The sequence below is a fragment of the Thunnus thynnus genome, chromosome 9 (genome assembly GCF_963924715.1).
Source record: "Thunnus thynnus chromosome 9, fThuThy2.1, whole genome shotgun sequence".
Classification (NCBI taxonomy): Eukaryota; Metazoa; Chordata; class Actinopteri; order Scombriformes; family Scombridae; genus Thunnus; species Thunnus thynnus.
Window position 1 is genome coordinate 34,123,008 of NC_089525.1, and position 72,089 is coordinate 34,195,096.

The 72,089-nt window shown below is 40.4% G+C and overlaps 3 long non-coding RNA genes across 4 annotated transcripts in view; 2 read left to right on the forward strand and 1 right to left on the reverse strand.

Moving 5' to 3' along the window:
• Window positions 1–11,961: 11,961 nt before the first annotated feature.
• LOC137188636 (uncharacterized) lies at window positions 11,962–26,963 on the reverse strand. 2 transcript variants are annotated; one of them, XR_010929455.1, is made up of 3 exons: window positions 25,183–26,963; window positions 24,985–25,082; window positions 11,962–12,489 (listed from the first exon to the last, which is right to left on the reverse strand). It is a non-coding gene; the product is annotated as an uncharacterized lncRNA (long non-coding RNA). The 2 variants fall into 2 exon arrangements; XR_010929454.1 differs by lacking the exon at window positions 11,962–12,489 and adding an exon at window positions 21,411–23,375 and having other exon boundaries at window positions 25,183–26,111.
• Window positions 26,964–27,081: 118 nt separating this feature from the next.
• On the forward strand, window positions 27,082–41,107 carry LOC137188637 (uncharacterized). Its single transcript, XR_010929456.1, has 3 exons — window positions 27,082–27,230; window positions 28,182–28,293; window positions 38,874–41,107. It is a non-coding gene; the product is annotated as an uncharacterized lncRNA (long non-coding RNA).
• Window positions 41,108–68,926: 27,819 nt separating this feature from the next.
• The window catches only part of LOC137188638 (uncharacterized), a 6,458-nt gene continuing 3,295 nt past the window's right edge, over window positions 68,927–72,089 (forward strand). Inside the window, exon 1 of the long non-coding RNA XR_010929458.1 lies at window positions 68,927–69,227. This is a non-coding gene — a long non-coding RNA (uncharacterized lncRNA). The remainder of the gene's footprint in view (window positions 69,228–72,089) is intronic.

Here is a 72,089-nt window from a genome sequence, read left to right on the forward strand (position 1 = left end):
GAGGCCTTTCTGCTTCCACTGAGACCCCAAAACAGATAGTTTCATAAAAACTAAAACTGTAAAATACTGCGTTACAACAACAATTAAATACTTAAGAAAAAGTTTTTACAAAAGTGTAAAAGTATGAAAATCCCCCAAAATTCCCAAGCATGAAAACCCTATCTGGGGGTTTTCCTGGACTCAGACCGAAATGGGTTGAAACTTTTTTTGGCATGTGGCCCTTTAAAGATCCAGTCAACTAAAACATACATTTTCCAACATTTGACTCTGTGTGTGCTTGTGTTAATAGTTTTATGTCTTTCTTTCCACATTTTAACACAACTCGGCTCCACTAAAGCTGCTGCTATCAGAAGTTTAATCTTTTAATAAAGTTAAACATCGATTACTTTTGTCAGAATACAAAAATGACAACATGTGAAATATTATATTTAAATGTGATATTTGCAGATTATTTTCTCAATTAATCATTAGTCAGACAGTAGTGAAAATAATTATAATTATGATATAATAACATAAAAAAAAAGTTATAATTTGTTGGAGCTCATGATGACGCCTTCAGAATCCAAAGATATTCAGTTTACTGTCATTTATCAAACATATAAGTTTCAAACCATCACATTTAAGAACCTGCAACCAACAAATATTTGGCATTTTTCCTTCAAGCATCATTCTGGCAATTTTCTATATTTTTCTTCTTGTCAACAAATCTCATGTTTGGATCCAAACCAACAATGAACTGATCTACTAACTAGTATTGTGTGTGTATCAGAGCTGATATATCTGATTAAAAACACGTCAGTGAGTCACACCGCTGCACTGGGTCACATGTTCCTTCCTGTTGTATCACATTGTAAATAACTTCAGTATAAAGTCCAGAGGTTGTGATCTGAAGCACAACAAGCTAGTGAAGCTGTAAACAGAACCGTGTTCCTGCACATGCTCAGTAGCGTCTGCCTTACACAGAACTACTCTCCAGAGACTGAAAACATGATGCTGTTATTAGTGTTTGCAGCCGTTTCTAAACAAACTAGCGTGACCAAACTCTTCATAATGAAGGAACATGTGACCCAGTGCAGCGCTGTGACTCACTGACGTGTTTTTAATAAGATATATCAGCTCTGATACACACACAATACTTGTTAGTAGATCAGTTCATTGTTGGTTTGGATCCAAACATGAAATTTGTTGACAAGAAGAAAAATATAGAAAATTGCCAGAATGATGCTTGAAGGAAAAATGCCAAATATTTGTTGGTTGCAGGTTCTTAAATGTGATGGTTTGAAACTTGAATATCTTTGGATTTTGAAGGCGTCATCATGGGCTCTAACAAATTATAACTTTTTTATGTTATTATATTATACCATTATTATAATTATTTTCACTATTGTCTGACTAATGATTAATTGAGAAAATAATCTGCAAATGAATCAGTGATGAAAATAGCTGTTAATGGTCCTGACTTTACAATCACATTTCCTTTTCCAACATGAATCAGTGTCACAGATGAAACCTGATCCTGAACCTCAGATCTTTAAGTCTTTAGTCTGAGTTCAACTGATCTGCTCTCCTTCAGTCTGACTCTCAGCTCTGAATCACAGCCAACAGGACGGCGGCTACACGACCCTCCGTCGCCCAATTAACCAATTTCAGCGGGTCAGTCATTAATCGAGGCCGTTAGGAGATCATCCGCGAGTGTGTTGGCTCATAGCTGACTAATCAGCAGATAAATCATCACAGCGCTGCTCAAACCTTCTGAGAGCCAGAAAATTGAGGTCATGTGAAGTTAACGTGGCGATACTGAACCTCCTGCCAGTTTCCACCAACAAAACATCCGTCTGCACGCACGATTACAGTCTGATGTTTGGAAATCACCAGTTAATATTAAGTTTATTTAACAGTGTTTGTCCTCAGGGAAGGAGGCAGGTTATTCATTATATGTAAGTATCCAAAAATCACAATGAATAATTGTTATTTTTTCATATGATGTCTCACATTTCACATGTGAAATATGTGAAAATCATCTGTCTACACGATGTGATTTTATGATATGTGAAACAGGGTTCCAGATGTAATAAACAACTGCCTTCATCTCTGCTCTTGCTCTTCATTGACACTTCAACCCCTTTTATTCCTGCTAAACATCAGCATGTTAGCATTTAGCTCAAGTACAACCTCACAAAGCTGCTAGCATGACTGTAGATGTAAAATTAAATAAGCTTATTTCAACTCAAAGGTGCAATAGCTCCAGGTTCTTAGCCATATAATATGTGTGCATGTAACATAGCGAGGTTTATTCACTCACACATTTAAATGGAAAATTCAGCATTTGTCAGCTGATCCTAATTGAAAACATCCAACAGCAGGTAGATAAATCTTTATTCTGACGGTAATTCATGTGTCATAGCAGCAACATAAAACCAACTGATACTAAACAACATGTAATAAAACATGTAAAGAAACTAAATCCATCAAAACAAAACTTCAACTTGTAATGACTGAGAGTGATGATGCTGTTAGTGACTGGATGTGACTTCTAGGTAAAGTATTTATAACAAGTACAGTTTATAAAAACACAAGATAAACCTGAGAGGTGCAGATTTAAATGTGAGACTTCAACAGCGAGTTTACCTCCCAGCTGCTCAGCACAGCAGTCAGCTGGTTTAACGTTGCTGTTTCTCTCACAGAAAAAGCTTCTCTCTGATTGGATGTCGTCAGCTGCTCCGTGAAAAATCTGACCTCTGGATGTAATCATTTCCTCACAGTCCGATATAAAAATCAGCTCCACTGTATTATAAAGTCTCTGCAGCAGCCTTGAAACAGAACCAGCGATTAAGTTTTCACTGCAGCTCTGTGAGAACAGAACTGTGTTTCAGATACCGGACACCGCTCCAGATGGCTGACGCTGATTATAGCTGTCTCACCCAATTTCTACCTGTGTCCATCTCTGCCCAACGCCACGCACACAGCCGGCCAACCAAAACACCCGCTGTGGGTGTTTGGAGTTTCTGCTGTTTCCATCCTGCCGGGCGATTCTGACGCCACATTAACCAGAGATTAATAAACCGGGAAGAATATGAGTGATGGACAGAAGGAGAGGAGAACTGTTAGCTGTGTGTAACATATCAATGTGTCCTCTGTATTAACAGACCAGCTCTGATTTATTAAAATGCTTTTTTCAGTGTGTAACGAATGGATTATAGTGTAAAAGTGCACTCTGCAAACAAGATGTGTGGAAAATGTGTTGATGTTCAATAGTAATAAACAAAATAAACTGTCGACCAGACAATCATTACTCTCTGCAGACATCTGTTTGACCTGAAACTTGAAGCCAGTGCTGCTGTTGGGGATCACTGATGTCACAGTGTGGGGACTCCAGTCCGATTACATCACTGCTGAGACTCCCAGCAGCCCCGGCGGCGATGTCTGAAGATGTCTGATGATGTCTGAAGATGTCTGAAGATGTCTGAAGATGTCTGAAGGTGTTTGAAGTGGCAGAGACATAACTTGTGGTTTTGGTTTGAGGGAACAGTGGAGGTTTCCACTGTGATGTTTGGGGTCAACAGTAATCAGTCAAACGCTGCGTCTTCTGTTCAATGAGCGTTCAGTAACCACCAACCTGACCTCCAGTCATCATCATCATCATCATCATCATCATCATCATATAATACTCATAGGGACAAAGAGTCAATACATTTACTGAAATGAACTGATGTGCAGTTTTGTGACAAACAGAAGTAAAAAGTGTGTTATTGGAGTTTTGTTCCACCACAAACCTCCACAGGAAAAACCCACAGGACAAGAAGCTCCTTATGTACCTCAAGAACTTAAAGGCAGCTAGAACACTAGACCACTAGAACCACCTAAATGACCACAAGAACATCCCAAGTGACCATTAAATCACCTACAGGACAAGAACCTCATACATTAATGCCAGAGACTTAAAGGACTCTAAAACCTACTAGAACCTTGTAAAGGAACACTAGAGCCACCTAAAGGACCATAGAAACTCCTCAATGACCATAAGAACTTCCTAAAAGCCACATAAATAACACTAAGAACCTTCTTCATGAGCACTAGAACCATCTAAAGGAACCTTAGAATCACCTGAATGAATTGTAGATCCTCTTCAGCACCACTAGAACTGCCTCAATGGCCACAAGAATGTCCTGTAGTACCACTAAAACCATCTAAAAGACCATTATAACCACTTAAACTAGTCCTAGAAACTACAAGAACCTCCCAAAGGATCACTAGAACCACCTGCAGTACAAGAACCTCCTGACTTAATACAAAAACACTTGAAGTACCATTAGAACCTTTTCAGTGACCACATAACTTCCTAAATATCCACTAGAACCTCTTTAAGGAACACTAGAACCACTTCAAGGAACACTAAAATCACTTCAATGATCTGTTGAACCTCCTCAATGACCATTAAAACTCCCTAAAAGCCTCATAAATAACCCTAAGAACCGTCTTCATGAGCACTAGAACCATCTAAAGGAACCTTAGAATCACATGAATGAATCGTAGACCATCTTCAGCACCACTAGAACTGCCTCAATGACCACAAGAACGTCCTGTTATACCACTAAAACCATCTAAAAGACCATTATAACCACTTAAGCTAGTCCTAGAAACTACAAGAACCTCCAAAAGGAACACTAGAACCAGTTAAATGAACACTAGAACCAGTTAAATGAACACTAGAACCAGTTAAAGGAACACTAGAACCAGTTAAATGACCTGTAGAACCTCCTCAGTGACCATATGTACATCCTGTAGGACCATTAGAACCATCTAAATGACTCTTAGAACCACCTACAGGAAAAGACAGAGCGTTGTTTGCTTCTTGGCTTTAAATGAGACAAAGTCAAAGATAAAATACGTCTAAAGCTGTTGAGAAAGTAAAGAATCCAGCAGAACCGCAGTCTGCTGTAACAGGAACGAAATCAAACTGTTCAGAAATGACATTTAATAAAATCAGTTTTCACATCAGTGACGTGTGTTTCTCTTTGTAGATCAATAAAACCTCAAACACTGCAGGATATTTCTGTTAATGTGTTTATTCTCCAACACCATCTCTATTTATCATTCTCATTATCTGCTTCCTACCAGGAAACACTGGATGAGTATTTACACATTAGTGGGGGGAAAAAAAACTTTATATTCTGCTAAATTATGCAGAGATTTAGCTAAAGGCCTTTTCTGGAGTTTGTTGGACGCGTGATGCAAGACTTTCAGTTCCTTACAGCGATGAGGTAGCTCACATTTTCATGCTACAAATCAGCTTTTTAGTCAGAGCAGATTCACCTCGGCTGCAATAATTCCTGAAAACTTTCCCTGATTGTTTCAGTGTGAAAAAGGGAAGCAGAGTGTCGGGTCTGTAAAAGGTGAGCGCACAGAGAGGACGTCCAGCCTTCTTTTGTTTCCCAGCAGCTCGTCTGTCATCTATAATTCATCCTGTGTAATGGGCCGCTGATATTTTGGGGAAACACCATTTGCAAAAATCAATGGAACAAATAATGAGCAGCTGATGTTTAAGAAATCTTCACTGACAGGGAGAGAAAAAAAAAAAAAAAAAGTCAAACTAAGCAGGAAAGGTGTTGGAAAGCAGCCGGATAATTTGATCTGAGTCCAGATTTAAGGCTGATTAATAAATAAATAATGTGCCCCCAACAAAAAATGAATAATTCAGTCACTCAGCCGTCAAAAAAAAAAATCTTCATAAATGTTGGCCCACATATTGAGATGCACATTTTGGGCAACTAATGACCTGAATCTAAATGTTCGGCCGTTGACTTGGTTGAATTTTAAACGTGTGTGTGTGTGTGTGTGTGTGTGTGTGTGTGTGTCTCAGCCCTCCATCATCGCTGTGAATATTTAAATGAAAGCAGGCGTTGACCTCTTTTCTTTTATTTTACTGGTGAGTTCAATCAGCTTCACAGGATTTTTCGCTGAGAGTCTGAAGATTTACGCTCATTAAGTTTGTTTACATCCGTCAGTTTTTTATTCACAAATTTCAATTTGAGCATTAAAATGTTTTCTGCTGCTGTTTTATATATTATATATTTATTATATATTTATTTTATTGTATTTTATTTTAAATATGCTATTTATATTATTATTTATATATGTTTATGTGCTTGACTGTTGATGTTGCTGCACATTGACTTGTGTGTTTTTCTGGCCTGCAAAATAAATTTCCTTTCAGATTATAATAAAGTTGCAATTTAAAAACATTGGAGTGGAAATGTTCAAAAAAAATGAAAACATCCTGAAATATTGCAAAACAGTTTGTCATATTTATCACTCTGACCCTCCTTTATTGAACACTGTGTCTTTTATTGGAGAGTTGAAGGTTTGATGCGTTTTTACATCCGTCTGTTTTTATTTGCATCTTCGAGTAGAAACGCAGGAAATGTAGAAGATCGTAAAAAGTAAAACAGTAGTCGAGTGAATAAACAATGACGTCATGAATCATGTGACTGAAGAGCTGAAAACATCAGATCTGTGTGGAGTGATGATGAGGAGGCTGTAACCTTCCTCACATCAACACATGAAACTAACAGAAACGTCATATTTCCGTCATGTTTTCCATCGTTTGAGCTTTGACTGTTTTAATGACGTCATCTCGTTGTTTCTTCTTCTTCTGCGACTGTTTATCTGCTGATATTCACTCAACAGCAGCAGGACGGAAACAAACATTTTCTTTTGGTAATTTTCTAAATTCAGTTCAAATTTGCATTAAATTTGTTTAACATGGAGGATGTTAATCACCAACATAATTTAACATCCTGATACTGAAGCTCATCATCATTTTCAGCATCAGAATCAGCTTCATTAAAAAATAGACATAAATATTAACCTCAGTATCTCACATACACAACATAACTATAGCTGGTTATTGTTGCACAGTTTGAAGAATTATCTCTGGAGCCTGAATGCATCCTGCGTCTCTGTTTTATTACTCTCCTATCTACAGTTTGATGTAATATCATATGTGTTTTTATTCGCATATTTTTATCAGTTTAATTGTGTAATTATAAGTAATTTTAAGATATGTTGTTATATGTCAGTTTTATCCCCATCCTCACAAATATAACATGGATGGAGAAAAGAAACACGGACATCCTTTAACATTTGAACAGTCTTTACATCCAGGTGGGTCTCCGCTGTTACCTGAAACACTCTGAGTGTCTCGCAGGTCGCTCAGAGTTCACAGGTTTGAGTCCTGACAGAGAAACGTCACATGTCCTCCTCTGATCTGGTTTTTCTCCTGCAGCTCACCTGCTTCTCCATCTGCAAACATCCAGCAGTCAGCCTGACAGGCGACACTCAGGGAGTCACTGCGTTAGTTTAGGAGGAGGAGGAGGAGGAGGACTGGGTGTTTTCAGGTTTCAGGTGGACTGTGGTGGATGTGGGAGCAGCTGCGGAGGACTCAGGTTCAGGATTGAGTCTTGTTTTGGTGTGTCAGCGATCACGGAGCAGCCAGTGTTATTTGGTTGGAGGGCACTTGGCGTCTCTTCAGCGTCTAAGTGAGTCTGGAAAGCCGCCCGGAGATCAGAACCATAAACACATTTAGAGGCTGCAGGAGGAACGCCGGCCGCCTTCAAACACTTTCATGCTTCAGCTCCACATTTCAGCTCTCAGTCGCTGCTGGACGTTCAGTTTGTGTTGGAAGCAGCTTCTCTTCTCTCTGGCTGCTGTTCCTGGATGGTGTGACGGCGGTGGGAGGGGGGCAATATCACCCCACCCTCCCTCTCTCTCCCTTATACTCCCCCTCACCTCCCTGACTCGGCCTGCTTAGGATCAGGTTTAAAGGATCAGTCTGGTGATTTCTTATATTTTTCTTCACGTCCACAAATCTTCATGTTTGGATCCAAACCAACAATGAACTGATATTCTAAACAAGTATTGTGTGTGTATCAGTGAGTCTCACCGCTGCACATGTTCCTTCATCATGAAGACAGTAGATGTCTGTTTTTACTGCATAAAAAAACCTGAATGGAAAACACCGAAAATTTGAAAAAAATCTTGAAATACTGCAAAAAGGTTTTTATTCTTGGGGTAAGTATTGATAAAAGGTAAATGTGAAATCATGTGACTCAAGCTTCTGCTCCACTGGACAGACAAAAACATCAGGCATGTGCGGACCAATGAGGAGACTGTTCCTTCCTTGAATTAATACAATAAATATCCATTAATGTCATATTAGATGGGAAACAGCAACAAAACGCCATCATATATCAAGAGCTGCAGAAACAAATGTCAGACAAAAGGCTTTGACAAACTGGCAAATTCTGAGAAGCAAGTTGAAGAGTTTTGGGGGTTTTGGGGGTTTTCTATCAGCTCCTCAATCAACAGCTCAGGTATGTTACTGTATATAACCTACCCTCATGTCACAATAAGTTTATTTATTTTATATCCCATTAAGGTAACGATGAATCAAACATCGATGGAGGGTCAAGTATCATAAAGTTCATGTTTCATCTCTGGTGCTGATTCAGATTCTATATACTGGGCCTGCAAAACCATCTTTATACAAAGTAAAAGGTCACTTCAGACGAGACGAGCTAAACAACTTTCCTTTTTGAGATAAAGTTAAAGGCTGAAAATATTACAAACAGCTTTTAATAAGGTTAAACTTTGCAGTGGCTTATTGTACAACAGTGATGCAGATACGGAGGTTTTGCTGGTTTCCAAACATAATTCTGGATGTTAATAATTTCACTCATCTACAAAAAAAGATCACAATACACATTTATTTTACAGCAGCTGTACAGGATATACCTGACATCTGAGACAGCGAACAACAGGACGACCAGAGATCCCGAGGCTACTGGAGACGGTGGTGGTGATACTGGCACCATGCACGGCACGTGGGATTCTCTCTTTAACATGCAGCAGGAGCAGCCAGAGAGAGAGAGAGAGAGAGAGAGAGACCTTGCAGTCCTAAATCAGGCTGTGCAATACGTAGAGAGATGCACACAAGCTGCTGAGTTTATGGCAGGAATTAACAGTGACAACACATCCTGTCCACAGCATCTACATCTACACACCAAACACATCCCTCCATCCCTCCCTCCGCCCGGCCGGCCCTGTAGGTCAGGTGACAACATCATGTGACAGGATTCACCAAGTGATTCATTTTCTAACCTTGAGGAACATTTGAATGAGACACACTGAATCCTAAAAGGTCACCGGTTCACCTCAGTTCTTATTGTACTTTGTTCTGCTGCAGTTTGGTTTCACAATCTGGGAACAAACGTTTCCTGCAGTAATTTTGTTCCTAATAAGCTTGAACTGTTTCTGCTGTTTGGCTTCAGAAGCCAATTTTAACATTTTAATGAATTGTTACACGAGAAGTTCAGAAATGTTTTATTGTGCTGGATGTTTTTGTTTTTGTTTTTTTTTTGCACTAGTATATATAACTGACCTAGAAAATGTCCAGCCAGTTATCTAAAGGCTCTTTTCATAAAAGTCTATTTTGTTTGACAGAATGTTTCTGTTATAATATTGAACATAAAATAACTGAATGTGTTTTCATGAAGTAATTACACCAAGAGGTCGATGAATTATTTTTGAACCAGTAACTTCTCAGATTTGTCCATCATAAGTTTGCAGAGCTGGAACATAACTGGAGGATCAAGACAACAGAACAACTGTTCATTATACCTGAAAACATATTGAACCGTGTCAAAAAGCAACTTTTCTTCTGGGAACTGTGATTCCTGACTGCAAAATGTTGAACAACAGCATCTCTGACTGTCCACTGAGGTGGTTATTGGAGGGAAAACAGGTTGGACTGATGGTAGTTATAACGTTTGCTTCTCCTTCTCACACAGGTCACGCTGGACGCAACATGTGACCACTAGGGATGTGCAGAGAGTCCAGTATTTGTATTTGTATCTGTATTTGTTTAGGCAGCAAAATTATTTGTATTTGTATTGGAATAAAAGTGGAAAGAGGCTTAAAAATCCTTTTTTTGTTTTTATTATGCTTTTAATGTAAGAAAATTAAAGTGTCAGTAGCTCCGGGAGTGATGTACAAATAAGGAAATGTGCGTCATGTAGCAGGTGGATGTGACTCCCCTCACTGAGACCTGCTGATAGACGTCACAGCGGAGCAGAGGAGAGACACTGAGATAGTGATGTAACCGACCTGCTCGCTGGTATTCGCGGATCTAACGGTCCAAAATGTTCAGATATTAAATTCATTCTTATGTATGACAAAGAAAACAGCACATTGTTACATTTGAGATGGTATCTTTGCTCAAAAAAGAACAGAAACAATTATTCAGTTATCAAAATATTCATTTCCTGTTGATCAACTAATCAAATAATCAATAACTCTGATCTGCTAACAAAGTTGATTCTTTACTTTCCCTTTGAGATTTTAAAACTTTATGATGTGACTTTATATATCTTGTTTGTTCTCTGGAAAAAAGATTTTAATCTGAATAAGACGACGTGATGGAATAAAGTAACTGTGATGATCCTTCACGTCTCCTGCAGACGGTTCGTTAGTGTAACTTTTATAACGTGACATCACAGTCTGAGTGTTTCTGGTCTGATGGGAGGAGAAGAAAACGTCGTTTAGCATCTGAATGTTTCTTCCTGTCTCACCTGTCAATCTTAAACGGAGAGGCTTTCTCAGAGACCTGGGGGGGGGGGCAGAGCTCCATCTCTAATCCTGTTGTCAATCGCTCAGTGTGATGGAGGTGGGGGGGGGGCGGGGGGCCGTCCTCAGCAGGACTGTCTAACCTCTGTCCGGGGGACGCCCATCGACACGTTAATTCCTTTTATTGACAGATGTCCAATCAGAGCGTCCGGCGGCGATCAGTCCTGCATGTTAAACGGCTGCAGAGGGACGGACGGAGAGTCCAGCAGGCCGACGATAAACTACAAACATCCTCCATCGATCAATAACTGCTCTACAAATTAACTCAGTGAAACACCTCTTTATACACAGAGACACAGCGGCGCTGATGGAGGAAGACTCCTGACTCCTCTCTGCTGTTGTTTATTGAGTGTCCATTCAAGTTTATGGACACATCAGGAAATAGTACCGAAAAATAAACAAATCAATACGTAAATCTTGTCAACATCTCCACAAAGTCCCTGAGCTGTCCAACAACACTCAGATGACACTGAAGACAAATAAATATAAATAGAATAGAAATATTAACACATGAAGAGTAGAAACCACTCATAGAGTAACGTCTACATACAAGTTATTATACATCTATTTTCTTTCAAAAGTTATTGTGAAAATCTGTATTTCAATTTTAATTATTAATTTTAGTCTCAGATTTACATAAAATATAAAAAATGTAAGGTAAAAAAAAAAAATGATACAAGTCCAGTTACAGGCAACTTATATCAAAGAGTCTGTCCTTCTGAGAAAAACAACACAACGGGTCGTGATGTCAGTCACCCAAAAACGAACTATAGTTAGTTTGATTGACAGATCATCTGGTGGTCGTCGTAGTAACTGTGAGGTGGAGCAGTGATGACGTTCAGATGACGTTTATATCCATGACTGACGCTTTAACCCAACAGGAGACGCTGTTCATTTCCTGTTTCCAGCTGTGAGTCGGGACAGTTTAGGGTTAGGGGTTATTATTGTAACCATGACGACGAAGGTGGCCTAACTTTAAGGAAGTAGTGACTTTAACCCACCACATGTTTCTCTGACCTTAACAAAGTGATCATTTTAACCCCAAACTATCATCTTTAAACCACAGCGCTGCCACATCATCAAACATCTTTATTGATTAACAGTGACATGTTTAATAAAACACAGACAGATGATGTCGCTGCTGTGTGTCATTCTGGAGTCACATGATCAAACCACAGATCTGGAGGTTAATATGGATGACTGGTTGTGTCTTAATGTGTGTATGTGTGTGTGCACATGTGTGAATATATGAATGAGAAAAGAGAGACAACACGTGCACACGGTTATTTATTAATTTATTGTGTTATGTCAAGTGTCCAGATGGACTTACAAGACACCAAAGTACAGCTGCAGTAGTGAAACATTTGTCAAACACAGACAAGAACAAAACGTCCTACATTGCAAACGTCAACTGTACATGAACAGAAACGGTTTTTGTGTCGACGGAGATGAACGAAACAGACGACTGATTTATATGGAACAAGATATTTCAGAAGTGAAGTTTGCTGCTATAATCACCAGAAATACCAGCGGTGGATTCCTGCTCTGACCCTGTTCGCTCACCAGGACAAGAATATTTTCTGCCTCCAGCCTCATTTGGCTGCTGGAACAGAAACATTCAGGCCAATTTCTGCCAGATTTTTCCCAGGAATCATTTCATGTGGCGAGCCTCCTGCCTGCTCCCTGATCCAGTTTGCAGTTTTCCCATGACATGTTCCCTGACATGTTTCCCTGAGTGGTTTCAGGCGGTGCCAGGATGTGGAGGAACAGACGGCTGCGGAGCTGATGGAGGCTTCGGCTGCAGATCTGAAGGAAAAGAGGAGATGGAAGATGGCAGGTCAGCTGCGACACGCAAATGATGTTGATTATTTACACGATTGTTGTTGAGTTACTAAGAAGATGAAGGAGCTGTATTTTTATTATTCAGACAGTCTCTCTGAGCAAAGTGGTGAGTTAAGGCGGGTTGGTTGGTCTATAAAATGTCAGAAAATGGTGAAAAATGTCGATCACTGTTTTCCAAAGACCGATATGACGTCATTAGGTGTTTTCAGTTTACTGTCACAGAGGACTAAAAACATAGAAAATATTCACATTGCTGAAACCAGAGAATTTATGTATAAACATCACCTGAAGTGAGGATGACTAAGGTCAAAAAGCTGTGATTAATCTTTCCCACGTTTTTTATTTATTCATATTAAAAAATCAGTGAAAATCGCAGGTCGAACAGCTCAAACTGCAGCAGCTGGTTTCTTTATCTCACAGGTGAAATGAATCACCTGATTACATCCATCCAGGAGGAAATCTCTTCTTCTCCTCTTCCTGTCCTCCGTTGTTTTCTTTCTTATAGAAACCAGAGAAGAAAGAGGCTGCAGACAGGAGCTGCAAACAGCTGATTCACACGACGTTTAATGGAGACTATTTGACTAAATGTAAACAAATATAAACTAAAAAAAACAAGTTGTAGCTCAGGTCAAACTCACTGACTGAATCTAAATGTCCAACCGTTCACCGTCAGGTCTGCGAGGGGTTAAGTGTGCTGGGACACCGTTTCCATGGAGATTAGTTGAACTGTCTGACTCTGTAACTTATATCAAAGTATTTTTCTGAACGGTTCTTCATGGTTCTGATATGTGCATTAAAAAAATCCACATAATTAAACCTGCAGACCTGTGAATATTGTGTGTGTACGTTACACCTCACTGCAGCACTTAACTGACACAACAAAACTCAGAGAAGCTCATCAAAGGTAAATATGGTGCAGAGCCTATTATTGTTATGATAATTATTGGGTTTTTTTCAGTTATTGATAATAGTAAGTCTGCACCCTGATCAGACTCTGGACAGCCGTCAACACTCGCAGGAACGAGCCTGCAAGTGTAGTGAAGTCCAACATGGCAACATTATACTTCCTGTTTGCATCCCACAAAGCATTATGGGAACTGTAGTTCCAAAACAGAGAGATTCAAAGTAAGATACAGAACAAAAAATAATGACAGGAGTGAAAAAATCCATTAATATGAACTTTTTTGAATATTTTTATGACATCACTCATGTTCAGAGTCTTCTATTCACTCTCCTCTATATCATTAATATACACACAGTATCTGTCCTGTGATGGAAAAAACCTCTAATCACAGTTTGAAACTAGATGAATTATAATTTATCACAAACAGTCTCAATGACTCAAAAACATGAAAATGAATAAAACATGAGGACAAATGTTCCATTTTCAAACAAAAACATTTCAATTAGCAGCTGGACAAAAAGGCCACCAAACACATAAATAAAGCAAGTCTGTCAGAGGCTGTTTATCAGACTTTAGTTCATATTTAACAGAAATATGTCAGACTGTGAAACAAAGAAAAAAAAAAACATCTTTTCACAGGGAGGAGGTGAGAGATGGCCTGTCGAGGAATGAATCACATTATCCTGTAAGACAAGTGTCGGAGCAGAGCGGGAAATAATTACTGCTGCAGTAATAACCGCCAGCGTCTTAATAGGATTCAGAGTTTGTTTGGAGCTCAGTTAATGTGTCTATTATTAGAGCTGAGATATTGAATCGGCTGCATGTTTTCAGGATAATTGTCTGTGCTGCCACACTGTGTGCTTCAATAATAGGATGTAATAATGATCGTCACATGGTGTAGAGGAATCCACAATGTAAACCACTTAGACGAGACGTGATTACAAACCACAGCTGCTGCTGCTGCATCTCATTCAAACACACTGAAGCTCCGACTGTTTAGTAGAAATATACTGAAGCGTGATGCAGAAGCAGCAGCGTTTATTCAGTCAAACTATGATGACAAATATCTGTTGACCTTTTTTCACAATAAAAACCAGAATTAAACTAAATGAAAAGTAACCTTTGAAGAACCATGAAATGTTTTCCTTTTTTAACAAATAAAAACTCAAAGACACCCAGAACTTGTTAAGTTCCCCAGAACCTCCTCATCATCCTGGAATGTCCTCAATCAAACCCAGAACCTCCTCATAGATCCCTAGAACTCGAAAACAAATATACTCAAGACACCTTCCCGTGGACCCCTAGAACTCGCTAACTAGAACCTCCTCAATGACCCCTTAGACATCCTCTACGATACCTGGTACATCTTCATGGAACCCCACAACGCACTAACTTCTCTTGAACCTCCTCATAAAATCCTGGAATGTTCTCATGGAGACCTGGAATCTCTTACAACTCACCAGCTTCTCTAGAACCTCCTCAGTGACCTCCTTGGATGTCCTCAAGGACAAGTAGAACCTTCTTATGGACTATTAGAAGTTACTCACTCCTCTAGGAAATCCTCAGTGACTCCTTTAACGTCCTCAAGGAACCCTAGAACTCCCTAACTTTTCTAGAAACCCCTTAGACGTCCTCTAGGATACCTAGTACATCTTCATGGAACCCCACAACACACTAACTTCTCTAGAAGGACAAGTAGAACCTTCTGATGGACCATTAGAAGTTACTCACTTCTCTAGGAAATTCTCAATGACTCCTTTAATGTCGTCAAGGACACCAAGAACCTTCTCAAGGAACCCTAGAACTCCCTAACTTCTCTAGAACCTCCTTAATGACACCTCAAACGTCCTCAAGGACACCTAGAACCTCCTCATGGACCTTTAAAACTCAGTAACTTCTTTAGAACCTCCTCATGGACCCTTACAAGTCGCTATCTTCTCAAGAACCTCTTCACTGATGCCCTGAATATCTTCAAGAACACCTAGAAGCTTTTCATGGACCCCTAGAACTCATGAACTAATTAACAAATAACACCCTCAATGATCCTTTGAATGTCCTCATGGACACCTAGAACCTCACCTGGAAATCATTATCTACTCTAGAACTTCCTCTCTCTAGAACACCTCAAGGACCCCTTAAATCTCTTAAAGAACACCTGCCCCCAAAATACCAGACTTCTACCTCTGTGTTGGTATTTTAGTGACAAACACTCTTTAAAAGTGCTGAAAATAAAGAGTTTCAGGTTTTTCTGCTAAAAGTCAATCATCTTGACTTTGCTTGTTTTAAGGACATTTATCAGCCTCATTTTTCTTCTTCTCATCTTTAAATTTTGTCCGTAAAGCGATAATAAATGTTCCTCTGAGTTCAGGCTCTCAGCAGGATCTCTGCAGCTCTGCAGCTGCTGCATCTGATGCACGACTCCTTTTTTTCATCTTCCACAAAAAATCAGAATCAATCTCTGCACGCGCTCAAATCCTCTCAGGAGGGTTGGTTTTATATATATATATATATATGTGTGTGTGTGTGTGTGTGTGTGCTGACAGCTGACCTTTATTCACACTGCACTTTTTCTTTTTTCTTTATTTCAGTCTTTATTTTGAGGCTGCAGAAAGGAGGTGGGAGCGACCCTCCTCTTCCTCTTCATCCTCCTCTGAACCTTCACAGCAGGGTTAATGTAAGGCCATGTCCCCCAACACACACACACACACACACACACACAGTCTGTGTTTCAGTGATGTACAGCGTGTGGTTTTGACTTTAGGAGACTGAATAAAATGAGTCAGAGTTTTTTTTTTTCATTACAAAATCATGTTTTATCCAAATATTCTTCAAACTCAAAGAACTTTATTCAAAATGTAGAGGAGTTTCCAAACATACCAAATCTGTCAGGCTAAATTTTGGTGAAATGCTGGAGCTGATTGAGTCTACTGAATGTCTGTTATCTGGATGTGCAGACACGTCACAGTACATATGATCATCAAATGTGCTATAAGACGGGAGTTCAGACATCAGTCATTGTCATGGATTCCATGCAGAGATCATGACCCTGTTATCTTTTTCTGAATGATATCCACATCGGCAGGTTGTGGTATCAAACTCACCGCAAATACATACCTGGTACTACTACGACTACTGCAAAAAGTACTAGTAATACAACACATACTGGCAGAATCATGTATTCTTGCGTCAGCTGACGACCAAACAGCCTCGACACACAACAAACATGATGAATATATTATTCAGATATATACAGGAAATGTGTCTGAACAGATACAAAAACATTCAATTTTTGCAGTAATATTTGCCGCCTTTTATGCAGATAAAGAAGCAGATTAGACAACACACCCAACAACATGGAAGCTCAGGTGGTGAAGCAGGTCAGCCATTAATTATAAGGTTGTTGGTTCGAGCTTCAGCTGTTTAAGTGTCTTTGAGGAAGATACCAGAACCACTGAGTGCTCCACATATGTCTGTACCCACGTGTCCAAAGCATCTGTTGAATGAATGTAATGTAATGATATACAACAATGAGATGGTTGCGTAGCATGTGTCGATTCAGGGAGAAAATAATAATAACAATAATACCTTTATTTGTATAGCATCAAGTGCTTTACAACAAGAAATTATACGCACCAAGTGCTTTACATGAAAAGACATAAAAGATACTAAATACATAGAATACATACTGAATAATAATCAAAGAATAAAATATGATAAAAACAAGTTAAAGCATGGAATACTTAGAATGTACAAAATAAAGTAAAATATAACATTTTAAAGGAAGTGCAGTAGAGCAGAAGTGTGAAGCTGACTGAGCATTAAGACGTGCAACGAGAGCAAAGCTATTTAAATGCTTGTGTAAAGAAGTTTTAAGCTTTCTTTTGGAAACATCTAGCGATCTGGCTTCTCTGATATCTACGGGCAGTGTAATCCATAGTTTTGGGGCCTAATTGACAAAGGCGGCTCATTTTGAGTAACATGGGATAAAATTGCTGCATCACTGATGAGTTCTCAAGACGCTGCTGGTTCTCGACTGGAAAAACGATGTCTTAAAGACTGAAAAGTAAAGTATTTTAGTTTTTTTGTCATTAAAGCTGCCGTAACCACTATGTCAGTCATGATAGCAGCATGTTTTGGTGGCTGGTTAATGTCTGTCACCACTTTGTTCCAGACAGAACTGTCAACAACTAACTATTATTATTATTATTATCATTATTATTATTATTATTGGTAGTATTAATATTCATAATAATAATAAACTTTATTTATACATGACTGTTCAAAACAAAGTTACAAAGTGATTTATGTGGTTGAACAAGAATAAAAACATTTCAGGACTGCAATGAGGTTGATAAATCATACAATTATAAATAATACAAAAATTAAATGGACTAAAATACCTAACCTTAGTATAAAATAAATACTAAAAAAAACAGGAGTGCTAACATTAATAAAAGGATATTTTACTTAAAAGATGTTATTGTTCCTGCAGCCTCAGAGAACACTTTTAAAGATTTAAGTCTGATTGTTTTTTGTTCATAAACAGAGCAAGGCATTATAGGGTTAAAGGTTCAAACTCCCAAACTAACAATAGTCTAATTTGTGTTTGTATAAAAGCTTCCAGCCCAGAGTTTAATTTGACAAACTCTGTGTTTGTTCTTCTCCTCCACAGGAGCTGCTGCAGTGTTTTCCTGCTCACAGCCGACTGTTTCCTGAAACTGCTGAGGTCAGTTTGGAGGTTTACAGACGCTGAACCTCATCCAAAACCTCTGAAACCAAAGCCCCGCCTCTGAAACCTGAGCCCACCTCCACTGTGACCTCACTCTGGGGGTCGTAAAACGCTGCTGCATTTCCTCTCCTCAAAACCTCCACACATCCAGGACCGAGTCGACCCGTCATGTGACCCAGTGGACCGCAGCTCTGTGGTGGTTCTTGTGGTGGGGTCCCAGTGCCCCCCCCGCCCCCCCAATGTTAAACATGTTCCTGGCTGTGGTTCCTCAGGGATTCCCCAACTTCTCTGAGAGTTTTCCGTTTGCAAGAACCCTGACAGCAGCTTGAGTTTTCCTTTTTTGAAAAAGAAAAAAATCCCAGAAAGTGGAACTTTTTCTCTTTGTGTTATGGAAATGTTGTTCTCAGGGGTCTCAGAGGGGTAATCTGGATTTAATGTACAGCCAGCAGCAGTCGTCAGTGATGAACTACAGGGAACCCTGCAGAGAGGATCAACATTCAGAGTCCCTACAGCTTTTCACTTAGAGAGAAAAAAAATCATCTGTTTCTGTAGTTTTAGTTTCTTTTGTCAGTTAGTTTTGGATTGAGGGACAAAGAAACCCTGAATACTTACTGTAGGTTTCCAAGAAACTCCTCAAGGGCCCCTGGAACCCACCCAGGGGGCCCTAGCACCCTCTCAAAGACCACTAAAACATCCTGAGTGACCCTCAAAACCCTCTTAGGCACCCCTAGAACCCTGTCAAGATTTTTCTCTGGAACCCTCATAGGGCTCACTAAAACCTACTTAAATACTCACAGAAGCCTCTCAGTGACCCCTAAAACCTCCTCGAGGTTCCTTAAAACCATCTTAAGGAAGCCTACAAAGTCCTACATGATCCCTGAAACCCTAAAACCCTGTTAAATGATCCTAGAACCTTCCTAAGAACCTGTAAATCTCTTAGAGGTCTCCTAGAAGATTCTCAGCAAGCCTTGTAATCCTCCCTGGGGCTTCTAGAATATCCTCAAGGGTTCCTAGAACTGCTTCGAGGACCCTTGGAATTTGTAGGAACCTCTAAAACCTCAGGGACTCTCAAAAGCTCATCAAGATCCCTATGTCTGCTTAGCCCACTGATACACTTCCAAGTGACCCTAAAACCTCATCAAGGGCCTTTAGAGTCCTCTCAAGTCCCTGAGAACTTTATCAGGGAACCTTAGAACCCAGACCCTAACAATTTCCTAATTCTAGAGATCTAGTGACTCCCATAATCTCCTCATGGACCTGTGGAACTGTCTTAAGGAGCCATATAGTTTATCATGAAGGACCCCTGACCCTCTAAACATCCCCCAGAAGGGTCTCAAGGAACCCTGTCAAGCAACCTTTCAGGGAGACTTCAAACTGTCCATATTAACCCACTATTGTCCCCCAGGACCCCTGGAAATCTATATATCAAGGACATCTAAAATTTCCCCAATAACCCTCAAAATCTGACCAGAGGATCCCTGGAACTTTCTCATGGACTCCCAGTGACACTGAACCTCTCAATGGTCTCCAGAACCCTCTTAGGGACTCCTAGAACCTTCTCAACCTAAAAGGCTCCTGCATCCCTCTCAAGAACCCCTACAGCCTCATCAGGTACCCTTGGAACCCACCCAAGAACCTTTTTTTAATCAAGGAAGTTTCAGTGAGAGGCAGCCTCTTGGAGCAAATCACCTGGAAGCCACCCATTACAACCACAGTCTGAGCAGCTCTACTGGAGCAGTTGGGGTTAAGAGCCTTACTCAAGTGCACCTTGGGGGTGGTAATGAGGGAGGGACAAGCGCTGCTTTTTCACTTTCTCCACCCAGAATTATCCTGTCGGTCTGGGGATTGAACCAACAACCTTCCAGTCACAAGTTCACTTATCTAACCTTTAGGCCACCACTGCCCTTGACCTTTAGAACCACCTAAAGGACACCTAGAATTTCCATAACCCTTAAAACCTTGTCAAGGATCCCTAAAATCTTCTCGAGGTCCCACAGTGACAACAAACCTCATTAAGAGCCCCTAGAGCCCCATCAACAACCCCTAGAACCTTCTCAATGACTGGAGGCCATCTCAGTGCTCTGAGATTACTTTTGTGATTTGACACTATATAAATAAAATTGAATTGAATTGAATTTAATTTAATTTAATTTAATCATACAACCTCATCTAGCACTCCATGAACCCTTTTGGGGATCCTTATCAAGCATTTTCCTCAAAGAACCTCAGAACCTCCTCAAGGACCCGTCAGACTGTCTATAGAAACTGTACAGTCAGACCCGTGGAACCTTCTTAAGAACCTGATAACTCTCAAGTACACCTAGAATTTTCTCAACAGCCCTTAAATCTTATCAGGGATCCATGAAACCTCTTCAAGGACTCTTAGATCCTCCCATAAATATCCCTAAAACCTCTGCAGAGACCCCTGGAACCCTGTTGATGACCCCTAGAATCCCTATGACCCCAAAAACCTTCAAGGATCCCTGTCAAACAAGATCCTGAAGGACCCCTACAACCCACTCAAGAACCCTTAGCACTTCCTCAAGCACCCCTAAGACCTTCTGTTCTGTTTACATTGTTATCTGCTGTAGATTTATAAAGAATGTAAAATATTTGTTATAAGCTAACCTGTAAATGGGAAAACCTCAGCTGCCTACCACTGGTCTATAGGAACCCCTACAACCTCCAAAGGGACACTTGGAACCTGCTTAAGAACCTTTAGAACCATCTAAAGGTCCCCTAAGACCATTTATAGGAACCCTAGGACACATATAAGGACTCACAGTGACACAAAACCTCTTAAAGGACCCTCTTAGGGACCTAGAGAACCCTTTCAATGACTCATACAACCCCCTGAAAGACCCCTGGACCTCCTCAAGGACACCCAGAACCCTCTCAATGACCCCTGGAATCTCTTCAGCAGTAAATGACATTAAACTCTTGCTGTAATGGAGCTCTATCAACATTAGCACACTGTGTTCTGTCCATAGAGTTAGTGTATATGATATTATTATTATATGGAAGTTGGACACAGAGTGGAGGCTGTCTGGTTCTCCATGTCAGAAAATGTAAATGTTACTGTAAATGTTTGTCTTGTATGAGGTTGGATATTGAAAATATTAGCTCAGTTATTCTTATCAGGCAGAGAAAACACTCTGCGGGGCCTTCAGGGAATCTCTGCCTCGGACACCGAAAACAAATCAGACTGAAACATGATTTATCTGCTCAGACGTTGTATTTTTAGAAAACAGAAACTTCTCAGACAGTGAAACAAAAGAAGCGATCAGCTCTGGAGGGGGAAGCTTTTCTTTTTCTTTCCCTCTGACGGGGAGGAATCCTCCAGGGACTGAACACCTCCGGGGGCCTTAAATTAAGGTTCGACAACGCCGACATCTAATATGGAAATGAACACGGCTGTTTTTGCTGTAAAGTGTCAGTTTTTTTTCTCCTCTTGTTGTCTTTAAAGTGAGCCGAACACTTTGTTTTCTTTTGATGTTATTGTGTTCTTCATTTCTTCATCGCCTCAGACGATGGTACATATTTGCGTCGCTCCCCAGTGACAGTCGATATTAAAACAACAGCGCGAACACAATGATGAAACACAGGCAGGAAAACGACAACACGCTCACTGAAAACCTGTTAACCTCCATCAGCTGCTCAATATTTCCTCCTTTTTTTTCTTTTTTCATTTCAGCTTCATGTGTTTCCACTTCAGCGAGAGCTGCTTTTCATCTCCAGGCGAGTGGAGACAAAAGAGGGCATTAAAGGTTTTTACTAATTATGTTTCGAAAAGCAAATTAAACTGTAGAGCAGGTTCATGTGAGAAGCACAAGTGTTGATTACCATTAAATCAAAATGGGTTTTTAATGATTTACATACTTAACTATTATATATTCCTAGATCAGAAACATTTAGTGTTTCTAACAAAGAGCACAAATTACAAATTACAGCCATTCAAAGGTATGAATGAATATTTAGTTTAAGGAACAATTTACTAAATTAAAGGAAGACTATAAGTGCACAAATGAATACTTTAATATTTTTTTATTTATTTGATTCTGGATTCTAGAAGAAGAATAAACGTGCACATGGTTTTGTTGATTCTACACGTTTGTTGGCGTCTCTGAGCTGTAAAGTGCCATCAAGTGTAAATAGTTTTACTTTTGTTTCTGTCTTGTGGATCTTCTCACAGGTGTTCAGGTGCGACTTGTAACCTCAGACTGAATGATTCATGATGTTTCCTCTTCATCAGAGTCAACAAGGTTTCTAATGACTATGATGTGTTCTTTAAAGAGAGATAATACTGATCACCAAAATGATCAATATCAGGGGATTCTTACACTTTTTAACCACTGAAGTTCTGCCTTTTTCCCCAAATTTCTTTTAGGGACACTTGTACAGGAGAAACACAACTGTTTCCTCTCATGAACTCAAGAGTTTGACTATTAATTGATTATAGATCAGCGGTTCCCAAGAGGTTGGGAAATTAATGTGTTGTTCTTATTATGTGAGAAGGATTTAACAAAAATGAAATTCTGATCCACAAATGTTTTTATTTTTCTTTAATGTTTTGGTTTAGCCCAGTTTTATCTTCTAAGGCCTCTAAAATAGATCCAAATGATTAATGGACAAAAAAAAAAATCAGCAACAATTTTAATAATCAATTCATCATTTAAGTCAAACAAAAGTTTCTCCAATGTTCTATTCTTTTCTCTGTTTAATATTAAAGCAAACAGATTATTTTGGGGGTTTTAGACTGTTTGGTTAGACAAAAACAAAACATCCGAGGACGTCACTTTGGACATTTTTCACTATTTTCTGACATTTTATAAACTAACCAATCAATCAAAAAGGAAAATAATCATTAGTTGCTTCCTTACTCTAAACACTATTCAAATGAAACAATCTGAGAGTGAGAACCAGTTCAGGGTTGGACTGTAATCCAACGCAGCCTGTGACACGGCTCCATGTGACCGGGTTATGAGTAAGAAAGGTTTGGGAGCTCAGATTTATGTTTTAGTCTTAACAAAAGTTACTGTGAGTCTTGCAGCTTTTACATGTTTGTCGCTCTCAGAGTCTAAACTGTAACAGCTGAGGTTTTTGTGTTTTCATATTTCACTGCCATCTCTCTGAAATCACATCCAGATGTTGTCATCCGCTCCCCGTCCTGCTTCCTGTGTCCAGTTCCCACCGAGCGCTGGAACGTGACACTTTCCCCTGGAAAATATAATAAAACAGAAAAAGCAATGTGCAGCTATTTCCTTTCATAAATTCTGCAGCGCTCTGTCTTACTGTAGCTCTCAGAGAACATACAGTAGATTTTAATGGAAGAAGCGTCGAGGTGAGCCGCAGTAAATCCACGTCGACAGCGACCGGCGGGCTTTCATCGTCTACCTGACCTGCTGTGGATTTATGCCACGACATGCTGCTCATGCATGTAATAACTCCTCTCATGCTTTCAGCAGGCGGATGAAGTTTCAGTGTCTGCGTGTGAGCGTCCGTCCGACCGTCCGTCCACCAATAAACAGACACCTCACCTGTCGACACGCCGGCCGGACACCTCGATTTCCAGGATTTTAAAAATGTTATACAGTATATATTTAAAGTTTAGTTTACAGTTAGATTACAGTTAATGCTAATGAGCTTCTCATAAACATCCTAAAATGGATTCACAAATAAATCAGAATTTTTTAAATAATCTCTCAAAATTAATCGAGTCACTCATTCATCTTTATTCTGTCTACGGCATTAATGCCGTAATTTAAACAAAATTATTATTTTTTGGCATTTCTTGTCGTTATTCAGGGGAACTATGGGTAGAGAGACGTATGACATGCAACAAAGGTCAGTCCGTCCACCAGTAAACACACCTGTCGACCCTCCGGGCAGACGCTTCGATTTCCAGGATTAAAAAGAAAAACAAACTTTCAAAGTGTAGTTCAGTTAGATTTTAGAGGCAAATCACCTGACAGTTTAAGAACTAATAGTCATCTGATTAACACTCATGTTGCTCCAATGATTCACAAATAAATTCAGATTTTTAAATAATGTTTTGTTTTCTGCAGGAGAATCTCTCATTAATTTTCATTCTGTTTTTATTTTTATTCTGCTCCAGAAATGCTACCAAGTATAAATATCACAACTAACACCACTAACTGTAGCCTCAGTTTGTATGAATATCACAGCTAACACTGCTAACTGTAGCTTCAGTTTGTATGAATATCACAACAATGCTAACTGTAGCCTCAGTTTGTATGAATATCACAGCTAGCACTGCTAACTGTAGCCTCAGTTTGTATAAATATCACAGCTAGCACTGCTAACTGTAGCCTCAGTTTGTATAAATATCACAGCTAGCACTGCTAACTGTAGCCTCAGTTCGAGCCTCTCACAGAGCTGCTGGTAGCATTAGCAAGTCTGATAAGAGACAACAGAGAGGCAACGTCGTGCTAATAATCCAAAGATTTACTCCTTTTCTGTGATAGTAAACACAACACACAACCCGCCAATACCTAACTGCTTTATTCAGACCTTAACAAGATATTCAGGGCCGACAAGTGACGATGCTATGCTAAACATTAGCATGATAAACAGCAGGGATGCCTTATTTGACAGTCAAACGTGCAGAAACAGGAAACATGGGTAGAGTAACTAAGTAAGGCGTTATTGATATAGCACTAACAAGACATGAGACGAGGAAGGGAGGTTTATAGAAAGGCTTGCTGATATAAATGGGTTTTAAGGTGCTGTTTAAAACAGTCCAAAGATTCAGCGAGAGGTACAACAAAGGTCTGTCCATCTGTCCACCAATGAACAGACAGCTTACCTGTCGACCTGCAGGCCATGTGCTTCGTTGTTCAGGATTTAGCTTTCTGAAGTGAAGAACGACTCCAGCTTTAAATCAGGCTGAAATTCAGTTTGCTGCTTTCAGTGAGAAGATGAATCTGGATTAAACATTATTTTGCTTTTTGTGCTTCCATTCATTTTAAATGGGAAATGCTTTCAATGTATTTGCTCACCTTACAGGCTCTCTGTGTTTCTCTTCCTGCTTTGTCTTAAATAGACCACAGATTCATCATTTTTCTCCTGTAACATCTTCAGACTCAAGATGGACAGTTTTAAAAAAAAAAAAAAAAAAAGATAAAAGTTGATGTAGAATCAGAAATGTTGTCCTTTTTATTCCACACATTTGTTTTTCTTGTCAAAACTTGGTGCCTATGTTACCCACAATGCACCTGGAGATTGTGGTGTGTTATGCTAGTAGCGGCTAATGTAGCCTGGAGCTGCTAGCCTCCAGCAGAGATGAGGAGCTACAGAGGTCTGCTAACCTCACTTCTTTCTAACTCCACACACCCAGATATTTTTTTCTATCTTTAATTGAAACACCTTTAATTATCATTACATCTCACAAAAGTGTGTCTTTATTTTTTATCTGCATTTTCAATTTACACATAAAAAACCTGAGTGGAAACACTGTAAATATGAAAGAATGTGTAAATATCTTTAAAAAGAGTTTCCTGTCATCTGAGGTGTAACAGTAGTTGTGTGAACAAAAAGCAAAAGTAAACAGACTGAGTGAATAAATGATGACGTACATGAATGATGTGGTTAAAATTTGAGCTACATTTGGATGAAAACTTGGCTCATGAAATATCTGTAACCAGCGACAAAGTTTTCCAAAAACAAACTTAACATAAAACTGTAATAATAATAAAAATAATAGAAGAAAAATACCCAGCAATTTCACTTAATGTGTTGTAAAATATGTCAACAAGGATATTATATTCCTTGTGTTTAACTGTAGTCCAGTCAGTGGTGTACAGGAAGCTGCTAACAGTATTTTTCAGATGGATGTAGCCTAGCTAGCTATAACATTGCTAACGTAACTGACACCATGGCGGTGCAACATGTCGGGCTCCATGGAAGAGGACCTGCTCCCTCTGTAGATATAAAGGGCTCATTCTAAGGTTATTATACACTAATGAAAACATACTTATTAATATAATATTCCATTTCTGCCAAGTCCGTTTCGCTAGATGCCACTAAATTCTACACACTGCACTTTTAAACAGCAGTTCAAGCGCTGACTCCAGGTCAGCTGTGTGACAAACCTTTCCCGTTCTTCTGTGTTCAAACACACCTCAGGAAGTGACATCATGGGCTTGCTGGATTAAAGGCCCGAGCCGAGTGCTTCAACTCAACAAGCTAATTGTGTCTCTGGTGGTGTGTGGTTTCCAACGCTTCCACCGGGAAGAAACCACACTCTCAAATCTCTGTTAGTGTAACTGCAGCTTTTAGGCATCTGCCAAAGGCTGGAAAATTGTTCTTAAATTCCCACAACTAGAGGTCATCACAGGTCCAAACCTTTGGAACAGATCCCAAAGGGACCTGATGATAATTAGACCTGATTCATAGAACAGATGTTTGTGTTTATTAAAAACTCAAACGAACAAATACAAATATGTTTTTCCATTTTTGTTTCAAACCCTCTGAGCTGCACATCAGCTCCTCTGTTAGTTTCTGTGTGTTATGTAAAGTTTTAGTCACAGAGGTAACTTTAGTTTCTCTGAAATAATATGACAATTAACCAGATGTATAAAAAAACCCAGAAGGTTGTTTTAAAACACTTACTGTTGTTGCAGGTATTTTCAGAATCTTCAACGATTCTTTTAACTGTCTGGATGAAAAAAATATTCAGTCTGAAATCACATTTAATCATCAATCTTTGCAGTTTAAAATCAAGTCAACATGTTTGATTGACAGCAGCTGGGGGGGCGTGTCGGTGTCTGTGTTTGATTGACAGCAGCTGGGGGGGCGTGTCGGTGTCTGTGTTTGATTGACAGCAGCTGGGGGGGCGTGTCGGTGTCTGTGTTTGATTGACAACAGCTGGGGGGGCGTGTCGGTGTCTGTGTTTGATTGACAGCAGCTGGCGAGTTACTGGTGTTACAATGTATGAACGGAGAGAAAGTAAATAAACTGCAGTAGCTATAAGTCATGGACAGACAGCGTGTTGCTAGCAGGGATTTCGAAGGACAAAACCAGCATCTAACAGGTCTGAAGTGACATCTGCAGGTATGTTTACATGCTGTTTAATGTGCTGCAGCTGAGCAGCTAATTAGCTATCTAGCTGCTTACTGATGTCAGCGGTGAATGTTTGTTTGGTGGCTCATTCAACAAGCTGCAGGACAAGACGTGTTCATATGTGTAAGTTAAATAAGAAGGAGACTTTAGCAGGAAAGCTAATGTGTGTTGTTGTTCTGAGTCTGTGGCGCGTGTTGTGTAGCAGGATGCAATCAGGCTCAGTGTGACCGTCTGCTCTGCCTACGATCAGTGGTGGTAACTGTTCCACGAGGTGGGGCTACCGGTTTCTAAAAGTTTAAAAAAGTATCTTTTGGTGGCCACTTAGCGACTGCTTTCACTTTACAGTCGTTGCCACAGCACCACACTGCTGCGTGTATATGTCACCTGCCTTCAGGGGGTAAATGTTAGCTAATAAGGAAGCAGCGGAAAATCACCCAATTTCTTTGGCGTAAAATTTTCTGCCTCAGATCCAGTTAGTTTTGCCAGTTTCAGCCAATCAGGGGCCACCAGGAAAAGCAGAAAATATTACACACACAACACAACAGTAACATAATGATTTTTCATTGGAATTGGAATGACAGTAGGAGCGGCACCTCAGCGCCCTTAATGGACCTATGATGGAACAACACGTTATTGCTTTATGCAGCATTTGACTTGCTGTATTGAAATAAGAACTCCAGCTACGTAAGCAGATCATAGAACAGTATTTAATCAAAATAATGTAAAGCTAGTGGGCATTATCATGAAACAAAATAATTTGAAATTAGAAATTTCTTCCTTTTGTTTTCAGATTTTTCTGAAAAAAGAGGAAAATCAGATCAAGATAATAATTTTACATTAATATTATTATTTTTTATTATGATCTTAAATCAGAATAAGATAATAATGATCAGTTTTGATGAAACTCCCTCAACTTGTAAAGCTTCAGTATTTCTATTAAAGGTTGCAGAGAGTGTATGGTGGCCAGCAGGGACAAAAGTGTGAGAAGGCCAAAAGGAGTGAGTTTACCTGCCCGAGGCGTTCAGGAGACGTCTGAGGTCTGCAGGCGCTGAAGGTAAGAGACTAATTTAACTGACAGATTATATCCTCCATGTGTATGTTTAACATCAATCCTACAATATATCATGTAATAAAAGGTTTAAAACATACTATAATGTAGTTATAAGTGTTTATTAATGTTCAGTATTTATTACAACTTCTCTTATGAGGACATATTTTGTGTTATTACAGCTGTGTTTCACTAGATTGTCATTTATTATCTGTTTATACAGCAGCAAACACTTGTGTGTGTCCACAGGAGGAGTTATAGTCGATGACTAATATATTAATAAACATTTATATCCACTGACAGCTGCATTATAGTGAGTTATGAACTATTTATTGACTATTTACTGATTATTAATATGTATAAGTGCCACTTAAAGAACATTTTTTTGCTTTTACTTGTGTACTTTTACTTCAGAAAGCAGGATTTTAACTTATAATTAAGTACTTTTACATTGTGGTATTAAATACTTTTATTTTAGTAAATGACTCGAGTGATTCCACCTTTAATTAAATCATTAAAAACTCAGTTTATGTCTCCTTTGTTTTGATGCGGTTTAACCTTTTAGTTTTGGTTTTTATCATCTTTCAAATAGAAAAATGATTGAAATGAAGTGATTAAACTTTAGACATTTTAACATTTATTGAAGCAGGTGAGGAGACGACGGCATAAAAAAACAAATAAAACAAAACTAACGATGTGATGAAGATAAGATCTTAAAATAGTGTCACTTAACAGTTGTTGAATTACTGTATTTATACTTTTATGTATATTTAATACACTCTAAAACATTTTGTTGTTGCGGTTTAGGATATTTCATATGTTTGGTGTTTATTTTGTGATGTCAGACAGTCAGTGAACGTCTCATCTTGTTAAAAGGACTTCATGGTTCTGTATATGTTGTCCTTTATAATATATTAGCATGTTATAAGAGCAGAGACAATAAATAAAGTAAACGTCAACATCGGATCAGAGATATCAGACTCTAAATGATGTGATGGAGGTTTAAACGTCTCTCTGCCAGCTGTGAACGCCGTCATGTGTTTGCTATTAGAGCGATCGGGTTTCCGGCGCGGCGAGAGCCGAAACAGTAAAAAGGTGTGAGTGACTGCCGGCTGCTGCGACCACCTGCAGTCCTAAATTGGGCAATTAGAGCGGCGAAGTGTTTTCTTAGCGGGTAATACTCTGTAATGAGTTCAACAGTGCAAATCTGCCCGAGGCCCCACCTTCACCCCTCGTAAAGAAAAGAAAAGGAATCGACAGGAGAGAAAACACTCGACATCGCATCACGGCGGCGGCGTTCAGCCTGTCACTCTTTTTAATCTCCAGCTTCAGCAGAAAACTCTCCTCCTTCTCTCTCCTTCGTATGATTCATTGACCGGATCCCCAAAGAAGCTGCAGCCAGGTCGAGTAAATCCCCCTCTCTTAATTAAGATTTCTCTCACCCCTTATCCCAGCGCTCCCTCCCCTCCTCATCCCCCCCTCCTCCTCCTCCTCCTCACCCTCAACACGGGCTGAAAACTTCTGCGGCTGACAAGAAATCAATGCGTCCGGGGCGCTGGGGCTCAGGTATTGGATTGCAGGTGGGCCCAGGAGGAGCGCCGGGCCGGCCCCCGGCTGCCGCGCCGAGCTGTCCGCTACCGTTAGCCCCCGCCGCATCCGAGATGTGAAGTCTTTGGCTGCCGGATAAAAATGTCAAGCACTAATAGGCTCCATTGTGATTAGGCGAGATGGAGTTCACAAATCCTCGGTAGAAAATCTGTTAGGAGCGATCTTTACAAGGTCTTAGGGTTTGTCCGCCGCCCGGCTCCTCCTCTCACAACACACCCGCTCTTATTTTCTAGCAGCAGCTTCAGCTCGGAGGAATAGCAGCGATAAATAAATAATTGTCTGAACTTTCCGTCAATTAGAAAATAAGAAAAAGTGGACTTTTTGCGAAGCTCCTTACAGAATATTCATGAAGTGCTTCATTACCCCGGGATGCTCCTGTTTTCAGGGATTTGTTTTAACCCCAGTGAAAGTGCTCTCACATAGAAAATATTATTTACACTTTCAGGACTTCTTACTCTCCGTCTCTGACTTTTCTGTTATTTTGCCTCAAAGTTGTGAGTGAATCCGAGCTGGGATTCTGACCTCTCTGAGCTGGAAGATATCAAAACTGAGAGCGAGAGCATCATTTATTTAGAAATAGGCCTGTTTTTAATCACCTGGAGATGGCTGCAGGACTCTGAGGGTTCATGAAGTGTTAACTGTTAAACACCTGCAGTGCAGCCAGAAAATAAACACAGAGAGACAGACAGAGTTGCAACGCTCTGAAAGATGAGACATTTGCATCAAAAACTCCTCAAGTTTTTCTCCCAAAGTCTGAAAAATCTGAAAGAATTCAAATTAATTGCAGGGTTCAGTTTAAGTCTCAAAGTAGTTTTTAATCTTTTCTTTCTGGCTCTTTTAATCAAAAGTTGTGCAGTAAAAAGACGCCGAGATCATGATGAAATATTCTCTGTTAGAGAAGCTGGAGGAGACGTTTTCTTCCTGTTTTGCTGGTCGTCTCGTACCTGCGATCCGGCCCTCAGAGCGCCGTTAGTGGAGGAAACGAAGGACGATTTTTAAACACGTTAACAACCCGACGGCGGCTGAAGTCTTTAAGGACGGATCCAGGGAGAGTTAACGCTCAGACAGGAAGACACAAGCTGGTCAAAGTGAAGAAGAAGAAGAGGAAGAAGAAGACGTCACTCGACCCTCCGACATGTGAAGATGAATATAATCAGGAGGAGAGAGAGCTGATGGGGACGCTGTTTGGTATTGTTCACTCATCTTCATTATGTTTCTTTTCCTCTCTGCTGTTTTTCTCCTTTATTATCTTTCTTGCTTTTTGCTGTTGATCACTTTGGATCAATTCTGTTAATTAAAGCTGGTGAAACATAAAACACATCAGATCTTCATCTGCAGTTCGATGGAAACGTTTGTGGAGTCGCTCAACAAAGATCATAAAAACAATGAAAAGATGTTTTGATGAAAACAGGTTTTGTTTGTGTTTAGAAGCCAAATGACAACACAGATACGATGCTGCATTTATACACAACAAATCTGAATTATTGACTTTAGAAATGATTTGAAAATGTTTGACATAAACAGCGCAGCAGCACCTCAACGCCGCGTTACTTCATCAGTGGGGAAGGACATCAAATGTGGCTGAAAGCTCAGGAAGCTTTCCAGTGAGTGAATATAAATAAGCAGAAAGCTCGTCAGTGTTGCAGGAACACACAGGACGAGCTGATAGAAAACAAGAATAAACGTGTTCCAGCATCACAGACTCACATCTGCAGCCGACATGTTGATGTGTTTTATACAATCAGATGATTCAAAGAACATCATCCAACCTGTAGAAGAAAGAAGGAAAAGGTCAAAGAGCTGAAACTGAGGAGGATGTTCATCTATTGATCTGCTGATTATCGTCTTGATTAATTGATTGATTTGTCTGATCAAAGATATTCAGTTTACTGTCACATATGAAACACAAAAGCTTGAAAACGTCACATTTGAGAAGCTGCAACCAACAAAGACTGAAACAATCAGTCGTCGCAGCTCTTCTAGCTAATTAATGTTAATCGACTAATTGTTGCAGCTCACCTTTAATGTCCCTGCCGGGTTTCCGTAGAGCCCTCACAGCTTCGTTTTATCTGATAAAAGTTGTGACCTTTAACCTTTATTCTGCTAAATAAACACACACATTAAATCCTGTCAAACAGCGTGAACATGACCTACGACCTCTGGATTATATTTATTCTCCTGTTTAACTCTTTTAGATTCTCTTTCAATGTGTCTTTGCATAGTTTCTGGTGTTTTAATGTCTTGTTTTATGTAAAACCTCGTTGTTGAAATGTGTTCCAGATAAACTCGTGTTGCTTAAGACTTTGTGGAGATATTCTACAGAGAAGAGCTGTGATGACTCAGGTCCAGATGTGCAGTGAGAAAGCTGAAGAGAATATTCTCCGCCTGACTCGCCGTCGTTACATTAGATCATGAAAATCAGACATTTCTGAGATACGAGCTCGTCGCTGACATGTGATACTGCGGGAGAATGTGCAGCAGAACACACTCCTCCATTAATTCTGATGCATTCTTCAAACAAATCATTTCCTGGAAACCATTAAATTCTTTCTCCAGATTCTCTGCTGCAGGAATCCTGATAAACCAGCAGCCAAAAAATGTCAAAGATCCTGTTTGTTGGAGCAAAAAAAACACACACAGGCTGCAACCTGATCCTGTCTTGTCCAGAAGTCCTGTGAATGTTGACCTAAACTCGCCGTAATGATTAGACGGCGTCATAAATTGCTTACAAATGGTCGTCTTGTTCTGCTGCATTTCATGACTGTTTCTTTTTCCCAGATTAGCTTATTACAATACCATGCGTGTCAGAATCAATGCCTCACATTATTCCTGAAACACTCTCCTCCTCCTCCTCCTCCCTCCACATGCTGCCCCCCCCCCACCCCCCCACACACTCCCCTCCGCCTCTGTACAGATGTGAGTTCTAGTCCGAGTCCCAGGTGGATTATTTTCAATCAATACAGCGAGCACGGTGGTTCTGGAGCCTCTAAATATCCAGGATTGGCTGAGCGAGAGCGGCGGCCTGACCCGAGCAACGATCCGTTCCATAATCACCTCGGACCGGCGGATTCTTTTACAGCCGCTGGAGTTTCCCTCCCAGGCTGCTCTGCTGCTTTTAATGAATTTCCTGTCTTACGGCCTCAGAAATGTCAACACTCAATCACGCTGTAATTGAATTTCTCCAGCAGTCCAACATTTTTCCTCTTAAAGCAGCACCATTAAAACATTCTTTTGTTTGCGCTCTCGGAAAACTTACACCGGCTCTTTTTATTGTTGGCCGTGTTTCGTAATGTTTCTAACATCTGTCGGGACGGAGGAGGGGGGGGGGAGGGAGGGGACGGGGGGGGGGTGAAGCTCTGCAGGATCTGCAGGAGGTGTTGGACGGAGGGAGGACGAAGAGGCCGAAGCGACTGAAGCGTTTCTGAACATGTTTACTGCCGAATAATCATGTGTCATTACAGATCGTCTTCTTCTATCCCTCTAATTATAGTCTCACTGCAGGAACATCTGTTGTTTAACTGTTCGGATCCAAACGTTCAGACTCGATCCGCAGAGTGTTTGAAACAGATTGTTTGCATTTTTCTGCTGCATCTGCACAGATTAACCTGCTGGAAGCTCGTAATGACTCCCGTCTCCCACTTTTACTGACTTGTGTATCATTAACTGGCAACACTTTACTTTAAAATCCTCATATTTATCATTAATAATCTATAAACAGTTCATAAATATTTTATAACACATTATAATGTAGATGTCAGCAGATGTAAGTTTTTATTATGTGACACCCGGAAGTGTAATAATACAAAATATGTCCTTGTTATGAATAAATACTGTACATTACTAAACACTTAAAATGTCTTTATATCTGCTTATAACTACATTAAAATGTGTTATTAACTGTTTTAATACTGATTATTAATATAAAAGTATTGTAAGAGTTTATAGGTAGTAACTCTGTGTAGGTGTCTGTGTTTGATTGACAGGAGAAACATGATTTATTGACTGGGAGTAAATCAAATGCTGACGTTTTTATGCCTTTATTATACAGCGACAGTTGAGAGATGACAGGAAACCATATGTGCTATTTGCCAACTATTCTGATAATCAATTAATCTTCCATTAAATTCTCAATTAATGACAAACATCTTTGTTCCAGTTTTTCACAGGTGAGAATTTGTTATATTTTCATTATATTAAACTCAATATCTTCAGCGATGGAAAGTAATTAAGTACATTTACTCAGATACTGTACTGTATTTCCTTTATGTGAATGATTGTTTAATCAGCAGGTTAACTGATGATGAAGACGACTGTACTCAGTGATGATGAGTGTGTTTGTCCTGCTGCTTCAGACTCCGGCTGTAATTGTTCGAGCGTCTCTGATTTGTTGCGGCTGCTGAACAAAAGGCCTCGGCGCGGTCGGACCAATTTAAACCGACCAGGCTCTGTAAAAATTGGGATATAAAAATTCGGGGGAGTAAAAACACGACAGTTGACATGAGCGTTATTTATGAATTACATTTCTGTGTATCCCATTTTATTCTCTTTGTCTAATTGGCACGCTGCTGGCTTGTTCCCGGGGCCGCGGCGGTGAAACTGGCGGCAGGGGGCCCATTCCTGCGAGCGGCTCCGAGTCTCCAGAGAGCGCTGAGGGATGAGAGTGTCTCCGGACGGCCCCATAAAGGCCTCGGCCGAAGTCCTCCGCTGGATCTCTCTTATATTTCCAGCACCGGTCTCCTCTGTGGGCACTTATCACCTGTAATGAACAGCGACGAGGCCTGACCCCGCCGCCGCCAGACGCCACATCCACCTTCCTCCTCCTCCTCCTCCTCCTCCTCCTCCTCCGGCCTCCGATCGCCAAGCCTTTTCCAGAACGGACTCCGGACTCAGCTCGTGTTTTCTTTGGCCCCCGCTCGCTCGTATCAACTCGACCCTGCGAGGGGAAATCAATCACCGCGAGCTCAACCTCCTCAATATGAACTAATTTGATTTCTGAGTTATAAGGCAATAAATAACCGCCATAAAACAACACTCTTAGCTTTTTCTTTTCTCCGTCCTCAGGACAAAACGTGTATTGTGCCGGCTATAATTGACTGCAGGTTTTTTTCAGGGATGCCGGCCATCTGCGCCATCCAGTAACATTCCAGCATGTTTTATTTCTTAATGAAAGCGAGCGACAGCGGAGAGCCACGGAGAAGTCAAACAGACAGGAAGAGACACACGGAGGCTGCATGAGGTGCATCAGCGCTGCTTGTTTTTTGCCAGCAGCTATCAGGTGTTTGCACTGGCCTGAAGTAGATTAGGAGGGTGGAGGTGGTGCTGCGGGGGGGGAGTTCTCTCTCGGGTCCCCGGGGGTCACTTCAGGATGTGTAACCTGATGTAATTGCAGGCATTAAGTGCAGCGAGGCCCCGGACAATCTCCCCCTTTGTGGAGTGAATTAAAGAATATTAGCTGCTGCGGCGGTGGCGGCGCTGCCCGGCTGCTGGCTGCTAATGGACGGAAAATGGATTGGTGTGCAGTTTAGGGGGTCATTAGAATACAGAGCTGGTGTTAAAAGGGGGCTTGTCGCTGGCGTGAATCCACGGTGAACTCTGCTGCTCGGGCTGTAAATCATGTGAGAGTTGTGGAGCTCTCCCTGCACTCTGCTCACTCCTCAGGATAGAGGAGGAGGAGGAGGAGGAGGAGGAAGGTGCGCTGAGCTGGCACCGGCTCTGTTTCCTCCCCGTTTGGGCGTCCACGCGACGATAATCCCACCCAGCCACCCACAGGCAGCCCCGTTCCCTGCTTCCTGTTATTACAGCAGAATTAGGGAGGAATTACCACAATTTCCAAAAAATCTCGGCGCCAGAGGAGAGCGAAGGTATGGAGGATCATTTATGCCAAGAAGAAAAAAAAAAAAACATAAAAAGTTAAATGTGATGAACATAAAAAAAACTCATAACTTACCGCTTCAAAATTATTATTACTGCAATCTTTGTGCCATGAAAGGTGACAACGGAGAAATTCACACACAAACCTTTTTATTCATGTTTTTCCACTTTCACCCACTGCAACCCTTTTTCATAGCAATTACATTTATAAACTGCTAGGCTACATCTTTAGCATCTTTTAAATATCTTCCTAAAACATTCTTTTATAAGAAGTAAAGGTAATTTTACTCCAAGGACACAGGATGTCTGGTAAATTTCTATATTTTTCTCATTGAAAACAATGAGAGGAACTGCTGCACACTGTCTCGCTTACTGCTGGAATATTAATTAAATCACAAGGTTTCCGTCTGTCCGACCTTCATCAGGCAAACCGGCAGCATCACAACACCTCCATATATATAAATATATATATATATATATATATATATATATATATATATATATGTATATATATATATATATATATATATCCAAAGCCTGATATAGAGAGTATAAATCCTTTCTCAACAGTATGTCATGTGTCTCACTTCATATGTTTAGATAAGGAGTTTTCTGAAAAAAACATCTAATATTGTTGTTAATTCAATATTTATGTTTTTAACGGCCTTTAATGAACATCGTTTCCCAGAAGTCCTTGAGGTTTGCAGGCTACAAGGTTTGCAACCTCCTGAACTAACAAAGAGCTTCAGTATAAAGTCCAGAGGTTTTGATCTGCAGCACAACAAGCTAGTGAAGCTGTAAACAGAACCGTGTTCCTGCACATGCTCAGTAGCGTCTGTCTTACACAGAACTACTCTCCAGAGACTGAAAACATGATGCTGTTATTAGTCTTTGCAGCCGTTTCTAAACAAACTAAAGTGTAATAGTTTCTACAGCACAGAGGAAGAAGATATTTTAATTAACTGTTAGTTAATGACGATCTTTACTTGTGATTATTTGTAGTATTTTATGGATTCTTTTACTAGAGAATCTGAGTACTTCTGACTCCAGGAAACTGTGTAGTTAACACATATGGAGCGAGTTCTTTTCCAGTTGAAACTAAAATGCCACTCTTACATTTTTTACAGCTGGAAATCAGAGTTTCCTGCTTTCTTACATTTCTGGAAGGCAGCTCCAGATATTTAGTGTGAGTGTTTGTTGGCAGGAGGCACAGAGGTAATCGAGGAGTGTTGAGAACAGCGATGGTATGTCCACCGAGTCTGGTCCGCAGCCAAAACCTGCCAGCTGAATCTCTCTGGATTTCCCATTAAGATCGCCCACCGAGATCCAGGAAAAAAAAACCTTCAACCTTCAGCTGCTGACAGACTGAGCGCGCTCCGACTCGGCGACACGCCTCCTTGTTCAACTCCGACAATCAAGTTGAAGTTATTATCTCATCACTCTCAAATACGAGTCATTACCGATCTGTGCTGAGGAGGGAAATGAGGACTTAAGTCAGAGAGGACGTAAAAACCAGAGAAGGAAAGAAAAACATTCAGCAGCTTCACCTAAGTATGGAGGCTCATTCCTGCCATACAGAGAAAATAAATGATGAGAAGATTCATGATGGAAATAAAATAGTTAAAATGATGGTAAAGTTAAAATCAACTGTCTCATAATTGTGGCTTAATATCTCATAAGGTTGGGGGTTAGGGTTGGGGGTTAGGGGTAGGGGTAGGGTTCAGGTTTAGGATTCAGGGTTGGGGGTTAGGGTTAGGGGTTAGGGTTCAGGTTTAGGGTTCAGGGGTAGGGGTTAGGTTTAGGGTTTAGGGTTAGGGTTTAGGGTTCAGGTTTAGGTTTAGGGTTGGGGTTAGGGTTCAGGTTTAGGGTTAGGGGTTAGGTTTAGGGTTAGGGGTTTAGGGGTTTGGGGTTGGGGGTTAGGGTTCAGGTTTATTGTTTAGGGTTAGGGTTAGGGGTTAGGTTTAGGGTTTAGGGGTAGGGTTTAGGATTAGGGTTAGGGTTAGGGGTTGGGGTTAGGGTTAGGGTTCAGGTTTAGGTTTAGGGTTGGGGTTGGGGTTGGGGGTTAGGGTTCAGGTTTATTGTTTAGGGTTAGGGTTAGGGGTTAGGTTTAGGGTTTAGGGGTAGGGTTTAGGATTAGGGTTAGGGTTAGGGGTTGGGGTTAGGGTTAGGGTTCAGGTTTATTGTTTAGGGTTAGGGTTAGGGGTTAGGTTTAGGGTTTAGGGGTAGGGTTTAGGATTAGGGTTAGGGTTAGGGTTAGGGGTTAGGGTTAGGGTTTAGGGTTAGGTTTAGGGTTAGAGGTTAGGGTTAGGGTTTAGGATTAGGGTTAGGGTTAGGGGTTGGGGTTAGGGTTAGGGTTCAGGTTTAGGTTTAGGGTTGGGGTTGGGGTTTAGGGGTTAGGGGTTCGGGTTAGCAAGTGATTATTTTGCCTTACATGGCTCATTCTAACAGTAGAGCTCCATTAATAATAACTTTAATAAACTGCAGCTTTGGGCCCCAGAAGTTGAACATCATGAGAGAAACATCATAATCTCTTTTATTGTTTTTCCAGTTGACTGTTTTTTCACAGAAAATTCCCCCAAAAAATCTTGAAATCTTGCAAAAAAAAGCTTCTTCTTGGCTGAGATGTTTCCTGATGCTTAAAACTACTTAAAAAAAAACAATTTAAATAACTGTGATCACAAGCTCTTCATGAAACATCTTTGACACACGTGTGAACTCAGTAGGAAAGTTGAACTGACGCGACCTTCGCTCGAACGTTTGAAGACATTCATTTACCGCCAAAACAAACGATTTTTCCCAACACTTCCCATCAGTTTGACCCTAAACAAAAGCAGTTTGTATCGTCCCCACATCACTCCGCTCTCAAACAATAATTACCGCTGCGTCTGCCAAACGAAGTCATCCACGTCGTAAATCACGCTGATCTCCGCCTCGACCCAAGAATTCACACAATGATCGATTGTCTTTTCGCACAGAGGTGGCGGGAAAGTATCCAGAGAGCTTCGCCAACAACCTCCGAACCCTCCAAACCCTCCCCGACACTGTTCCTCTTTGTTTGTGACACGTAGGGAAACATCTTGGTGACATTATGTTCTTCCTGTTTTCAGTTACAGGGAGGCGGAGGTCAGGTTCGGGGTGTAGTCGGTTCTGACTTCTCTGTGACTCACAGCGACACACTGATGTGGTTTCTGGGTGATTCTCTGCAGGGAGGAAGATGATGCTCTGACAGTCTTCTGCCTCATGTGGAAAATGTGAGGTGGTAATTAATTATGTAACAAAAACACAACTCAGACACTGCTTATTGTTGCCTCGGGTTAGAAAGACACTCCTCAAATATAAAGACAAAGATTCTTTTTATTCTGTTTATTTTCATCTTCATTTTATTTAACAATTTACACAAATATCCTGGTCATTTTCAGAGTAATTTGCAACTATTTAATGGTCAATTTTTAGGACATTTTACAGATGTGAGAGAGGATAAAATGATATATAAGCATATTAGATTTTTTCAATAATTTCCCAAACATAGCTGCTGTGTAACTGTTAATTCTTATTATGCAGTTTGGTGGAACATGTACTAATATTTAGTTTGACACAAAACACCAAAAACACGACATACTGAAGAGTATTTTCTGCCAGTTAAAGAAGTGTTAAGAGTCTTAATTTATATAAAAAAAATAAAGCTAAACTTTTTTGTTTTTCTTATAATTTGTACCTGCAAATTACATTTCCAGAAAATTAGTGTAACATTAAAGGACCTGTAAAATAAAGCTGGATAGTAGACATTAATAAACACTGCTGAGGGTATTTTTCATGTGTTTCAGCCTAAAGACAATATAAGATTTGAAATTATAAAGTTTTTTGGAAGCTGTTATAAACATGTAGAACAATAATAAAACTGGAATAACTTTAATAAAGTAAAAGGAATCTGCCAGTTTTATACCTGATGAAGGTTGAACAGACGTTGTGCTCAGAAATCACTAAATATCTTCTTGATGTTTGTTTTGTAATTATAATAACCAAAAAAAGAAGAAGTTTTATTTATTTTTATCAGCAGGAACAGTTCAGGTCACAGTGGTTTTGTCTCTCTGAGGGGGACTGAATGTTTGGTTGGTGGGCGACCAGTAAAAGCAGAAAGTCATCCAGACGTTTAACTAGCTGGGGATCGAAGTCCCATCTGTGAGACCCGAACCCGACCCGGACGAACCCTGCCTGATGCTGCTGATTGAGATCTGAATCTGGATCACTTCACACTGCAGCAAAGTATGAAATGATCTGCTTCACATTCTCTGACTATTGTCCAGATGAGCGTTACATCTTTAACCTGCTTTAACACGGCGACTGCTGGATCATCACCGCATCAAGAAAAGTGAATTTTTTTAGCTGCTGTTTTCATATTTCAGTACGTTTTCTCTGAGGAAGAAGAGAAGCAGCTCCGTGTTTTAAGGGGCTGAATGTTAGTAAGTAAAACCAGAGTTACAAGGTGCTTCACAAAATACAAAAAACATAAAATAAAGGTGCAATTTCAGCATTCAGTACATATTTCAACATAAAGAAATTAGATAAAACAAAAATTAAAAGAAGAACAGACTTAGAAAATGCAATAAAAACACAGATTTGAAGGAGCGGTCACACACAGAGATAAAATATAAGAAAAGAAGAAGATAAAAGCATCAGAGTAGACATTATTATAAGGATATTAATCAGGTGCTGGTGGAGCCTCGAACACCTGCAGTGAAGCGTCACGTTTCTGAACCCGAGAGAGCCGCAGGTGCAGCAGGTAACAACCAGTAAATATATACAGTTATAGATATAACAAACCAAATGTAACATAACGATACAACTTATCAGAAACAGCTTTATTAACTTCAAGTTTTCTGTTAAAGTGACGTTTGGGGGCCACATAAGTCAGATTGTGTTTCTTTTTTCGATCTGTTCCCACATATTCTGTTTAATTTGAATGTTTTGGCTCCGTATGTAATAAACAGTATAGATAGAAAATAAAGTGCAGCGTTGGCTTTGTGTCGGACGCTCCCCCGCTGGGATTGTGGACGGGAAGCGGCTCCGAGAGCTCCGAGAGCCAAGAAATAAATCGCTGCCAAAACGCCGGGATCACCTGGAACGATATTTATAACTCTAATAGAAGATGCTGCTCCACGGACTCTGAAAACGTCTGTTTGCTGTTAAATGTCACCGATGGACTTCAGTTTTAGGTTTCGTCCTGCTGGCGTCGGCCATCTCCTCCTCATCTAATCCTCGCCGCTGCTTATAGGAAGCTCCGCCATACTGAGTGCTGGAAACATCTCCCAGAGGAAAGATGTATTTTAGGTCAGCTACATATTCTGCCATCTGTTCAGCTCGACAAGTTAAAAGATGTTGAGAGGAAAGAAAGAGGGGAGAGGACAGGAGGGGGGAGGGGGGGGGATCGGGGGGGCAGGTGGTGCACTTAAAATCAAGCGTTATTTCTATGGGAAGCTTTGAGGAGCGTCGTGCCAACGGCGAGCTGAAAGAGGACGTGGTGTGGAGGAGGAGAGGAGTCCTGGGGGGGGCGGGGGTGGGGGGGGTTTGCATATACATTTATCATCGTCCCACAATCCTTTGGAGTGCAACATGAATGGCGGTGGGGGTGGGAAAGTCCCTCTGCAGCTCTCTAACATGTGAGTTATGCAAATGGAGGAGAAACCTGAGCTGATGGTGTTTATTCACACCGACGAGAAAGAAACCAGCAAACACGCGACCTTTAACCCCAGATCTCATCTGAACACAAAGATCTGCTGCAAAACCTTCAAGTTAGGATTCATCTTCTCCACATGAAGAATACAAGACCTGAAATTATGTTGATGTACGCAACAAAAACCTGAAACTGACACGAATAAACAAACAAACAAACAAACAAACAAACAAACGTAAGACAGTAAACTGATGGTTTTGTCCTCAAAATATTTTTCTCTTAACAGCTGATAAAAATCTTCATTTTTCTCATTTATTTATTTTATTTACAGTCACATCCAGAAAATATTAAAACAAGCTGATTTTTTGTGTATTTGAAGCTCTTAAACTCTGATGAACCTTCAGCTGCTCTGATTCTGTGGAAATGTGATCAAAATGCAGCAAATAAGTTAAATCATGACATTATTATTATTATTATTATTATTATTATTATTCACCCAGAGTAAATATCATATACATTCAGATTCTTGGTGTTTATTATGAAAACTATTTAATAATTTTTATGCCTTAAAACCTCCTAAACTATGACAGTAATCCATTAAAAATAACATAATATAATATATCACACATATACCATTATTGTAATTTAAGTTATTTTGGTTTATTATTGATCTTAAACTTCCTGTTTGTCCTCCACACTGGAGGAAAATCTAATCTTAAACCATGAAAATAATCAATTAAAAACCCTCTTAAATATTAATTATTATAATCTATTAATCCGTTACTGTCACCTCTGATGTCGGTTTAGAGATGACAGCTGAATGTTATTTTAAATTCATCCTAAAGTTTCTAAACATGTATTTGTATTTTACTGTATGGACTCAATAATATTAATAATATTAAATTAAAGTCCATTTAGGAACAAATAAAGCTCATGTTATATTTCTGCCTATTATATTATTTTATCTGTTATAAATTCAATGACTTTTTATCCATGCAGGAAAATGATTTAATATTATATATTACAATCCAATAACTGATCCATTAACTTATCTGAAACAGCTGAATACTGAATCAGAACAAATATCATTAATTAGACACAACTTCATCTAAAATCTACTTCATTTGTTAATGACATGAAGCTGTCTGCTTTAAGTGTGTAAAGTGTGTTTTCAGGGTTATTGAAGGGTTAATTAAAGGTATTTTAAGTGAGTGTAAATACTTTCATATCAGCAGGAAGTTTAAACGAGCTGATGTTGAGTTTCTTCTCTGCGATTCGATCCCGACTGTTCCACTTCACACCAGATTTAAAAAAAAACAAAACTCTCTGTCGTTATGCGGCCGACTCTCCCCGTGTGGAAAACATGTGAGGTTATGGATGATGGAGTCGATGGGGGAGGAAGGGGAGGAGGAGGAGGAGGAGGAGGAGGAGGGATCATTAGCACCTCTGGATGCAGTTCAAGTCATTTTCATGAACTTCTCTTCAGTTTGGGTTCGGTGGGAGCGGAGGACGGGTCTTCCCTGGAAACTGCAGGTGGGTTCCACTTTAGGAAAAGACACATATTGTTTTCCCATCCTCCTCCTCCTCCTCCCCCACACCCCCCCCCCCCCCCCCCACACACCCCCCCACCGTCCCTCCCCCTCTGAAATGTTTCGACTCAGAGTGATGAATGTCCCGCTTGATGCTGCTTTAATATCAAATACAAATATGTCTTGTTTGGGCAGAGAGCAGCGGAGCTCCTGCAGGGCGGGATATGATGTGGACGAGGGTTCGGCAGAGGTCGGCAGATTTGGGATTTGAGGGGCCCGGGGCCGAGCTGACAGGGGAAAATATTTTGTACTCTCCAGGGTGCAGCTTAGTTCAAATTCAGCTCTGCTTTTACTTCCCTCCCAGGACCAGAACTTGGCTTCAGTCATGATGACTTTTCCAGATGTGCACCTCACTTCTTCTTCTTCTTCTCTTTCTTTTTCCCCCTCCCTCCCTCCCTCCCTCCCTCCCTCCTGTACTCCATTGTGAGTTTTTGAATACCACAATTAACATCTATAAATCATGTCCCGAATACTTCCTGCTCAATCACAGGGGAATATTCGGGAACAGCCCAATAACTCATTACAAATTGGAGGCTTAAAGCAGCCAAAAAGATGAATTGTGTCGTGAAAGCAGCTCGTACAGGACGAGAGTCTCAGCGTCTTTAATGACAGCCGGCTCAGTTAAATTAGGAGGAGACGATTAATAAAAACGCTCAGACGGTCTGTTTCCTCTCAGAAAGATTTTTTTTTTTTTTGTTTTTTGGTTCATGATGAAATCCATCACGCGGCGAACGTGCCAGATCCAATTAAACGACTTCCTGTTTACATTATTAAAGAGTTTGACAAGTGCAGGACGAAATAAAAAACATTTTCCAAACTAATTATCTTTGCAATAAATAACTTTCTCTAAAAAAAAGTCAAAATAATCTGAACACAGACAGAAAAAAAACTGTTTCAGTTGTTTCTCAGCTGAACGATTATAAAGACAGAAGAAGAGCAACAAAAACATTTATTCAAATAAAAATAATAAAAAACAGCAGCACTGAAATATTACAAAGCTGTTAAATATAGATTATCTTCTTATTTCAGGCTGATTAACGTGTTTATGTCGCTGCTGTCGTGTCTGTATGTGACATCACGGTGACATCATGGTGACATCACAGTGACATCATGGTGACATCACGGTGACATCACGGTGACATCACAGTGACATCATTGGATGTGTTATAAAGACTTGATATTAACTCAAAGATGGCGCCGGTTTATTCCAGTGAAAGTTGCTCCAAAAAGAAAATCAGCTTCCAGTTGTAGGATGTTCACACGTCAGCGTCTCCACTGAGCATGCTCAGTAGAGACTTCCGCTGGCCGAGCCGGCTGACTTCCTGTTGGCTCCTCGTCCACTTGAACGGAGATAAAATAATTTGATCTTTTTGCGGCTCTTCTTCTCTTTCTTTTCCAAAATGTTATCTGACCAAATGGATCAAACTCTGATAATAAAACGAGTCATTTCACTCAGAAACATTTATTCAGCGTTTTACAGCCGCTGCTATTCCAGTGATTGTGTGTGTGGGGAAAAATGCTTCTTGGGCCAGTGTGCATTAACCTGACACGCCAGATGGTTTGTTACACAGAACCTTCTGAGAAAATATCTTTTTCCACTTTCCACTAGTATTTTTGAACGGGCAGGCTGTCAAAAAAAGTACTTGGCGTGTGATTGGATGAACCGTCAGTCTGTCACATCTAAACCCCGCCCCCTAACAAGCGCCTGTCGAGACGGATTCTCGCGTGATCTCACAAATCCAGCTGCCTCACAAGGTCAAAGTGTGCATCACATGACAGGAAGTTGCAATTACATGATTTGGCCTCGATGAGACACAATCACTTCCTGTTGGGGGTTTGACCCGCCTCCTTCACTTCCTCCTTTCAAGATTCAAGTTCCAATTAGTACAGTAAATACAAATATACATCATATCGCAGCGAGGTGTCAGTTTAATCTGGTTCGCTTCTCGTCTGCACCGTGTCGGCGTTCAGGCGGCAGCAACAGGAAGTGACACAACGCTGCAGTCAAGTCGGACAAAATCCTGAAACAGCTGATCCTTATGGTGATATATATTAAATATATTTAATTATAAATTTTTATTTTGGCGAGGATGTTTTGTTTGTTTGCTGTGATGAAGTGAAAGGAAGAGGAAGAAGAGTTTCTGATCCAGGATGAAGAGTAAAGAGTCAAAAACACAAAGGAAACAAAAAGGATGAAATCTGCTGCCGAGGAATCTGTCGCATGACGGAGAAACAGCTGGAAAGATTTGGTGAAAAAAGAGGAGATCGTGATGAAAAACTCAGACACACAAAGTTATTTTTAAACTTCCTTCAGCTCAGAGTTAAAGATCAGTTTACAGCAGATTCATACAAACCTCCAACAGAAAAGTGAGTTTTTATCAGATTCCAGGAAATAAAGCAAACAAAGACAAACATGTGATCGCCTGACTAATGTGATGAAATCAGCTCGAGATGATCCATCATCCCTCCACACGTCTGTCAGTTTGAAGCTTTTATTTTCCCCCAGAGACTTTTCTTTTAAAAAAAGAAGAAGAAGAAGAAGAATGGCGTGTGAGCTGGAAGTGATGTGGTAAATAAATAAGCGTCGGAGGGCGATGCTTCACTCCGTCCACTCCCAAGGTTGTTTCCTGAAAACTCCCCTCGGTCTGATGGGAATCGTCCGTTTGTCAGCAACAGTCAAGTTTTCGGCTGCTAATCGATAACTGAGGAGGAGAAAGAAAATAAAAAGACAAGACGTTAATGTGAGTCAGTCTGACGCCCTCTGAAGACATCAAGGACAGAGCGCCGCCGCCGCCGCCGCCGCTCGCAGCCTCCAAATCAATGCTGCTCCTTTTAAGTCAAACTACAATATGTTTAATAACTAATCGCAGTGTTTCCAGAGGTGTGCTGCATCTTTCATCACTCTGTTTTTGGGTTTTCTATTTTTCATATTTTCAGCCAAAGCAAAAATAAGAATTAAGTCAAATAATCAGCTTCATATTAAAACTATAAATAAAATAAAACACAGAATAATATCTGACATTAGTAGAGGAATAAAAGGAACAAGGAGGATCACCGACATGCTCGTAGAGTCAGAAAGAGTAGATAAATACATAAAAACAACAGAATTATTGTTAATAGTGATGATTATATTTCTGGTCTCTGAAAGGTCACCATGTTTTAAAAATATATCTTCTCCTTTCAATTAAATTTGATTTTTTTCTTATTCTTGGTGGATCATTACTCTTCTCATCCAGTTTGTAGCTGTGACCTCGCCTCCAGTATTAACTGTCATTTTATTCCTTTTTGATATTTCTTTGATTTGTATTTTTTGTTCAGTTCTGTTTCTCATGTTTGTAACGATCCTGTTTATCACTAACTAGCAGTTAGCTCACCAGCGCTACTTCAGTCACATTAGCTAACACTCTGTTATCACTGCTGGAAGAAGTACTCAGATACTTTACTGCAGTAAAAGTACTCATAGTTAAAGTATTGCAGTAAAAGTACATAAGTATTATGAGCTTGATGTAGTTAAAGTATTGCAGTAAAAGTACATAAGTATTATGAGCTTGATGTAGTTAAAGTATTGCAGTAAAAGTACATAAGTATTATGAGCTTGATGTAGTTAAAGTATTGCAGTAAAAGTACATAAGTATTATGAGCTTGATGTAGTTAAAGTATTGCAGTAAAAGTACATAAGTATTATGAGCTTGATGTAGTTAAAGTATTGCAGTAAAAGTAGTGGTTTGGTCCCTCTGACTGATATATTATTATATATGACATCATTAGATTATTAATAGTGAAGCATCAGTGTTAGAGCAGCATGTTACTGTTGTAGCTGCTGGAGGTGGAGCTAGTTTACACTACTTTATATACAGTTAGCTAGTTTAGTCCAGTGGTTCCCAACCTAGGGGTCGGGCCCCTCCAAAGGGTCAGCAGATAAATCTGAGGGGTGGTGAGATGATTAATGGGAGAGGAAAGAAGAAAAAACAAAGTTCTGATACACAAATCTGTTTTCAGTTTTTGGACTTTTTCTCTAATCTTTGATTTTTGCTGAAATATTGGATCATTTGAACATTTATTGAAATGAAAGCATGTGAGAAGTTTAGAGGGAAAAATCACTATTTGGTGGAGCTGTTAACAACTCATAGACATGTGAAATGTGACTCCGACTACACACTGCTTTTTGTAAGACGTCAAAAGACAAAAAGGTTGGAAACCACTGGTTTCATCTTTAACAATGTGTTGTATTTTAAAAGCTTGTTATATTATCCATTGTGTCAAATCTTCATCTGAAAAGTAACTAAAGCTGTCAAATAAATGTAGTGGAGTAGAAAGTACAATATTTCCCTCTGAAATGTAGAAAGTAGCATCACATGGAAATACTCAAGTAAAGTACAAGTACCTCTAAACTGTACTGAAGTACTTGAGTAAATGTATTTAGTTACCTTCCACCTCTGTTTTTCATTCAATAAAAAGTTACTGAGGAGGGAAAAGCTCTCTGAGATAACGAGTTTGCTAACTGACCTTCAATAAAACTGGATGTTAGCATCACAGCTAATTAGCTACGATAGCTTCTTACATTTTGGACTCTCTGTACCCTCAAAGGTCAAGATGGTTTATTAGGAGTAAAAGTTACTGAAAGTTTAACTCAGAACTCTTCTTCCATCAGTGAATCCAGTCGCTACGATTCCTTTGAAAGCAAATCAAATTACTGCAAACTTTCTACATTTTAAATCCTGGTGTGTTCAGACCTTTACAGGCAACAGTTGGAGAGTGTGAGGTGATCCTTCAACTTTAAGGGTTGTTGTTCGGACAGAAATAATGGATCCACTTTGCTTTAGAGGCAATTTTAAAATTTTAATCTAGAGAGAAATCTTAAAAAAAAGAAATGCTGCTATTAATTATATTTGCAGCAGCTTCTACAAACCTTATCAAACAGATTTCATGTATGTCAGAGTGTCGGCTGCAGGAATGAGACGGTTTTTCATTATTAGCACTATTATCCCCGATAGACGTGAACTGGAAACTTTCTGGCACAGGATTGTTTTTTTGGCAGCAGCTCTGCCCTCAGCTGAGAGGTAAATAATGAACAACTTATTGGCAGTTTGTGCAGCAGAGAGTCTCCTCAGAGCTCCTCCAGCCGTGTCTTCAGCTCAGCCTCACAGTCAAATGTATAACAGCTACCATGATCCACACATACTTTCAAAATAACGGCTCTAAAACTGTGAATTTCTACGTTTCTTCTTTTTTATTGGCATGCGTCCACGTCACGAGTGTCTGCTCAAAAGAAAGAAAATGGCTGCCATTCCTTTAATATCAGTGGAAAATGCAACATTTTAAGATTTTAAGTTTCAGCATTAAAATGTATTGTGATAACTTTTCTAGTGAGAAATGTGCATTTTATTTTGATAGTCTTGGTTCAGTGAATGTAAATGATGTTTAGTTTGTTAGTTATTACAAAGATGTTTTCAGGCTTTCTATCGTTGCTATGGTGGTTGCTATAGTTGCATGTTGTTTAGGTGAGCTGTTATATTACAGGATGTTAATTGGAGGAGAAGCTGTAAGCTAATGTTTACACAACGCTGGACATCTTTTGACAGCAGCTCATCCAATCAGAGTCAGTTTTATTAGCCGATGCAAACATACAGAGAAAAAAAACACAACACAGAAACACAGAGGCATAAAAACAGACACAAGTAATAATAATAATAATGAAATAAAATAATATTAAAATTAAATTGTTAAAATCTATTTACAGAATGGAGCAGTGATAGTTTTGAAATGGATATTAAACTTGAAATGAAATACTGACTGTACGAAGGAAATATGGACAAAGAAATGAAGTGAATGAAACATATGAAGGAATTCACTGACGATGTGAATGTAAATCTAAACACTCAGATCATAGACTGTATAAAATATGGACGTAGTTACCGTGACATCACTCGTTGGTTTCTGAAGAGCGGTTCTGAAGCTCAAAGTGAGCCGCTCCAGTCGTCACCATCTTGGCAGTGCGTGACGCTGCCTAACTCCCAGCCAATCAAAAATGGGCAAAGAGGCGGGCCGAATGGCTGAAACAAGCCACCTAGCGGCTGGTGGACCTGTCACTCAAAGCAGCCATGTCCTTCATTATGCAGAACTTTACAGCTTAATAAAATTTAAACGGGTGAGTTATAAAAAAATTCACCCCCCGTACAGTTGTCATGAAAGAAAAACCGTTGTTTGTACCAGGCTTTAAACATGTTTATTTCTGCTGTAAAGTTGGACATTTTAACATGGGGGTCTATGGGGATTGACTCGCTTTTAGAGCCTCAAGTGGCCATTCAAGGAACTGCACACACACACACACACACACACACACACACATATACACACATATACACACACATACACACATAGACACACACACACACACACACACACACACACACACACACACACAAAGACACACACACATATACACACACATACACACATAGACACACACACACACACACACACACACACACACACATACACACATAGACACACACACACACACACACACACACACACACACACACACATATACACACACATACACACATAGACACACACACACACACACACACACACACACACACACACACATATACACACACATACACACATAGACACACACACACACACACACACACACACACACACACAAAGACACACACAGCATTAATCTTGGTCCAACGCGTCACAACTCGATTCTTTTCCGTCCGTAATCAAAAACTGACAAGAAAAACTTTATTTCTCAGAATCAAAGAAGAAATAATTAAAACAAGTGTTATATATATATATTATTATTATATATATATAATATGTACATATAGAGCAGAATAAACCAAAATAGAATAAAACAATAAAACAGAAAAATGTTTGCTGTTACTGAAGACTTTTAATTATGTGTCTGGTGTTATTTTGTATTTCATACTGAAGATGATGTATCACACATATACAGTTTCACTTCCTTTAAACAGCTTATTAAAAACAACAGTTTTCACCGTTTGTTGGGGACTATTTTCAGCGGCGGATGAATCCACATTGTGAGTATTTCTAAACTCCAGTGTGTGTGTGTTCATGGTAATAAAGGAACACGTCACACATAATAATAGTTGAATAGTTTTAAAGGTATTTCTCTGTTGTAGTACTGATACTTGTACTGCAGTAAAAGCTCCTTCCTTCAGTATTTGTGTCTCTCAGAGTGGATTAAACGGAGCCGAGCTGCAGATTTATTTGATTCCTCTCTCGTCTGGTTGTCAGCAGCAGCCTGACAGCAGAGTTTTCGCTCTCGGCTAAAACAGTGAAGTTCATCCCATCACACTCGTCTAATTGCCATCGAGGGGAAACCGAGAGTCGACTCTCTCATCTCTGAGAGGTGGTCGTCCATGATAATGACCCGGCAACATTTCTCTTCTCTGAGCTTTGATAACAAGACTGTTCAAGGCCACATTAACGCTGTAATATGGAGTTTTTCACCTCAAAATGAACATTAATGACCAGGATGCTCTCTCCGCTGGAGAACCTGAGTGTCAGGGTTAAATATGATCTATTTTTAAAGTTTGGATTGTCAGTCATAGCGGTGATGTCGCTTTCTGGAGGCTGATGTCTGTTTCTCAACAACTATCAGACGGTTATAGAACAGTCTGCTTTACTAAAGAACTAATCCCAATGATTTCAGAAGGTTTCGCTGCAGAGCTCCGTACCGACGACCCCACGACCGCCATCAGGAAGAGATGAAGATCCTTCAGGTCTGAAATGTTCATCAGGTAACAGATAAAACTCCCTAAAAACGTTTAGTGTGAAAGAAAAACTCCGACAAATGAAAGACTTTGCACATTTTATGTCCTTTGACGTCTGGCGAGAAAAAATAACTTGAACAACAGACGGATCTGCAGCTGCAACGATGCTAACGTTAGCAACCAAACCCTTCATCAAGACCTTCATGTTAACATGCTGATGAGATCAGACAACGTTACATTTAAAACTTCCACTCGTCATGTGACTTTCTTACAACAACATCTAATAATGAGAGAGAAGAATTAAACACACAGCAGACGTTAACCTTCACTCTTTATTCCTGGATGTTGCATATTGCAATGATACACAAGTCGATATCCAGTTGATTAATCTGCAGTATTATATTATAATAAACTTATGTTGACTTGTGTTTACACTGTATTTTATGTGAAAGATTAATTATGTTCTATACATAAATATCGACCCTCTAGAGGATAAACTGTGAAGAATTTTCTCGTTTTCTTACACAAACAAGTTGATATAAGTATAATATATATGTATAAATACAGCTCACACACACACACACACACACCTCCTTACCTGCACCAGGTAACTACTACTCTACTACTCTGACTCTTAATTACTGAAACTTTGGGATGCAGCTGTCTGGCATTGCCATGGTGCTGAGAGTCACAACAACAGGTGCCAGGTGTCTCTTACCTGCTGAACAGGTGTTACTAGGCTCCGCCCCCACACACATCTGCTCCTGATGACAGGAAGCGTTCACCTGAATATTCACTTCACAAGATATCTGAGACTTTCTCCTTAATTTTGCAATTTTTTAGCTCAAAAACTTTGACATTTTTCTTGTATTTAAGCTCCAAACACACCAAACCGGATCCTGATGATCTCTGCAGGAAGGAAAAGAAGCCGATTTAAAGCAGATTCTTCCAGCAACACTAATAAATACAACGACTCATTTGAGTGCAATTAACATGACGTGCAGGATATAACCTCCTGCAAACGTACTGAGCTGCAGCAATCAGAAAAACAATAATAATATATTAAAAAGTTACAAACAAATGGCCTCAAGTTTTCCAAAACGTGTCTTTTCTAGAAGACAGATTGTTTTCTTCACACTCTGGTGCACTAACAGACACTGTTCTTCACTTAGATATGTTCAGTTTAGTGTCGCTGCAGCGCAGAGCTCTGTTCGACCCTCACCGTAAATAATTCAGCTGTTTGGTTCTAAAACGAGAAGAAGAAAAACAAAAGATACAGAAGATGGTTTTACAGACGCATCTCATGCTTGAAAGCTGAAGTACATCAACTGTCTCTAATGTAAAGTAAAGACAAAGAGAAACTAACATCACTGTCCTGAAGTCTCTCCAGCTCTCCAGAGGATGAACACACGACCTTTCCTGTAGCGCCACCATCAGGTCAAACTTTATACTTCTAGTTCCTCTATTATAAGACTCTAAATCACCAGGATGTTGTTGTTTCTGTCCAACACTTTGATATTATGACTGAATGAACATTACAAAGTAAAACTTTAAACATTTTGACAAAGTGAAAATAAATTTGTGACGTAATTTTAAATCACAAAGTAAGAATATCAAAATTTTTCACTTTAAAAGTGACATTTTTGATTTATTATCTCTGGACTTTTCACTATCCAGTGTCACAGTGTTTTACTTTGAAAGTAAATAATTTTACTTCCTATCTCCAAATTTGACCTACAAAGTAAAAAAACAAAACAAATTATTATCTCATAATTTTAACTTAAAATATTAAAAAGTTTGACTTTGTTTAAATCTCAATTACTTGTTTTTAACTTGACGTTGCTATTTCAGTTTTGATTTTCAAAGTAAAATGTTTTAGCTTCTATCTCACTGTGACTTAATTAAATCAAAAAACAAAACATCAAATTTTTTTTACATTTTTAAGTTAAATTTTACTCAATATCTCATCTATGACTCAGATTTATGATGAGGTATCTCAGATTCTACCATGAATATTTAATAAACCCACCACATCCATCCATGAACTCTTATTTTGGAATGAGAGTGTCCTCCCCAGTAACAGACGCCATTTATCGGCTGTAGTAATTATGAGAAGAGGTGCGGTTCACATGACGTCAATATAAGGAGGAAATGTCCACATCAGGAGGTGAGTTAGATACTAACTTGTAAAAAGTGGCTTCAGGAGACAACTGTTCACTTCCTGTTTCCAACAAGTGAGTCGGGACAGTTTAAAAAACCTTAACTACGATTGGTGTTTACTGTTGCCATGACGATGAACTTTGAGGAAGTACTAAACATGTTTCAAGTGACCCATTTTAACCCCCGACCATGATCTCTACTAAACCTACCCAGACCTGAACCACAGCGCTGTGACATCATCAAACATCATTATTGATTAACAGTGATGATGTCATCCTGCTGATGAAGACGCCAGATTAGAAAACGCCGCTATGTGTCGTTCTGGAGTCACCTGATCAAACCACCTGTTTGACTTGTGTAGATTATATTTTACATATAATTTTTTGTAAATTTCTATTTTATATGATTTATATTTACTTGACTTATTGTGGAAATAAAGCACATTGAAACTGTTCTGGCGACACTCTATGTTGGTTTTTCCTTTAATTTGTCCCCCGTCTGTAATCCACCTTCGGTTTCTACTTTATATAGAACTGCTATTAATTAATGTGTGAATTTAATCAAACAAATCAAACTTTTTTCATGTTGTTCTGTTGCTTTTTGATCCCGAGGTGACGTCCTGCTCTCGCTGTCACTCGTCTAAAGTGGCTCTTTGTACTCAGCTCTTTCAGAAAATTCCTTAATTACATATTTAGGGGCTAATAACACAATTTGCCGCCCTGCGCTCTGCCCTGTGATATAGCAAGCGTAGTGAAGTGCTCCATATTTCACCCAGTAAGGCGGCGTGGCGCGGCGGCGGCGGCGGTTCAGCTGGAGTGATAATGGCTTGTTAAGGTGGGAGGAAGAAGGAGCTGCTGCTGCTGCCGCGTCTCCTCTCTCTAATCACTCTGGAAGCTTTGATTAGCCACGGCACACGAATAATGGGTGGCATTTTCCGAGGGCTGTCGGGCGGCGGAGGGAAATGATTTAACAGCCTCTCTGCTCCTTCCTCCTCCCCTCCTTTCTCTCATCCCAGTGGTTTTGATCTATTTTTTACTGCCTGTCTCAGTCATTTATCAAGAGCACAATGGCTAGTAAAGTAATCTGACATTAGCACCCAGTGACTAATACCGCAGGAAAGAAAAAGAGAGAAAGGAGAGGTTTGTCATTTGAATAAATCATGACCGCACGTCTCCATTAAAAATGGAAAAAAAGGAAAAAGAAATGTTGGAATTGGCCTCTGAACCTCGGCGCTCGTTTTCAAAGCAAACTGGAGGAAGAAAAGATAAAAAGGAGTTAAACAAGGAAATGAAGGTTTGTACAGACCGCTGTGAATATACAGATGAAGGCTCTTCTGTGAGTGAGTGTGAGATCTGCATCACTGTTGACATTATTCACAATGCACAAGAACTTTGTGAGGCCCAAACAGGAGTTACTGTAAGAAACAAATTATTATTACAATACTAGATAATAGTATCAACATCCACCCACCTGTCTCATTAATCACTGTATTCTACATAAAATAATAATAAAACATAAAATAAATAAGCACATTGAAATAGAAAAAAAAAGTTGTAGTATAATCTTCAAGGAATATAAAAGGGTTTGATTAGATTTGACTTTGAAACAGTAGCTTGACTCAAGGGCCACATGCTTTTTCTGGAAGACCATGAGATGCAGTTGAAAGCTTCAGAAAAAGCTAGTAAATAAGTGTTTTTTGTTTTTTTTTATCTTGATGATTTAACCCTGTAGTTCAATTTAGAAATTCCAAAAAACTTATAAATAATATAACAAATAGAAAAGAATTGTTTGATATTCAATAATACTGCTGATATAACACCAGTATGTAAGCGTGCGTGTAACTATGTGCACATATGTTTATGTGCATGTATGTGTGTACAGATATCTCTCTATGTAAACGGAGTATCCGGCCTTCTTGGAGTCTCGCGGTGGGACCATGGAGAGGGCTCGGACCAGCAAGTCCATAGTTCTGCTGGGGGATTTAAACGCTCACGTGGACAATGACGGAGAAACCTTGAGGGTTGTGACTGGGAGGAACAACCTGCCTGATCTGAACCGAGTGGTACATTGTTACTGGACTTCTGTGCTGGCCGTGGATTGACCATCACTAACACCATGTTCGAGCATAAGGTTGTTCATAAGTGGACCTGGTACCAAAGATTGATGATAGACTTTGTAGTTGTGTCATCAGATCTGTGGCTGCACGTCTTAGACATGGTTGGATCAGGTGGCGGGGGACGCTGAGGGTGGACTGGGAACATCTGGTGGAAGCTCCTGTCCGTGAGGTCTTCAACTCCCAACTCTGGAGGAATTTCTCCTGCATCCCAGGGGAGGCTGAAACCAAGGAAACCAAGGAGCCATGTTCAGGACCTCAGTTGAGGAGGCGGCGGCTGCTCAGAGTTGTGGCTGGAAGGTCATCGGTGCCTGTCGGGGGCAGCAACCCAAGAACCCGCTGGTGGAGACTTGCGGTGAAGGAGACCATCAAGCTGAAGAAGGAGGTCTTTCATGTCTGGCTGGCCCAGGGGTCTCCAGAAGCAGCAGACAGGTACAGAAGGGCCAAAAGGGCGGCAGCTCAGGTGGCTGCTGAAGCAAAAACCTGAGAGTGGGAAGAGTTCGGGGAGGCCATGGAGAAGACTTTCAGTTGGCCTCAAAGGAGTCTAGAAACCGTCAGGTGACTCAGGAAGGGGAAGCAGGGCTTAGCCCAGGCTGTTTTGCCCAGCAGGGGTGGAGAGCTGCTGACCTTGCCAGGGGACATTGTCGGGTGGTAGAAGGAACACTTTGAGGATCTCCTAAACCTGACCGACATGCCCTCTATGGAGGAGGCAGAGTTAGACGACGCAGGGGAAGCCTCACTCATATCTCTGGCAGACGTCTCTGAGGTTGTCAAAAAACTCATCAGTGGCAAGGCGCCGGGTGTGGATGAGATTCACCCTGAGATGCTGAAGGCTCCGGACATTATTGGGCTTTCATTGGGCACACCTCTTCAGTGTCACATGGAGATCGGGGACAGCGCCTGTGGACTAGCTGACCAGGGTAGTGCCAGAGTGCTGGAAAGGAGGCTCCGGCCGATGGTCGAACCTCTGATTCAGGAGGAACAACACAGATTCTGTAGTAATGTGGGTGTTTTACTGGAGAGTCGTGGTGGAGAAAGAGCTGAGCCACTTGAGTCAAAACCCCTAATTTACCAGTCGGTCTACATTCGAACCCTCACCTGTGGTCACGAGCTTTAGGTAGTGACTGAAAGAATGAGATCACGGATACAAGCAGCTGAAATGAGTTTCCTCCAGAGAGTGTCTGGACTCAGCCTTTGAGATCAGGTGAGGAGCTCCTTCACATTGAAAGGAGCCAGCTGAGGTGGTTCGGGTACTTGGTTAGGATCCTCCTGGACGCCTCCCTCTGGAGGTGTTCCAGGCACATCCAGCTGGTAGGAGACCCCGAGGCAGACCCAGAACACACTGCAGGGACTACATATCTCTCCTGGCCTGGGAACGCCTCGGGGTCCCCTGGGAGCAGCTGGAGGGCGTTGCCATGGAGAAGGATGTCTTGGTTTCTTTACTCAGTCTGATGCCACTGTGGGTAAAATTTTGGAGTTCATGTCTTGTACTTTTGGTGTATAAACTAAAAATTACTTACATTTTAAATTTTTTATTTATAATCTATGAGTTTGGATGTTTGTCAAATGTCATAGTTTTGATTTATAAAATACATTTTGATGTAATTTCTCACAAGTTGTCCTGCTGTTTACAAACTTTACATTTCAGCTCCACTTCTGGTGAAATTCAGTGTTGTTTGCTCAGAGTGTGTCTGTGATGGACTGTGCGGCCTCTAGGGGGCGCTGTCTGTGTTACCTGATGGAGAATAAAAATCCATTCTGCATGAGAGAAACAAACAAAGTGAGATTTGAGGTTTCATCTCTTCATCTTCGTCCTCATGTGAACAAAGAAAGTGAAAATGGAGTCGATGTGGTCAAATAATCCTGCAGCAGCTCGGTCCACCTGCATTGATCCGTCAGTGTGTGTGTGTGTGTGTGTGTGTGTGTGTGTGTGTGTGTGTGTGTGGTGGTGGGGGGTCTGTTGGGAGGTCCGAGCAGTCAGTCAGTCATCCAGTGCTGCTAGAGATGGACGCCTCGCCCCCCCCCCCCCCCCCCCCCCCACGCCCCCACCCCGACCCCGAGACGGCCAATCAGCTGCAGGCCAGCGGTCAAACTCTGCGTCTGCATTATGCATGAGAGCAGCGAGTCCTCAGAGGCAGAAACAGAGTCCGGCTCTCTCATAATGTTTACAGATTTCACTGACCGTGTGTGTGTGTGCGTGTGTGTGTGTGTGTGTGCGTGTGCGTGTGCGTGTGCATGCGTGTGTGCGTGTGCGTGCGTGTGCGTGTGTTCCTGTATTTCAGCACTGCTCGGGGGTCCAGACATGAACCTCACCGAGGGAAACCGTCCTCTTCCTCTCTCTCCAGCTCCCTCTGTCTTCACCGTCACCACGAACTGCATTCACACAAAAAATCCACAATAAATAAACACATAAATAACTGCTCATTTTCATGTTTATACAATTAAATTATAATAATAATAATGTCTCCAGTGACAGTGTGTAATGTGGCTGGTAGTGATGAACCTACAGAGAATCATCAGCTGATACTGGACTCACATTCACCAGGTGGACACAAACACGACTGCAGATGAATGATAATGTTGCTCCATCACTGCTGGATGTGGAAATAAACAACTGAAATAAATAAATATCAACTAAATATCAATTTATAAGCTGATATGTCAGAGTTGTGTTCACTACTAGTGGACAAAACATCAGTGAATGCAGGTTTAATCTGTGCAGACTGTGTGTTTTTATGATTTTAATCTTCCTTTCTGCACAAACAAAACCTGCGACTGTTATTCTCACACTGCAGGAAAGTGTAAACCTTCAGTGTCATATTTAAAGAAGACGGCGGCGTCCTCAACAATGTCAACAACAAGAGAGAAAGTTAGTGTTACTTTGTGCGGTTCTACTATTTATACAGATTAAGAAGAAAAGAATTAAAACATGGAGGCACAGTTGTGTGGAAAATACTTGAAATTTGTAATTAGTGACTGATTACATATTAGTCATTGTGAACATAATTACTTCACTCAGTCAGCAGCAAAAGTAACACGTTATATCACTCGTTACTTTACTGTTGTCACTCAGCAACACGCTGCAGCTTCTGTATTTAACATGTAGAAACAGAAACTGAGACGTTTGTGGTTTAACTAGCAGGAAACAGTTTGGAAGGATTTACTGACTGTCCTGTAGCTAGCGTTAGCGTAGCCTCAGTGACCTGAACTCTGAACTAAACCAGTGTCAGGTGACTCCTGAATGTAGGCGTACTTGTGGCTAACGTTAGCGCGCAGGCTAACAACACACAACATGTGAATAAGAAACATCAGAGCGTCTGTCAGCTGATATCAACCCTCCATTAATCCTGTCAGGCAGCGAACACGTCGACCCCAACGTGTAAAAGTAACGGAGCATTACTGGGATTAGTGACTGTAATCTGATTACTGAACTTCAAACTGTATTCTACTACCCCAGTGTTGGGCAAACAGTGGCCTGTGGACCAAATCTGGCCCTGCAGAAAAACATATTTGGCTTCCTGATGAAAGTTTTAACTAATCAAAACTTTTACATAATTTTTCACAAATCTACTGTAGATAAAAAAAAAAAATCCCAATTATTATAATATAACCTTGTTACATCTAATCCTGGCCCCACATGAGGAGACGCATTAAAACCACGGCTGCTACTGTAAATCAAACCTTCCACAGATGAAAGTTTCATGTTTTAATTAAACAGTTTTATCCTCCGTGACCAGAACAGGTTTGATCTTCACAAACACAAACGCTTTGTGTTGATGTCATTTCCTCCTCAGATAGTCTTCAACACTGCTGCAAATCTGTTTATTCTTAAATGAATTCAAAGATATTTAAAGGAAAAAACACATCAGCCTGTGTAACTCCCCACTGAAAAACTGACAAAACGTGCTTTAAGCTACAGTTACTGAAAAAAATCAGTAACTGCCCAACACTGCCTATATATATATATATATATATATATGTGTGTGTGTGTGTGTGTGTGTATATATATATATATATATATATATATATATATATATATATATGTATATATATATATATAGACAATCAAGATTTCTGACAAGAAACGTCGTGACATCAGACGATCTGACAGAAATTAAATGAACCAAAGACGAGCGATTCAGGGTTAAACTGACTCTTTTTGTATTTTAAAGTTCATGTTCGGCTGCTTTTTCTTTCACATTTGAGCACTTTTACTTTGAGTTGTTAATAAGTGAAAGTTCAGTGGGTTCCAGATATGATCAGTGTTGATGTTTCTCTGTGAACATCAGGGAGCGTTTAAAACTCGACTCCCCTTCGGCAACATGACGTTCAATTAAGCAAACAACCCGTCTGCTCGTTAACGTCGACCTGATCGATACGCCCATAAAACCAACAAGTCAGGTGAAGACTGACCCCCCCCCACACACCCCCACCTAAAATCCTCCTCGGGACCAGACCAGATCCTGAACACCTTTAAAGAAGGTCTGCAGTTAATGTGTGCATTAGTGAGGAGGAGGAGGAGGAGGAGGAGGATGATCCCCGGAGCCCGGCACTTCTCCAACTTAATTATTGAGGGGGGGGGGGACTAATGAACTGCAGGATTACAGCGGTGATAATCACTGTCTTGGTGGGAGCATTAAGTGTCGCTGTGTGTCATTAAGGTTGCGAGCCTGACAGTCGACGAGCAGGGAGACACAAACACACACATCTTAAGATCTCAGAGTTTTTAATCTGTTTCATCACGTCGTCTCAGATTGAATCTGTTTGTTCTGCAGCTTCAGAAACCATGTGACACCATTCTGAGTCAGAAATCTGAATATTAAAACTTAACAAAATGAATGCTCTGAAAGAAAACAAATATAGAACAGATAGTAGAAATAACCTTCATATATTTTATATTCTCTGCATCCTGGAACACCAGATATTGATGAATCATGTTTAGTTTGGTCGAGACTTTGTGGTTTGGTAGCTCGTACAGAGTGTTTCAGGATGGAAATTACAATAAATTATTCTCTATAATTAATGTTTTTATATTGGCAGTTTGTCCATAAAATATAAAACTTTTAATCTGATTTCTCTTCTTCTGTTGTTTCTGGTTGGTTGTGAGATCACACATACAGTTGTTGTGTACTTTATCTCTTCTGAAGGAGCTAGGCTAACAGTTTCCCCCTGCTCCCAGTCTTTGTGCTAAGCTAGGCTAACAGTTTCCCCCTGTTCCCAGTCTTTGTGCTAAGCTAGGCTAACAGTTTCCTCCTGTTCCCAGTCTTTGTGCTAAGCTAGGCTAACAGTTTCCCCCTGCTCCCAGTCTTTGTGCTAAGCTAGGCTAACAGTTTCCCCCTGTTCCCAGTCTTTGTGCTAAGCTAGGCTAACAGTTTCCCCCTGTTCCCAGTCTTTGTGCTAAGCTAGGCTAACAGTTTCCCCCTGTTCCCAGTCTTTGTGCTAAGCTAGGCTAACAGTTTCCCCCTGCTCCCAGTCTTTGTGCTAAGCTAGGCTAACAGTTTCCCCCTGTTCCCAGTCTTTGTGCTAAGCTAGGCTAACAGTTTCCCCCTGCTCCCAGTCTTTGTGCTAAGCTAGGCTAACAGTTTCCCCCTGTTCCCAGTCTTTGTGCTAAGCTAGGCTAACAGTTTCCCCCTGCTCCCAGTCTTTGTGCTAAGCTAGGCTAACAGTTTCCCCCTGTTCCCAGTCTTTGTGCTAAGCTAGGCTAAACACACTGTCTGCTGTCATTAACAGTAAGTACGTGACGTTCGTCCGGCAGCAGGTTGTATCTTCATGTTTTCGTCTTCTGACCGAGACGAGCAAAAGTTTAAAGACGCGATAAAATGAAAAACACATTTTCTCATTTTAATTCTGTGTCACTGTGTGAACTGTTCATTTATCTCCTGTTATATGTCAAATATATGTTGACTATTAAACTATTAAAATGTAGTACTAACTAGTAAAGACTGGTTATGTTACTTTGTAAGTTATAAAGTGTTTCCCACACACACACACACACACATATACTGGGAGACACTGGGTAACTTTCCCTCCGTATCTCGTCTCCGGATAGTTTGAAGCTTTAAATTCTCCTTTTTGGATCCGTTCTTCTCCAGGTAGGATGGACAACCAAAGATGTGGATTCACGTGTTTATTTGTTTTGCTACACAACAGCTTTTCGATACAACAAGCCATCGGTACCCGTCATATAAAAGCACTCTGATGTATCACAGTGTGAAGATCTGATTTAACTTTACACCACTCAGATATTCATTTTACACTCTAACTTCTGTTTCACTGTGACTTTAAATCCAATATTTCAACATGTGTGAAGTCAGTTTGTCTGAATATCAGATTTAAATCAAACAGACTGAAGACGTCTGTGATCACGACGACATCTTTGAAAAGTAAAATATAACATTTTAACTTTTCCTCTGAGGTTGGTTTATGAAGGACACATTTAGAGCTCATTATCAATTAATCTACTGATTATTACCTTGATTAATCACTTTATCTATAAAATGTCAAAAAACAGTGAAAATACAGTCAATGATTATCATCTTTAAATCTCCTCAACAGTCTAAAAGATGTTCAGTTTACTGTCATTTACAACAAAGATCATCATTAAACCACGTTTGAGAAGCTAAAACCAGCAAATTTGCTCAAAAAATTAAAAACTGATTAATTTTCTGTCCATCGACTGATCATAAAAACTGTCATTTTCATTTCACAGTTATTGTTATATATATTTATATAACTATATATATATATATATATATATATAACTATATATATATATATATATATGTATATATATATATTACATTCATAACACCACTTTAAGAAAGGATCGATCAGTTATCTGAACTATTATATGTTAATAAACTGCAGCTTTAAACCAGAACATGTTAAATGTTCAGTCAGTCATTAAATGAATCAGGTTATCAGTTATTTCTATAATATTATCAGATATTCAGCTGCAGTCTGTTATTTCCGTCTCTGTGTCTCTACATGAAAGCGACGCCGAGCTGCTCTTCTTCTTCTGTGTTTTATTCGGCGCTCTGTCAGACGGGGGCCCCTCTTCAGGGGCCTGACATTTCAGCTCTGTATGCTTTTTGGCCCCTGTGATTTCCACACACAACTTCCCATGATGCCTCAACCCCCCCCCCCCACCCACAGACTGAGCTGCTCAGGTCTCATTTACCCACAATCCCACACTCGGACGGCGCTCCAGCCAGCCGACGTGTTTCTGATGTCCGGAGAGTCCGATTTATCATGTTTTAATGCGACGCGTCCCATTCATCATCCGACTGAGCGCCGCCTTCGTTAGCTGATATCAGACTGTGATACGTCTCTAATTAGATTCACAGACACAATTATATAACGTGTTCTTCTGGCTGCTCGCCGTCCGTGTTTAACCAGCATCCCAACATGCTAATATGTGCATGTGTTTGACCCTGCGGCCGCAGCTTCTCTGTTTGATCGCATTCATTTAGCTGCTGAATAACAAAGCAGCTTCTTCTCTTCAATTAAACACACAGAAGCTTCAGACTGAGATGATGATAAACGTCTCTAACATTTCTCTGTGTTTACGTTGAAAACTCCAGTTTGTGTCTTATGTAGTTAGTTTAACATTTCTGTATCATATCAAATATGTAATTAAAAGACGTCACTATTTTATAAAACGTGCATCTTCCAGTAATATATACACACAAACAAAAGAACAGATATTACAGACATCATAAATGCTTTTATATATGCTTTCAAATAACATATTTAATATAATAATATTAAAAAATGTATTTTAGTAGCACATTTTATACAAACATTGCAGCTCAAAGTGTTTCACCTGCAAATGACAAAGACAAATAAAAAACCAATAAAACCACAGAAGAAGAAAGAAAGAAACATCAAACCAGATATGTGGATAAAACAGTAAAATGCCATTAGAAACAGCTGATTAAATGATTGTATTAATGTGTTTGTAGCTGTTAGGTTAGCTGTTATAATTTTGTGGAAAAGTTTTTTTAAAAAGCAGCATCACCAGTTTTTTTTATTTTATTTTCCAGCCTGTAGAAGAGCAGCAGAGGAGCTGCAGGCTCGCTGGGACGGTGATGATGTGGACTGTTCCTGACCCGTTCACAGCTTTAAAAACACGTAAAAGCACTTTAAAGTCAACTCAAGCTGGAGCCAGAGCAGAAGCAGTAATAATAATATCTTCTCTCTCTTAGTTAGAAACCTGGCAGCTGAATCCTGGATGAGCTGCAGATTCTCACTCGTTCTGCTTTTATGTGTAAAAAATGAAAAAAATAAAGTGTAGAGAGAAAAGAAGTAATACGAGCCAACAGTTTATCCTGATAAACCTCCCAAACTGTCTTTCAAATAACTAATAAAACTAATTTAACTGTTAACTTGGTATTTTTTGCATCATTTACTAAACCAAATATTACACAGTTCACAGTAAAAAGAACAGAAAACAAAACGCTGAACTCATCAAACTGTTTGGATCAATTATATGCAACATCATTATCAGCAGCAAACTGTATTAGATTAGATTTAACTTTATTGTTCTTAACAAAGAAATACAATTTAAACATGAAGTTCAGTGTTACATGAAGGTAGAAGTCTGCAGATTGAGCCTGTAGTTGTACGTCTGTACAACATACGTATGAATGTGATGCACAGAATATAAACCGATTATAAAACAATTAAATTACATTTATATTGGAGTCAAAGAGCTAATAAAGCCTCCATCATTACTTGTTGATGTTTGAAACAAACTGCTGTTCTGAAACCGTCTGGATGAAAAACAACAAAGATTTTTAATCTGTTTCTGAAGTTGACCCAAACAAAGATGGCAGCTGGTAGCGACCATATGGACGCCGTCACCATCTTGGATTTGACCTTCTTTGATTTTTGGAGCCAGAAGTGACCGTACTTGGATGAGACGGTGGAGCCGACCATAGCATTAGCTGCTAGCTTGGTTAGCGCCGCGCATTTACAGTCTGACCATGGATGTCTAAAGAGAACTGGATACAGGAAGAGCGCCAGGCTTTAAAGCAGATTTGACATAGCGGCCAAACCGTGTAATTACAACGTCACATGATGCACACTAGACTAGCCCAAAAAGACTTTTTCCCACAAACCTACACTGTGAAAGAGACGTCTGTAAATCAGCGGATACATTTTTTTGAGCGTCACAACCCACGAAATGACTCGTCTCACTATCAGAATTAAATCCGTTCAGTCCAATCACATTTCAAAAGCCTCAAAGAGTCGTATGATCGAATTGTTTTATCCCCGTTCAAGTTAGCCGGAGGGCTAAACCGGAAGTAGCCGACTCGGCCAGCGAAAGTCACCAGTGCGCTCGCTCTATACGGTACTTTCATACCAGGAAGTCGATTTTTTTTGCTTCATGCGCCACTGAGCAACTTTCATAGGAGTGAACGAGGCCCCGCCTCCGACGCTGTATCCAGTTCTCTTTATACATCCATGAGTCTGACTCAGTACTGTTGCTTAAACGTTAACGTTAGCTAACTTTGCTAGCAGGCCCACCTAACGTTAGCTAACGATAGCTAGCTGATCAGACAGGATTCTACTAAGTTGGCGAAGGAGCCGAATCAGAGTCGGCGATTTTAAGTGTAACTTGTTTTTTAACAGAGCTGCTAACTCTCACACATCGACCCTGAGACTCAACCGACATGTTTCACTCGCTTTCACGCCACACGTCCATTTTCTCACGCAGTGCAAAACAAACTCACAACTGATAACACTGCTGAACACATAAATCTATTATGTTGTAATGTATTCATATCCACGCTGCTCCCTCTCCTCTCACACCGTAACTATGAAATAGTCATTCTTCTAATAATCATTTCCTGTCCTGAGCCACCCCGTCATTTACTGTTATATACATATCCTCAATCTATATAATCTGGACTAGTGCAGGCGGCTGTTTCTTGACTTAATCTAAGAGGTCAGATGGTGGAGAAATGCCCCCCAAATTATGTATCTTTCCAAGTTCACTCCCCCATTTCAAAGCATAAGCAGGCGCCTATGAACACGACCTTTAATAAAACAAGACTAGTCTACAGCTAAACGCTAACATGCTCACAATGATAATCCTGCCATGTTGATATTTAGCAGGTATAATGTTCAACATGCTAAAATTAGCTAATTAGCAGTAAACACAAAGTAACGCTGAGGCTGATGGGATTGTTGTTAGTTTTGAAGGTATTTGGTGGACAAATTATAATGTTGACCAGATGGTGGCGCTAGATAGCAAGTCAGATGATCAAAGTTATTACAGTTCATCCTGAGAGGAACATGAATGTGTGAACCAGGTTTCACAGAAATCCATCCGATGGTAGTTGAGATATTTCAGCGGTGGACTGATAGAGACGCTGCTGCTGACATGGCTGGAAGAGACGCAGGTGGGCTGATTCAGACATGGAAAACTGTCAGAACATATAAAATGTTTGTCTAAAAGCAGCTTCTCTCTCTCTGTGTGTGTGTGTGTGTGTGTGTTTGACTCAGAGAACTTGTCTGGTCTTCCCCAGACGCTTCAGCAGAGTTTCCTTCAAACGACCACAGTGAAGACATTTTCCCCGCAAAAGGTCAACGGCACAAACAGAACAAACAGAACAAAGCCGAGCACACAGAGGAACCTCGAGTGTCATTTAACAGAACATGAAACTGGACCAGGATCAGTGTTCAGAGAGCAGGAGGCAGGAAGCGCCGATACTTTTCTGCTCCATTTGTTTTCCTTTACAGCCGAGGACGTTCACCCTGCTGCTGTTACCCAGAAGGCTCGGCGTGCACGCTGCCCGGCGACCTGCCAGAGACAACGAGGGCGAGGAGAACGAGCGGAGGTGGAGACGGATCATAAAAACAGAAACTCCTGGAAAAACCTCGACGCTGAGGAGACTCTGGAGGACGTTTATACACACTTTCTACAGAAGTACTGAACATGCTCACATCGTCTTATCAGCACAACACGAAACCAACTCGAAGCTTCATCATTTCTCTTTAACCTCACATAGCAGACCGGCCACATGTTTTATAGACTTGGAGAAAAGACCTTAGTGATGATTATTTTCTAAATTAATCATTTGGTCTATAAAATGTCAGAAAATGGTGAAAAATGTCAATCACTGATGCTCAAAGTCCTCAAATGTCTCGTTTTGTCCACAACACAAAGATCTTCAGTTTACTGTCACAGAGACTAAAGAAACCAGGAAATATTCACATTTAAGAAGCTGCAATCAGAGAATTTGGTCATTTTTCTCATTAAAAATGTACTCAAAGTGGTCAATTATCAAAATAGTTGGCGATTAATTTCTTGTCGATCAACTAATCAATAAACGGACTGATTGTTGCAGTTTGCAGGATTTACTGGCATCTAGCTGAACTTTTGATCCGTGGAGGTTTTATATTTGTAAAACTTTTCCTCGAGTCGAGAAAAAGTGATTTAAAAGTGTGTGACGTCATCGCAATGTAAAGTCTACGGGCCGAGCGGGAACTCGTGGGCGGGGCCTTGGAGGGAAACGCTACTGTGCATATTCAATGAGCCGCACAACACCGAAGACAATCTGGAAGCTAGAAACTTTTTTTGTCGTATGCGCCAGCCGAGCAGTTCCTACAGGACTGAATGGACGGCTGTTTCACTATACATCCACTCTCTCCGTCCACATTAAAACACCAAATCGAGTTATTCTCCTCCTACTGGGCATGTGCAGAGGACAGACGAGCGAGTCAGCCAGAGAAAACCAACAAAGAAGAAACGGTGTACTGTTTCTGTTTATTGCAGCAGATTCCAGCAGTTTGAGCACATTTAACTCTGAACAAGCTGTGACAGCAACACCAAGCCGACTACACATTCACTCTGGACGACGGTTTAGAAAAGCTTCATTTCAGTCTGAACGGAGCAACAAACTCATAACTTTAATGTTAGTTTTAATTGTTATTTGCAGCGTTTGTTCAATTAAAACAAAACACAGACACGAGCCAGAGACGAGGTCATACTGTAAGCATTCATACACACACATGCACACACACACACACACACACACACATGCAGCTCCACAGCGCCCCCTGGGTCTCTGCTCACAGCTGTGAGTCTCCAACAGCAGATTAATCATCTGTGTTTGACTACAGTGATAAATGAGCCGCTGCCGACACACTGCAGACCAACGGTCAGGAACCTGCAACACACACACACACACACATGCACACACACACACACGCACGCACGCACACATGCACGCACGCACACACACACACACACACGCACACACACACACACATGCACGCACACATGCACGCACACACACACACACACACGCACACACACACACACGCACGCACGCACACACACACACACACATGCACACACGCACGCACACACACACACACACATGCACACACATGCACACACACATGCACGCACACACATGCACACACACATACGCACGTTCAACACTTCATATTCTCATGCAGTGTTAGATGATGAACAACTCTTTTATTATTTAATATTAAATTAATTGGCAACTATTTTGAAAATCGATTAATTCTTTTGAGTCGTTATTAAAGAAAAAATGAACAAATTCTCTGATTGCAGCTTCTTAAATGTGAATATTTTCTGGTTTCTTTAGTCTCTGTGACAGTAAACTGGATATTTATTAGAGGACGTCGTCTTTGGGAAACACTGACACCAACATTTTTCACCATTTTCTGACATTTTATGGACTAAACAACTAATCAATTAATCAACAGATGAATCAATAATGAGAAAGAAAATATCTGGTTCTTTGATAAAAAGTCAAAGGTTATTAGATTAGATTAGATCAGATTAGATCAGATTAGATCAGACAGCTCTATTAATCCATTAAGTGGAAACTCATTTGCCACCAAATCAACTCATGCAGACAGCAAATATAAATGATGCATTCACAGGACACAACAAATAAATAACAACATAAAGCCATTTAGACATGACTGACAGCTGTTGATTAAAACATCTGACTGCTGCTGGAACAAAAGAGCTTCTGAGGTGTTCAGTAGGACACTGAAGCATCACTAGTCTGTTAAAAACACTGTGATATTAGAACATCATGCAGCTAAAACAACGTCGGACATGTGAAGGTCTGAACGCGGCAGCATTAACACGAGAGGGACCAGGCTGCAGCAACATGGTGAACATCAACCATGATGGGTCATCTGTAATCAGGAAGTGATGCTGCTGCAGATGGCAGAAGTTGTTCTTCTTCATGGTTTTCATCAGACAGTGGACGTGTACGAGGAGGACAAAGAAGCACCAGAACTTTAATAAGAAGAAGAAGAAGAAGATTCACAGGAGCAATGACAGATCATTGGGTCAAGATGTACAATATTCAGTTAACATGCTAAGTGTTCTCTGTTAATCAAACCGTTATATATTAAAGCTTCTTAAAGCAACAGTCAGGAGCCCAAATGAACAGTGAAAATGTGTTTTTCTTGCTGTAATTATTGTTCATACTGACCATTAGAAGATCCACTGTCCTCGTTTAAAAGTCTGTGTGAAGCTTCTATTCAGCTTCAGCAGTCTGAGTTAGTCATATCAAGTGGATATCTGACACATTTACAGTCTTTTTAGCATCAAATTCCCTCTTTGTGTTTCCTCGGACAGTGTTTCCCTGTTGAGCTGCAGGTGGAAGTATAGTAACAAAAAGAGGAACTTTGGCACTAAAAAGACTGTAACGTTGAAAGATATCTACTTGATTTGACTCATTTGGACGCTGAAGCTTCATATTAGCTTCAGATAAACTTTAAATACATTTTTGAAGGGATCTTCTAAAGGTCAGTATGAACAGGAAGAATGATTACAGCAAGAAAAACACTTTAATGTTCATTTCATGTAGCCGAGGCTAACTGGAGCATTTTAGCATTAGTATTAATGTGTTCCATATTGAACTGATACCGGACGAACTTTGTTCCGTATTTTTGAGAAACAGTTCAGTGATTTCCTCCCAGTTCCACCATCAATGCCGTCGGCGTTCCGTTTTCCGTTTCAGGAAGTTGGCGAGCGTCGTGGTCGTAGCGTTAAACCGTCCCGACCTTCCCGTGTTCTGGTCTGTGTGAATGACGTAAAGCCTGACAGCGTCTCTCTGTAACTACAGTCACCTGCTGATCATCAGGTTTCACTTTCATTGATTGTTTTCCAGGTAAAGATATAAACAGCATTAAATGATAATCAGTATTTTAATGACATTTAACTTTTCTGCAGAAACTGATCTTATTATTTCTAAATCGTCCCACTGCTGCTTCATCTGCTCTTCTAGAGAATCATCACTTTATTTCATGGATCTATAATAATTAACTACAGAACATAATGTGATATTAATCGGAGGGAAAATAGTTTGTTCTTTGAAAGACCAATAAATCTTTAATTCATATTTTCTGGGAGTTAAATGGTTTTTGGGAACTTTGTCTTCAGGTTTAAACATTATGTTTATGTCATATTTACATTCTTCTCTTTAAACTGAAAAAACAACATTTCATCATAATTTGTACCAAATTACATTAAAGGGAAATTATGAACCAATAAACTGAAGTGTTTACAAATAGTTGTTTATCATTTATTTATTGTTAGAAAGGTTTTTATGTACGTTGAGATATTTGGAAACGAGAGTTACAACATTAGTGAAACATTTTGAACTTGAGGTGATATTTTTATTTCTTCTTCTCTTGCTGTATTATAATCTGCATAAACACATTTGGCTGCAGTCGAGCTTCAGTCCAGATGGATTTTCTGACTCTCTGATCCGTGGCGGCGCTCCGTCGTGCCGCCGCCTGCTGTGTGGTCGGCCTCCACAGGCCGTTATGGTAATCACGTCATAATGTTATTTAGATCAATCGATCCGCCTGCTCGCCGGGCGCTGCCAGTCTGAGGTCAGGAGCCGTGGGGGTGACGGGTTTCATTTGCACAACACGGTGGCGCTGGGCGTCCCGTCGGACCGGGGAGGCGACCTCTCGGCGTGGCGGGCGGGCGGCGTCCTCCTCACGCCTGCGGCTCCACGCTGAGCCTCAGAGCTCTGGCCTTTTCCCCTCGCCAGCCGTCAGACGGAGGCAGACTGACAGCGAGTCCCAAACCCCTCGGCTGCTCTCAGACATCACTTCCCTCCTCTGTCTGCTGCTGTCAGACGCTCAGATATCACTCCGACTTATTCTCCAAACCCCACCTCGCCCCCACACACACGCTACCAACCCGCCGTACAACAGAGCATCAGCAGCTAACGGGCCGCGGTGACCTTTGCTTTAAAATTAGCTAAAACAAAATGCTAAATAAGTGCTTCTCTGTTGGGCTCCAGATAACAGGAAACCTTTAACACTGAACTCTTCAAACCCACAGAACTTTATTCTAACCCCGAACGTCCACAGAGACGTTCAAAAGGACTCTCAGCTGTCCTCAAAGAGACAATAAAAGTATATCACTGTCTCTCAGGCGTCCACACAGAGACAACGAGACACATATTAACTCTCAGGTGTCTCTCTGGGTGTCTACATGGAGACAGTTATGGACTTCCAGGTGTCCATGACTCCTCAAGTGTCTACATAAGGAAAATAACAGATTCCCTGGTGTCCAATGGACTCAGAGTTGTCCACATATAGTCAATAATTGACTCCTAATTGTCCTCATAGTTAATAATGGACTAACAGGTGTCCACACAGAGACAGCGAGACACTTATTGACTCTCAGGTGTCCACATATAGACCGTAATGGATTCCTAGACGTTTACACGGAGACAATAATGTAACGTCTCGGTGTCCACACAGAAACAACGAGACACTTATTGACTGTCAGGTGTCCATGCGGAGACGATAATGGACTTTGACGAGGAAACGTTTGTGTTCAATATTTAAACATCAGCTTGTTGTGTTTTATTGTTTTCATATGTTCAATAAGAAACATGTTGCTCTCACACGCACTCCTCTGTACATAATAATAATAAATGCACACACACACACACACACACACACACACACACACACACACCTCCCCCTGCACATAAAGACAATACAAACCTCTCACACACACACACACACACACACACACACACACTCGCTCACACTCACTTGTTTGGCCTCCCTCAGGACCCATAGGCGTTAACGGAGCCCGGCGCTCTCCCCCGGCGCTGCGGTTCACCAGGTGTTGTCTGCAACAGGCAATTAGTAGAATAGGTGTAGCTGTCAATCAGCCGGCTGGAAGATTAGCTGCTTGGCCGTAATTAGCGGGTTAGAGGCTTCTTGGCCCAGAGGATAAAGGCTTTGCCAATAATGGGCCCTGGGGTATTAATTACTGAAGGTCGAAGCTGCCGAAAAGGCCAGGATCTTAGCAGCAGCGCACGTAAGATGATTGTTTAAATTTCAAAAATAATACTGGTCTGACAGTTGTTGGAGTCCCGCGGGGCGGCGGGTACAAGGTAGCCGAGGTAATTAGTTTGAAGAGGGAAAGGGCATGGTTACAGGCGTGTTTGTGAAGAGCGAGGGAGGGAGGGAGCGAGGGAGGGAGGGAGGGGAAATATAAATGTGAGGATGGAGAGGAGAGGCAGGGAGGGATGAGAGGAAGGTAGGAAACAGAGAGAAATGTGGAAATAATAAAAAAGTAGCAGCAGAGGAGGAGGAGGAGGAGGAGGAGGAAGAGCAACTGGGAGAAAGAGGAAGGGAGGGATTAGTGAAGAAGAATCTGAAAAAGGCAAATAACATGGGTGTGAGAAAAAAAATTTAAATAAAATGTGAGGGAGGAGGAGGAGGAGGAGGAGGAGGAGGAGGAGGGGAGACATAAATACGAGGATGGAGAGAGGGAGGAAGAGGGGGAAATGTACGAGGAAGAGGAGGCAAAACAAGATGGAATTACAGAAATAAAAGAAGTGAGAGAAGGAAAGTAGGAAAATATGGAGGGAGGAAGAAAATACAGAGATGTTTAAAAAATGTAAGAGAAGAAGAGATGAGAGGATGAGGAAGAGGAAAAATAAGAGTGAACGAATAAAAGAAAGGGAGGAAGGGAGGGATAGAGAGAAGAATAA